General features: G+C 39.5%; 1 protein-coding gene and 1 long non-coding RNA gene across 3 annotated transcripts in view; one reads left to right on the top strand and one right to left on the bottom strand.

The window, feature by feature from the left end:
• Nucleotides 1–28,011: 28,011 nt before the first annotated feature.
• LOC307017494 lies at nt 28,012–33,133 on the bottom strand. The gene is made up of 3 exons (XR_013802200.1): nt 33,001–33,133; nt 32,868–32,908; nt 28,012–28,072 (listed from the first exon to the last, which is right to left on the bottom strand). It is a non-coding gene; the product is annotated as an uncharacterized lncRNA (long non-coding RNA).
• Nucleotides 33,134–67,753: 34,620 nt separating this feature from the next.
• LOC307014473 (uncharacterized protein) overlaps nt 67,754–72,089 on the top strand; it is a 7,205-nt gene continuing 2,869 nt past the window's right edge. The window contains exons 1-10 of one of the 2 annotated variants that reach the window (XM_079642401.1): nt 67,754–68,018; nt 68,942–69,053; nt 69,183–69,315; nt 69,417–69,491; nt 69,660–70,055; nt 70,243–70,347; nt 70,456–70,688; nt 70,768–70,946; nt 71,536–71,629; nt 71,711–71,946. In XM_079642401.1, the coding sequence (XP_079498527.1) occupies nt 68,985–69,053; nt 69,183–69,315; nt 69,417–69,491; nt 69,660–70,055; nt 70,243–70,347; nt 70,456–70,688; nt 70,768–70,946; nt 71,536–71,629; nt 71,711–71,946 (1,520 nt within the window). In that variant the 5' untranslated portion in view covers nt 67,754–68,018; nt 68,942–68,984. Of the gene's footprint in view, nt 68,019–68,941; nt 69,054–69,182; nt 69,316–69,416; nt 69,492–69,659; nt 70,056–70,242; nt 70,689–70,767; nt 70,947–71,535; nt 71,630–71,710; nt 71,947–72,089 lie in introns of both variants that reach the window. The other variant, XM_079642400.1, reaches the window with a different exon arrangement.

Genomic DNA, 72,089 nt, shown 5'->3' with positions numbered 1-72,089 from the left:
GGGTTGGATTAATCCCATGAAGGAGAATATCTCAGGATTATATAGCACCTCTTCTTCAGCATTTATTTCAATCTCACACTCTCACAACAACTATTGATAAAGTTCCAGTGACCAACACGTACACATAGAATACATATATTTATAACATAATACACAAAATAAGAAAAGCACCTTTGTTGTATACTGTTGTATTGATAAGTTTAACAGCAAAATAGTACAAGTGTGTGTGAGTTATACATTTTATATTTTTGTATTAGCTTTCGATCTTTCCCTTTTCAGAACTTGAACTAAGAACATTACCATCTCAACGTCATCTTTTTTATATTTTCAACTCGTAACCAACCAGCTCTGTTGTTTCTAATTGTGCAGGACACACAATAAACTCCTTTTTATTGGTAGAGGAGACAAGCCCATTTTCAAAGTAAGCTATTTTAGCATCAGCAGCTATACAACGCCTGCTTGCTAATTTAAAGAGCAAAATTATCCACTAAGCCAAGTTAGCGTCAAGCTAACTGCCGGTAAAACAACAAACCGAAAGTTTTCCTTCTGCCTGTACCTGGCACAGCAAAATATTGCAACAGTTGACTATGGTGCTGTAACTTTTCTCAGACTGACGGTTAAGTATGATAAACAAAAGCACAGCATTAGCCTATAAATGACTGTAACATTAACTTAACTCAATATACCTTTATTTGCTCGATGTATTGTTATGTATGTGAAGGTATTCTAATTCCATGCAGCTAAGTTGAGGTTAGCTTTGCTTTGCACAGACACGAGACCTTGTTTATACTGTATAGCAAACCCCCCTTTTCTAACCTGGCACTATTACAGCCTGTCCTCCTCCAAAAAACGACCAAATAGGTTGATTGTTCAGCAGCTTATTAGAACATGGAGGAGGTCCTGGCAATATGTGTAGAGTTGGCAAATTCTCCTCTTAACTTTCAAGGTCAAAGGTTAATGGGCAATGCTAAATCCCCCTCAGGTGCGAGTGATTGTTGACCCTAAAATTGACTGATGACCTGACCAAAGCAGCGGGAAATGGTAGACGGATTGATGGAGAGAGGAACATCTGTTGTGTTCTCGGTCAAAACTGATTCATATGATTTCTTTCAACAGAAAATTGTCGATAATAAACATATAGGAAAAAATGTTTGTGACGATTGGTGCAGTTACTGTGAGATGACTGGTGCCAAAGCGTTGCAGGATGACATCCCAATGACCTTACTGTGACGTTTAGATTTCCTTTGGATGGACATTGTTGACCAGTAACACACTTTTTAATAAAACTTTTTTTTTCTTTACAAATCAAAATGTATTTAGTCATTGATCATTCATTTGTTGTGTTCAGATGTTAAAGGATCATGCATCCTTAAAGCTACCAAATGAGCAATTATGGTTAGAGATGTTCAGGCTTGGGGAGTAACGGATTACGGGATTACACTATCAGGATACAAAAAGGTTTTGTATTCCCTTACAAGAATAATCAGATTACTGTTATTTCTCAAAATCGGGGATAACTAGCAGGATTACAATGTTGTTTAACTGAAAGAGCATATAGTGTTTGCTGTAAAAGGATTAGATTAGATGCATTCTGTGTAAGCTGTTCTGTTCTGCAGGTTTGTACGTTAAGACTGAATCCATATGCCTCCTGCCTGCATCTGATTTATGAAAGGCAGGTTTTCCTATTGAAAGATAAAAGTTAAGTTAATGTTCAAAATGACTCCCTTTCCAAATGCAGGGTGCACAGAGTGGTTGTGGTGGATTGCGGTAGGGTTATATGTGTGATTAAACTGGCAAATGACTCAGTTTAGCTCATGTGTGGTAATGCATGCTCAGCTCATTAGTATTAGCATTAGTCATGCTCCAGGTACTAATGTAATTTCCTTGCTAAGTATTGGCAAGAATCCAATCTTATCTTTAGGAGATTTTAAGATTACTAACAGCTGTGTGAAGTGCTCTCCTGAAATCACTTTGGCACAAAACTAAGCCAAACAACTGTGTCTTTTGTATCAGACGCAGTTAGAGGTCCCATCACACCAACTGGCTTGACAATGAGAGTAAAACACTGAAGTTAACATTGTGTCACAAACAGGAAGGCACTGACAGGTATGAGACATGAACATTGTGTTTTTCACTTTTAGTTTTCCTCTGGTGCTCTACAGTAAGTGGAGTGGAACCTAAAACAGGCAGCTGTTCACTGATCTGCTGCTGCTGCCTGGAATCTGTTTTTCTTATCCTCTGTTTTTCTTTTATCTCTGTATTGGTGGATCAATGCGTCCGGTTTTCCTTTACACCTTGCATTCAAATGCATTTTTGGTAATCGGATATACTATTGTAAATGCATCCAAAATGCAATGAGGACGACTGTGATCCTATCGGTGCATTGTCATCATATTGAACATTTCTTTACGCAGTTGCATTTCCAATTTACATACCACAACAACTACGTGGGGGGGGGGAATTCAGAACTGTGCGTAATTCTTCCGATGTCACTGGAATATGGATACAGCTTTGGATCATGGAAGAGGTTATTCCCGCAGGAGTAAACTGTCCAAAGCTCAGCCAACAGGTTGACGGATTGCTCTGGACAATCAAAAATACATTGGCACTAATGGAGGGATCAGTGGCAATGCTCCATTAATTGACTCCACTCTAACTTTTTTATTGTTAAATACTATTATATATGCTATTCACCAGCATTTTTATAACTGCTATACTTAGGAGTGTCTTTTTCACTCAGGCACTAACAAGCCATCAAACTGTCTCCATCTTCCACACTGAAGCTTCTGAACAGATCATTGATCTCTCTTAATCTTTCCTCTGGTTATGGCAAATACCTGGATCATCCGGTGATCTGGCCCAGTGGTTTCCCAAGTGGGGCCAAAGATCGCAGGGGGGGCGCCAGGCCTCAGATGATTTGAGGCCGAATATCATATTTAGACTTTTTTACATGATTGTCACTAAAAGCCATGTCTCTACATTACAATAAAATATAAATGTATGTTTTAAACAGTTTAATCCCTTTGTGAATTGTTTCCACTTGAGCCGTCCTTTACTTTCTTTATACAGCGGGAATCCAAATGAATTAATCCTGAGTCCAATAACCATCAAAGTCACTCCAATAGCTCCTTAATTACGCTTTCATCCTCCTTTAATGAAATACTTCACATTCATCCAGTTTGTGACAGTAGTTGTAGCATTTTTGAGACTTTGAAACTTTAATTACCGCTGTTGCGCCCCATCCCCCTCTCCCCCCCCCCCCGTGTGTGTGTCGGGGGGGGGGGGGGGGGGGCACAACTTCCAACAGGAGTCATTTGGGGGGGCTCTTGGGAAAAAAGGTTGGGAACCCCTGATCTGGCCCATACAACATGCATGTTGTTGTCAGGTGAGAAAACATCAGCTTTGGGAAGAGGGTTCTCATGTATAAAAAGCAGGGGCTTTAATTTGAGCTTTAAAAAAAAGTACCATTATTGAAAATTAACAAAACATTACTCTGCTTTCTCACAACAGGCCTGATGCTGGATCAGATCTCTCTTTGGAATGAGAGTAAACATGTTAAAAAGAGAAATAAACACTGGTTTTGAAACTTCTGTGTCAGTCTGTGATTAGGGACCACAAATATTTTTGCCCATTAACTTACATTGGAGCTGCTGTAAATCCGCGGATCATTTTCGGGGCGTGATTCTGTGGATTGGAGGCGGGGCTTAAGGTAGGGGCCTACGCTCTATGGGCCCAGATATCGGTACTTTTATATAAATAAATAATATAAAATACAATTTCGAATAAATAAATGAATGGAAATATAACTTTGCAATACACACTTCTCCGACCTAAATCAGCACAGTAACATTTAACAAATTATTAGATTTTTTTTGTAATGTTATGAAATTTTGAACTCCAGCATATTTGACACACTGCATCTGGCTAGAGGATTTATCTGATGCAGAGTTCGGAAAAAGGTATGGCAAAAAACCTCACTAATATTAGGAACTCAGGTTTTTTATTTCACTGCAGATGCAGGAAAGTAAGGGGTTTTAATGTTCATTAAGCAACACCTGCCACAACCTCTTCATCATGCTGAGTCAAGACAGAGCCTGGAATCAAAGAAAGACATCCAATAGTGCAGTCTATAAATGAATAAAGGAACAAAGCCTGTTCTGCACTGATGGATTGTTACGAAACACGGACCAGATGACAGGCTAGATTCTGACTTAAACCCACTTCTACTTTTCCCTGGATGAACCTTCTAAATGTGTTGTCATCATTATTTTCTTCACAAACAAGGAATTTGTCTTCGGTGCATAAAAAGGGAAAAACATGCCGGAAAAATAATGCAAAAGTCCAGAAACATAAATATAAGAAAACTTCAAATGGACAGATGTCTTGTAAGAGCAGTGTTGGGGGTAACACGCTACAATGTAACTAGTTACTGTAATCAGATTACATTTGTCTGGAGCGCAGTAATGTAACGCATCACTGTTGATAACAGCTGTAATTATATTTCAATTACCAAGCAAGAAATTGTCTAGTTACTTGTGTTACTTTTAAGGTCTTCAATACCTGCATAATGGGAGGACAGAAAAGTCAATCAAACGTCCCCTTTCTCATGGCTGAGGAGACAGAGCAGGAATGTCAGAGTCTCATAGCAGAGATAAACAGGTGCAGCAAACATCGTGGAGGACATGTTGCCTGTTTCCATGGTGGAATCGTAATTTTTCCCAGACATGCTGAACAGGAACACTTTGAAGCTACCAGAGTTCTAATGAAACTGAGCTAAAGGAAACATGATGTTCAAACACAGAGAAGAAACAGAGGTCTGTGGTCAGTACTGTCCTTATCAGATTAAGGGTTTGTGCTGATCTGGCATTAATGAGGTTTAACTTTATATTGTTATTTGTCATTGGATTTAGGGTGCATCTCAGGTGAGGTTACAGAGTAGACCAAAATTAATGTAACTATTAGTGTGACTAATTACTTTCAGCATTGAGTAATTCAGTAAAGTAAGGCATTACTTTTTTAAAGAGTATACTATTTGCTTAACGAGACTAACGTCCATACACAATCACTCAGCATTGGTTATGCCTATGGAAACAATTGGGGTTCAAGTCAATTCTCAAGGATACATCGACATTGACTGGCATCCAATTGTTAGACGAACCAGTTACGGCTCGCCCACACGGCGGCGTGCGTTGAAGCTTCAACGCTTCTGCCCATTCACTTTGAATGGGGTGACGTCACGCTTTGCCGAACTGCATTGTGGGAGCGTTGCTTCGCTTTGCTCGCGTTGCTCGCTTCAAAAGTAGAGCAATGTTCAACTTTCGAAGCTTCGACGGAAGCGTCAGCCAATCAAATCATATGCCACAAGCTCTAGTCAATCAAACCTCATGCTTGTGTGTCAGGGGCGGGAGATTCATGTGATTGGTTCTTGGTCGAGTTTCAGACACGCCCGCCGGCAAGCTCCAACTCACGCTGCCGTGTGGACGCTGCGGTACTTCACAGCCACAGTCGTCAAACAGCACAACACTGAATTAACGATTACAAAAACGCAAAACAATAGGCACGAACACGCCAGGGCAGCTATCCACACCGCCGTCTAATGAACTCCCTGCATCAGACGGCACTGTAATGCTCTGCAGATGGTCTGGATTCAGGGATCCAGCTGGTTGCCAAACTAACTAGCTTTTAAACAATTGCCTTCTTCCAATTAATGGGCCAAGAAAATCCAAAGTGTGCCAAAAACAGTGGGTTGGGATTCCTGTCAATCAGACAAACAAACCCAAACCTGAGAGTACATGGGTCGACTCATATGTTACAATGCTGATGCTAATTGTTGCATTATGGGAAGTGTAGCTGTATAAGTGATTGCTAGGGACAAAATGTTAGCAGCTAAAATCAATGGAATTGCCCTTTCTCAAACTGTTCTGCAAGTTTTAGATTTGGTTTTCCACTCAGGAAATAATCTTTTTACCAACTAATTTGGAAATGTTGCTTTTTATGAAAACCATATCTAGTTTTAGCTTGTCAAACAGAACACTTATCCTGAGCTTTTAAAAATAAATGACTAGTTCATTGTGTTGCAGCTCCTTGACGTGTAGAAATGTGACAACGTCTTGTTATATAACAGCTTTTCAAATCTTTAAACAATGTCTTAATGTCTCCATTAACTAACTGCAACAATTAAGCCTTGCATATACTCACTATTAGCTGTCTTATTGTTTAAAACATGGCGTGAACCATGGACAGTTTGTATGTGAAACCACTATAACAAGTTTCATTTTAATCACCACCTTGACTGTTATGGCATGTCAAATCCCCCACCCTAGTACTACCCACGCTATTCATATGATATGACATCTACTAAGAGAATATAAGAGGGTGGATCAGCTCCTGGAAGGGAATGTGATCACTCTGACACCAGTGAATTTAAAAGCTCTTTACGACAGGATCTTGTTTTCATAAAAAGCTCCTGCCGAGTGTGACCTCTGAGTGAACAGTGTTACCTAACACAGGGCCTGTCCCTCAATGAGGAGTTGTTTAATCATGTGTCACCAAAGAATATCAGGAATACTTTTTTAACCTGTGCTCTGACAGTTTGAGATGCAGCTCCATTTACTTAGTATTAAAACATTGGTAATATTGTGGGAGCTACCATGTTCCAGCTAAAGTGGTCCAATAGTGATCGGAGAGCATCGTGGCCTTACAGCTAACCTCTATAATGCTCTGCAGCACTTCACAGCAGTGATGGCTTCTTGTTTCAACACACCCACACATTGCCTTGATTTGGCAGTTGTTTAGGTTCCACTAAGTACTCCTAATTGTTCCTAAATCCTCCAAATTAGATGACCAAATACATTGTTTGTCCATTGCCTCAAGAGCAAAACTTATAGGAGTTTTCAATATCATCCTGTGTCTTCCAAAACCATAACAAATTTCAAGAAAGTCTTTCATCATGAAACGCTGTTACAGTTGGGTTAGGTTTATGCATGAAAATAATGTGGGTCAGTGCAAGGGATCCATTATGTTTCGGGTTAAATTAGTTTTTTGAGGTTGGGGCAATCCACCGTCATAACCCTAACCCTAACCCTAACCCTAACCCTAACCCATGGCTACAATTGTAAACCCACGGTTAAGGTCACGAGACGATTGTGATCATGTTTTTGATGTCAGTAAGACATGGTCTCCTGAGTAAAAGTCTGACATTTGATGGACATATCCATTCACTTTAACAACCTGACTTCTTTCTCGGCTCTTGCCATAACAACGCTAATTAGGGCGTTGTCACTTGAATATATTATAAACAAGTTGCTTTGGTGCCTGTGCATAAGAACTGGTGCATTTCTTTTATTTGGGAAGAAAGTCACATAATTTGATGAAAATTATTATCGGGTTAATCCACAGAGCACATTGTCACATGACACATAGTGTAAAGTTATTCAAAGAGGTAACATACAGTAGACTACCATTGCTAAGCTAAAGGCGGTATCAATAGGTTGACATTAAATAAAACAGGGCATGTGTCAGGAATCTGTTCCTCATACACACTTTCACTGCTGCCTATACAACTACCACACAAGACTCTCAATAAAGGGTGAGCTGTGGAGTGACATTTCAGCTTGTCATATATGGTTGCATCACTCTCAGGAATCCCTGCATTGACATTAGGTATTCTTCACAAGAAAGAATAACTATAGAAAGAAAGAAATAATGAAAGAGTGGAACTTTACTGTAGTTTCCACCTCTATGAAGTGCAACACATATAATTGTGGGGCAGGAAATGTCATGTTTACTAGATATTTGTTCAATTCCTGTGATTTTCGAGGCTCTGTAGAAAATATAACCAGGGTTGGGATTTTTATATATAAAAGTATTAACCTACAGAACAGTAAAATTTACAATGAAGAAACAACATCTAATCATTCTACAGCAAACACTAGGATCTTTTTAGGTTTCAGTAACATTGTAACCCCGCCAGTAATCCCAAATTGTTCAAATGTAACGTAAATCTGATTATGTCCTTTTTAGCAGGAGGGGAATTTTGTATCCCGATTACATAATTCTGTTACATAATATGCGTTGTTTCCCAAGAATAATAGCTTCTGTGTTCAGATAAACAATTACAAACAAATGCAGTTTGACACTTAAAGTGTTTAAAGTGTTAGGGGAAAATAACTTCAGTGAAGATAATGGAGTTGAAATGATAGAGGAGATAATTCCATTCTCTGCAGCCCTCCGTGTGAAACAGTCCTCTCCACTAACAAACGCAAGATACATTATTCTTTAAGAGCTGTCACCACTGCCTCTCTGCTTACATCACATATTCACCCTGTATTTAACCTCCTCTGTCCTTACTGTACCTCTACGGAAGAGGATTAGGGCCACATGCATTTATTTATTTTTTGTGAGAAAAAAAGTCAGAATTCTGACTTTAAAGTCAGAAATAGAGAACCAGCTTTAGTGAGAGACTTACAGTACATATTACAGCAGGCAACAATGGAGGACGTGAGTGAATTTATGCGCGCCAGAGCGGAATCTTTTTTGTTCTGAGAAAAAAGTCAGAATTCTGAGATTAAAGTCAGAATTCTGACTTTTTTCTCAGAACAAAAATCATGTGGCCCTGATCCTCTTCCGTACACCTCAGTGTCATGTCTCAGAAGATTACTTACGTTTGTGTTGTCCTGTCTTTGTGTTGTTTTGTGTCTTCATGGTTTATTTGGAAAAGTAACTCTCCCTTTCGTTTCAGGTCTCTGCCCACCCGCTCGTCCGTCCGTCACCCTTGTCTGTGATTGTCTACCCGGTCCTGATTGTGCCACCTGTGCCCCCTCACCTTTTGTATATATTGTCCTAGTCTCCCTTTGTCTTGTGCCAGTTTTTCTTGTTATGCCACATGGACTACCAGCATCTGTAGCCAAGCCAGGATCATTGCTTTGCCCAGTGCCTTTTCCTCTAGTGAGTGTTTTTGTTTTTCCACATCTTAAGTGACGTTTTTTCCTCTATTGAGTGGTCTTTTGTTTGGTAACTTGTTTACTGTGCCAAACCCAGTAAAGGACCTTGTTTTGAAAACACCCTTCTGTGTGGAGTGGTGCGTTTGGATTCATTTTTCAGAGTTCGGTTTTGACACTCAGAGGAACATTAAGCTGTATCAGCTGTCACTTACTCCTGATCACTGTTTGTCTTCCTCTTCAGACTCCAATACAGGGCTCGAATGACTATTGTAAGCACTTGAGTGCATTTAAATGTTCTGCAGAAAGCATCTGTAGAATATAAATATATTTTTTAATTTTAATTGTATTTATTCTACTAAATTCATACAAAAACAAAAACGTATAATTCATACACACAAATGAACAAAATTAGTAGAAGCGGGAGGGCTGAAGCATAGCTTATGGGGAGTAGCCCTCCGTGCATTATCATTGGCATCAATATAACAATGGCATTTATTTTGTCATTAATATCTCAACTGATATAAAAGGAAATGGCACTGAATGTTTGGCTGACAGGTGCCGACGCGCTACAACGGCCCAACATACTTCCATTAGGAGAAATGCTTAGCAGCATCTCAAACAATGCAAATATATAAACACAAATATGCCAAAACACATGAATATGAATTAATATATTCAGTAACATTCACCAGAGCAGTGTTTACTAAAAGTGCTTCATAGACTAAATGCAACGGAACAGAAACCAAGGGAAACTAATAAGTGACGCACACAGCTGGGACCGGGGCATTTAGTAACATTCAGGGGTTATAAAGTGGGCCAGCTGTCACTGGAAACGTATCTAAAATGTACGTTTCATCGGCTTATTATAACAATGTGATCACATGATTCCTTCCGATATTTTTGCAGATTTGCTGTAAGCTAGCTGGCTAACCTAGTTATTTCAAATATACTGACACAACAACAAAAATAATACAGAATAACTCTGCCAACGGTAATATTTGGCAAACTTTATAATTCTGTTGTGTTTTGAGCTTCTTGCAGTGTTCTCTTTATGCTGTGGTTTTAGTAAACGAGGCGCAAGTTGGTGAAGATGTTCCTTCATTTACATGATTTTGTCTATTTTGTGTTTATTTATCTTCCTGGTTTCTGAACACGCCCCTTCTCCTAATTGTAGTGTATTTAGCTGTTGTAGCGTGTTTGCACCTGTTTGAACTGGAAAACAAGTGTTTGATTTCAAAGATTCACACAATATCATAAAATATCCGGAATATAGACGATTGATACCAACCATGAAGTTGGCCGCCATCTTTTAAAAAAAGGAGAAGCATTTTCATTGTCTGCTGTCAGTCTTGTTTCGAGAGAATGTATTATTCCTTTCAATTCAAAATGCAACTCTCCATATGCGAGGACAACAGCAGAGAATGCTTCCTGTTCCATTTTGGTCCTGCAGCACTTCACATTCCCAGCCACAGTCCTCCATTGTCACAGTGTCTAGCACCATGAATACTCATGTGATTGGTCTTGTCTTTTCAAGTTGATCGGAGAATGTTTTTCTACCACCCCTATTGTTTCGGTGTACACATGTATACAATTATTTAACAAGAGACACACATATTCTTGACCAAGTTTAGACAAATATCCCACCTTCTTATTATTGGGTGAAACAATCTCCTCTCCCTTAAAGTATAAGTTAACACCACATCAGTTCTGATGCAGCAAATACTTTTCTTAAGACAGCTGAAAGAGTTCTGAAGAAGCTATGATGCAGTTTGATTGTGCATAGATCGGGAGCATAATTTACTTTTGGAATAACTGAGTGCTTTGGAAACAGCTCAGCACAAGACAGGAAACGACAAAGACAATATGGTACGCGCGGATTTAAAAATAGCGTCTTTACTGGAATCCACACCAGTACATTAAGAGAGAACTTACCAACTTTTAAACTTCCTGCCTGCTTTTAAAAGACGGAAAGTATCAGAAGTAGGAGAGTCATGTTCTGCAACAGCACCTTCCCTGAGGTCCTCTGCACCCTTAACTCTTAAATCATTCATGTGCTAAAAGAAAGCAAAAATGTTAATGTTCTAGCATTTAATGGTAAGATATTTTCAAAAGTTTGTGTCAAGAGTTCAATAAAGACCTTTTCCCTGTTTTAACATGACTAGAGTTGGGTGTATTACTATATATCACTTTTGTCGGTAACGGAATAATGTAACGTATTACTTTTATATTTCAGTAATCACACTACAGTTACTAACATTGCCCGATACGCGTTACTTTGTTACTTTTATAAAATCAGTAATCACACTACAGTTACCTACTAACATACAGAATTCCTAGATTCTCCCTTTGACAGACAAGAGGGATTTCTGCCGCAGGTTTATATTTACGTAACATTTGCGCAACTTGCTTGTCCACATGCAGTGCATAAACATGGCTGAGTCAACAGCGATAACTTTCGAGGGGGGGAGGTATGCCCATTATTTTGAGTTTGTCCGAAGAAAGGACAGGAATGCGACGGTGAGGTGCAAACTGTGTCCAGGCCAGAAGCTTTTATCCACTGCTGTAAACACCACATCAAACATCATCAAGCACCTGCAAAGACAACATGCTAACGTGAAGCTAATAGCTAAGGAGGATATCCGAATCCAGAGAGAGGATGTAGAGTAAAGTAACGACACTGTAGGTGCACCGCATTTGCGCTTCAGATGAGGCTCCCTCTGCAAAATGAAGCACTCTCCTCAGTCTGCGTGATCTGCCTGTAGGGAGGGGCGGCCCTGCGAGTAAAGTAACGATTAAAGTAATTAGTTACTTTATGTATAGAGTAACGAAGTAAAGTAATATATTACTTTTTTTTTTTTAAGTAATATGTAATATATTACTTTTTTTGAGTAACAACCCCATCTCTGAACATGACAATGCCCCTAGAATGCCCCTAGAAATGGTTTCCCATTGTGGTGCACTGCTGTCCCTCAGACCCTGAGTCTTCAAAGTTTTCAGTCTGGATGGAAAACTTTTAGCTGTCCTGATATCAATGGGGAGGTTTTCCATTTGGGGCCTCCAACAACACACCTGGGACATAATGTTTTAGCATGTCTGATCCATCCCTGGCAAACTTCCTTTCAAATGTCCAGACATCCATCATTCATCATTTACAAAGTAACGCGTTACTGTAATAATATTACTTTTGTTGGTAACGGAGTAGTGTAATGCGTTTTATAATTCAGCAATCACACTACAGTTACTAACATAGCACCGACACGCGTTACTTCGTTACTTTTATAAAATAATCACACTCACTGACAGACAAGAGGGGTTTCCGCCGCAGGTTTGTATACATGTAGCCCTACGTACGCCATTTGTGCGTCCACATCTCCACGTGCAGTGCTGCATAAACATGGCTGAGTCTTTTCATCTGTAAACTTCCTCAACGGGGCCGCTCGCTCTCTTTTCTTGATTGCCCTCTCACGGGTGAACCGTTCAATGTCCCGCTTCATTGTAGGAATTCTGCCATGTCTCTACCACTTTAGTTTGACCATCTCTGTTACTAAGTTATGGACAGAGATGGGGTCGTTACAATTTTTTTTTAATATATTACATATTACTTAAAAAAAAAAGTAATATATTACACTACTTCGTTACTCTCTACATAAAGTAACTCGTTACTTTACTCGTTACTTTACTCGCCGAGCACGTACAAACTGCGCATGCGTGAGGTGCAATAACTCTCCTTACCAGCAGGCGGCGGTAGTGTGTATTCGTCATTCAAAACAGGCGACAACTGGAAGACAGAGAAGAAGAACAGACTACGTTAGCTTCACCTTAGCATGTGTCCTTTGCAGGTGTTTGTTGAGGCTTGACGTGGTGTTTACAGCAGTGGATAACAGCTTCTGGCCTGGACACAGTTTGCACCTCACCTTCACATTCCTGTCTATTATTCGGATAAACTAAAAATAATGGGCATACTTCCACCCCTCGAAAGTTATCGCTGACTCAGCCATGTTTATGCAGCACTGCACGTGGAGATGTTGACGCGCAAGTCGCGCAGATTACGTACATATAAACCTGCGGCGGAAACCCCTCTTGTCTGTCAGTGTAATTATGACTGATTTTAGTAAGTAACGAAGTAACGCGTGTCGGGGCAATGTTAGTAACTGTAGTGTGATCACTGAATTATAAAAGTAGCGCGTTACACTACTCCGTTACCAACAAAAGTAATATTATTACAGTACACTCAACTCTGGTTATGTACACTCAACTCTGGTTATGGAAAACTAAATAAATAAGTAATTAGATACCTTACCGTTACTGCGCTCATAAAGAATGATAAGAATAAGAATAATGCATCTTGAACTGGTTTCATTAATTAGTGTCTTTACGTTTCACAGACTGTTAGCTTTTTGTGGTAGGCTGGTAGCCTATTTTATTAAAGAGATATCAAAAGAAAGACTTGTGTTATGTCTTGCTTAATGCAATAGTAATTGGGGGTGCAAGTGGAGTCTCACAGAGGCAAAACTGTGGCGCGCTTACACTGTAGGTGCGCCGCAGTCTGCGTGATCTGCCTGTAGGGAGGGGCGGGCCGGCCCTGCAAGTAAAGTAACTAGTAAAGTAACTAGTAAAGTAACGAGTAAAGTAACGAGTTACTTTATGTAGACAGTAACGAAGTAGTGTAATATATTACTTTTTAAAAAAGTAATATGTAATATATATATATTTTTTTAGTAACGACCACATCTCTGACCATATGTTATGGCAAACTGTTCTGGACCTCATTTGTTTGGATGTTTGGTATACAGTCATTTATAAAACGGAAAAGTCAAATCAAGCAATCTGATTGGTTCTTAGCCGTGATATAATGAGTGTATACCACGGGTAGAATTGTAGTTACTTTTCACAACAAGTCAGTATCCCTCGGCGTCTGAGAAAAGCTACAACCGTTACAACTGTTACATGCTTAAGATGGAAACATGTATGGGATCATGTGCAGCAAGGACTTATTGACCGTTGTTAAAGGACGCTCACATCTTCAGAAAGAAGGCCGGTCGATTTAACTGTTTACAGTTGGGCTGAAAAGCAAACTGCCTGCAGTTTGCTTTTCAAACTTGAACAAGAAAACAGCAAAGAAGTAACCGGCAGAAACCCTTCTTTTTACGCAGCGGTCCAGACATAGACATCAAAACATATTCAGTTGCTAGTTCCTTTGGCATTAGGGCAGGGATATCTAGATATTTTCCAAGGTTTGACATAATGAATTGTGCTACTTTTAAAGCATGCAACGATGTTTTCAAATCTGTAATCTAAAAGGTCCGCAAGAACACTATTGACCAATCAGATTGCTTGATTTAAATGTTCCGTTTTATAAATGTATTTATATTGTGTCCGTTACGAAACAAACTTACAAAGCTTTAACAAACATTTAAGGTTAACTTCGATTCCGGAACATTAGGACTCAAATGCAGTTTAAAAAGGGAAGCGGGTTTCAAAACAAAAGCAAGTTTTATTTTAACAAAGCTGATGACATGAAAAAACAAGGCAAAAACCATGAATCATGAACAGGTAGCACGAGGTAAGTGACAAACATGGAGGGTGAGAAAAGACAACGAACCAACATGGAGCACAGAGGAAGACAAGACTAAATACACAGAAGGGTAATCACAGGACAAGACACAGCTGGGCAGGGGAGGCAGAAACACAAGGGCAACAGGTGAAACACAATGAGACAATCAGACACAGGAGGGCAAACACAAGAAGGAAGACAAGAATTGGGGAGAACAGAATTTCAAAATAAAACCATGACTAGACAGACAAAACTAAAATTGTTACATGCACAAAAAAACCTATAACACACTACAGGAGAGGGAAAACCCCAAAAATCACAATAGGGCCCCTTTAAAGTGATCACCACTGTGTATTAGGCCAACATGATTTTAATAATATTCTGATAATTGGGCAGCCTTACTGCCTATACTTTCTTCTCACTTTTATTTTTAAGGTCGACAACGTATGTACATTTGCTCATCAATATAAGAACTGAATAAATTAAACAAAATGGGGCTTTTGATGTGTAACAGTCAGAAATTCAGATTGTAAAATGTATAATTGAAAAACCCCTACCCGTCAATACAAACAAAACAGTAAATAAATGGAAGGATTGTGAAGGGACGCTCACTGATGCCTCAATATGGTTTGTATGAATATCTAATGGGGCATCACCCAAGATGTTGTGTTAAAATATGACTGAATATGCCCTGATTGGCTGTGAATTTAGCAGTTACACAGTTGTCTCTGTTTTCAGCTTGTTTTGATTATCCATAAGTCTCCACTCAGTCCCTTTACACAATGTGAGCAAATGAGATAATGCTACAATCCCAGCACAGGGGAGGAAAATGTGCAACTTATTAAAGCAATTCACTGTGATCTTTCCAAGTGAAAACAAGACGCACTGAAGCCGAATTAGCTGTTTGGAAAGGAGTTATTCTTTATTTAACCATGAAGTTCTCAGTATTTGTTCATATGTTTACACCTCCACTGTGTTTTTAAAATAAATACAGAATTGTGGTCCTTGAGGCATTAAATACAAGTTGCCGAACAAAATATCTATAGTCCCACTGGTGGCTCCTGGCTGCAACCATCCATAAATAAAAACCTTCTGTCATTTATATTCTTAGAGTCTGTTAAAGCTTGTTGTTGAGCATGAATGTGCTCAGAATGGGAAGATTAGTTTAGTCAGATCTTTTTGACACACACGCGGAACTTTAGTCATGGTAGCCGCGCTAGAGAAAATGGCAGTGGGTCAACAACATCACTACGCTCAGTTTACAGATGCTTCACCTTCAATTAAGGCTCAATTGATGTAACAAGTCAACCTCAACATATACAATGCTCACTGGAACCAAGAGCAGCCTGTGAATATTATCCCCATTACAGAGGTTTTCATTGGCCTACTTTTTCCTTTATGGATAGAGGTTGTTTCTCTGCTATATAGATTGTGAAGTGTCTTCAGGCATTTTGTTTCGTATTGGGCTATATTGACTGCTTTTGGTTTTATCTAGTGACTAACTGAACAATTGCCCCAACGAAAAGCTCTGCTATTAACTATTTTCCCAAACAATAAGCAAAAGATATAATTTGAGCTATTTTCAGCATCTTGTCGGATGGAGTAGGGTGACTTTATCCATTCTAAAAGTCTCCCACTTATTGCAGGTCTCCACCAGGTTCCTCAAACAATGCAATATGTGTCCATGAAGAAACGATTAATCTTTGTTTTTTCAGTTGTATAACTGTATAGGAAAACATAAATATACTGTCTCGTTTTCTTTTTACTGGAAGACTAAAGAAAACTCCTAGACAGTGAGGTATTTATTTCATTACATAAAAAAAGAAAGGAAGCAGACCACAGCTTGGGTTGGCCCACATTGCTATTGAGCAGGCGGAGGATACTGTGGTTAGTATGTGTTACCCAGAAGCAGGAATTTTAAAATACATGAGGCTGTACAGAAGAAAGAATGAGTCCAAACCCTCTGGAGGAAGTATGATTTCTCATTTCTCAGCTGGAGTTATGGCATGCATAAGTCTCCAGTTTTCCCATGAATTACTCCTGCTATAGTTTCATAAAGCACTAACAGTGTGTGTACACTTTGCATCTGATTTCCACAACAATGCTTTGAATGCAATGTCCACACTTGCTCCATCACTGTTTATGTCATATTAAGTGAGGTGGCCCTCAGTATCACAATAATATTCTCACAAAGCGAAAAAACTGAATTATTATAACCTTATTTATATCCACAAACTAAAAGAAGACCATGCACATGAGCACAAACTGCAAACACTATAGACTTTTTAAGATAAAACAAACAAATGGTAACACACACAACCGGACATAAATCTATCTGAAACAGTGAAGGAGATTATCAAATTAATATCATTATCATTGTATTATGATTGTGTCATTATTATTATTAATGGTTCACTAAAATCTCATTCATTTGTATATGTTTATTTACTCATTACAACTCATACTGTGCATACTCATTTATTTTATTTTTTTCTCCACCAACTGTCCTATTGATTTTTTCTTTTATTAGACTCAAACTATTTTAGGTTCATACTGACTTCACAAAGTTGCTTTGCTACGATTGTTTACTCCATGTGTTATTCTCCATGTTCATCCTTAATAAAAATTGCTAATATAATGCTCTATATGTTCAATAAATCATTGGCATTCTATTGTTCTACTGCTAGTGGGAAAAATACTTAAATTTTCACATAGTGTTGACAAAACACTAAGTCCAGTTTGTGATTAGCATCACTAGCATGGAATATGTTGATAACTGAATCCACCTTAATCACAAAGCCTGATTGTCTCTGTATCAGCGCTCATTCATTTGCATTGTTGGCCAACATTACTCTGGGATTTAACTGTGTGGGTTTGGTTTTAAAACAAAGCTTCACAAATCCAGTTTCTCCTTCACTGTCCAACTTGCAATATCAATATTGCAATCATATCATTCACTGGGGCTTTTGAACCAGCATATCATCAGTCCCAGCCCTGAGATTATCAAGAGCTCTCGAGCTAACAAGTAGAAAATAATCAGCAAATGGCTGAAATATTGATGTTCACTATCTCCTGTCCAGACCTAAACCGCTGTGTACCAGACCCTTGAGGATGAGAGATGTTTGAGTGTGTGTGTGTGTGTGTGTGTGTGTGTGTGTGTGTGTGTGTGTGTGTGTGTGTGTGTGTGTGTGTGTGTGTGTGTGTGTGTGTGTGTGTGTGTGTGTGTGTATGTGTATGTGTATGTGTGTGTGTGTGTGTGTGTGTGTGTGTGTGTGTGTGTGTGTGTGTGTGTGTGTGTGTGTGTGTGTGTGTGTGTGTGTGTGTGTGTGTGTGTTGGGGAAGGGGCCAGTTGCTGAGCACATAATACTATCACCACACCATCTGTCGCTGCAGAGGAACCGGGGCCAGCTCTGCTCTGCTGTACTGTACTCTGATCTACAAATGAGTCCATGTGGGGCCTCGCAGATGTGAACGTCGCCGACAGATGTGTATCCTTTCTATACCCATGTCAGTGCACAGCAGATAATAGGCCCAAAAATGCAGATTAACTCCGCGATTCTCTTCCTGGAATTAATTGGATGCAACTTTGCTGTGGAGATCATGACATTATTGTCACTGTACATCATATTCTTTAGCTTCCTGTCCCCCGGGTCATGGAAAATTATTGATAAAGTCAGATTACAGCATGTTAAAGGCATTGCAATCTCTCATTCTCTAAGAGGATTCCACTCAGAATAGGTATAGCTCATGCATGACGTAATGCTATTGTGACGTAATATTTAATATTTAAGTAATATTTTCTTTATGTTTATCCGTCTAAATAAAAAAAGAAAAGCCATGACATGCATACAAGACATGCAATGAAAGGCATGTTTCACTGGTACAACTGGGGAACTATGAAATAATTCATTAATATGTTTTTCATAATGTTGTGGAGAAATACATTAAACCTTAAAAGTTGTCGTATATGCTTTTATCTACATTATAGTGTATCATATTGTACTATGAATAATGTTTTGGTTGATTATTTGGACATGTAACCCAAATGTCCCGCAGCCTCTCTGAACACACTGGGACTCTGCAATGTGTTTCTTGTGATGGGATGTTATGCAGAAGGGAGGAAAACAGGACACAGCAGTTCGGGATTGAGGTGGAGACGCTGTGGGATTTATATATTCACAATGGCAGCTTTTCTTCTTCACCTTGTATATAGGAGTAATCTGTTTTTGTAACCGATGTTAAATGTTTGGGGGCAGAGCGCTGCAGCCTGTCCTCCTCCAAAAAACGAACAAATAGGTTGATTGTTCAGCAGCTTATTACGACCGATAGTCATGTTTTAAAGTTTAGCACCTCGAGTGATCGTGTAAGAAACAACAATTTGCGGCATATGGGCTGATGCTCCCGTTGATTGCAAACGCTCCAGAGCGTCGTATATTCACAAAAAACCCTCTCTGGAAAATCCTAAATTGTAGGATAGTTTGGCCATTAAAATGCTTTTTGATTAGATTTCTAGCGACAAGTGTATATTGTACTTTTAGCCTCCACGTCCAGTGGATGTGTAGGATCTATAGTTTGATAGATATTACGAAGATGATTTGAGGTCTCGCCAGGAGAACGTCTTTCCGCAGCGTCCATGTAAAGTTGGCGCCCATTGTAAAGTTGGCGTCAACCCTCATGGGGTGAAACGAGTATATAATAAAACCGGAGGTATTCCCTCACTGTCAAATGATTTTACAGTGATATCTGCAGTACCAACACACTCACTTCACGTCCAGGAGCGACGCTTGGTCAGGGTCCCGTGGCGTGCAGTTGTGACGTGCCGAGGCTCCTTCAGCTTCATGAACGGACGCAAAGAGCTTTCAACTGATGCAATGTATTCCCATCGGCGGCGGTATTTGACACTCAGGGAAGCACTGCATCCATTTATGTCGGCAGCTCTTAAGCCCCAAAGCCCCCCTCGGCGGGGGCTTTTTTTTTTTTTCATGACACTGTGTCTCAGGGCATCTTAATATTTAAGAACCTATTAATATGTTATACCAGATTAACGGGAATAATCTCAGCTAACTGACGATATAAACCATTTTTACCAAAACAAAACACAAGTCTCATAAGAAGCATCTAAAGGACCCCTGAGCGAAAAATGCTAACGCACTTTAGCACATAACTCAAGATAAAAGATACCCTTATTACTTATTGTAGCTGCACATACAAGATATCCGATTAAAGCTGAGGTTCCACAGATTATTTCGGTATATAGCATCATCACTAAGTGATCCGAGCTCGCGACAGGGGAAGCAAACACAGACGTCACAACAGTAGTGTTAATTTCGTTGACTAAAACTATGATGAAATATGTTCGTCAACGACCTTTTTTTCCATGACGAAAACGAGACGATGACGAGACGGCACCAACGGCAGTAAACAATAACTGTAACGAAATCAACATGCAATATCGTTGACGAAAAGTGACGAGACGAAAATGTAGTTTACTAAATAAAAACTATGCCAAAATCTCTCTTTACTTTCGTTGACGAAAAATGAGGAGACGAAATATTATCAAAGATAACGTTACATCTCTGATAGTCAGTTTTTCTCCCAGCGGTTCCATTTCCGGTGCTGCGGCTGGGCAGCAGCTGTGTGTCTGTGCTGCGCGCGGCGGTACATTTGAATTACACCGGGCAGCGGCACACTGTGAATTGTCAGGAAGACTTGGGTCTAACGAACCTTATTTAACAGAAAATAAAATGGCAACAACAGGGCTTGGGAGCAGTGGTCACGTTAACCGAATACCCCCCCCCCTCTTCAGCGCGAGTGAGTGATAAATTGTGCACTCGACGGGTAATAATGGATTATGACGGAAATGTTACAATCCTGTCCGTCAAAATGACTGACAACGAAAAAGTCTAAAGCCACCACTGCTTGGGAGAAAGAAACTATGTGATATTTGAGCCCATGTTCACTACCATGAGGCGGAGGAAAAAAGCGAATGCATTGTTTTATCAGAAGGGAAGCAATGTGGCCGTAACACATCTGGTAAAAACACCACAACCTGACCTGATACTCTCTGCAAAGCTGCATTCTTAATCAACCTGTGTTTTTCATCAAATAAGGAAAATATATAATCTTATTGTGAAATAAATTTGACTAAAATGACAAATTATTGGTTTTGGCTAGACTAGTTTGACTGAAATGTTCTATATAATCTGATGACTAAAAAAGACTCAACAGTTTTCATTGACAAAAAGTAGACTAAAATAATTCGTTTTCTTTGACTAAAATAGGACTAAAATGCTCAGACTTTTAGTCGACTAAAACTTGACTAAATAAAAACAGGAGGAAGGTGACTAAATATGAATAAAACTAAAAAGGAAATTTAACACAGGACTAATACTAAAACTAAATTAAAAAATAGCTGACGAAATTAACACTACACAACACGTACCTTTACGTAGCTTTTACAGGAGATCGTCTTCACCGTAGCTGTCAATCTGATCAAAAGACTTGTTCAATTGCATTAAAATGAGAAAAAACGCGGCTGAATCGGTTAATCCATAGGTTGATAATGTTTCTGGGTAATAATCTTTTTTATTTATAATCCATAATTCCATTTGTATGTAAAAATCGGAGAGTAAAAGTTAGCTGCTAATGGTAGCCACCAGAGTTATCGCAGCTTCCGGTATTGGCTATGCGGCAGTCTCACATTCACATTACCAAATAAGGAGTATGTGGGAGTTCCCCTCGATTCCATTGGCTCTGACGGTTAGAAAGAGATGTCAATCAGAACAAATTGAACAAGAGGGACCAGAGATATGGAAAATCCATTCAAATGACCCCAGAAGTGGGTGTCTTTTGCTAAATCTCTCTAAAAAGGTCAAATTTAACTTGTTTTGCATCAATCTTGATACAGGGTACTTATTATATGTTGTAGTTTGGATTCCTAAAGCTTTTAGTCTACCATCCCATCATTCAAGGGTGGTTTTCACCAGTGGTGTATCATGCAATATCGTCATGCAATATCGTCATGCAATATCGTCATGCAATATCGTCATGCAATATCGTTGACGAAAAGTGACAAGACGAAAATGTAGTTTACTAAAAATAATATAATTCACAAGAAGAAAGAGGCTAGCAGCACCGAAGCTACAAGTGAAGCTGCTACTAGACTAGTACTACATCATCAGGAGAGCCGCCTAAAGACGTGGATAATGCTAGCACTAACGCTAACGTTAGTTGCGCTAGCAACATTCCCCTTGCTAGCTCAAGCTCACCTTTCCCAGAGGTATGGAGGAAACAAGAGGCATACCCGTGGATAGACTGCAAAGCCGGGAAACTGGGCTGTGTGTGTGAAAAGCAGCGCTGTCTGCTTATTTGCAATGTAGGCTAGGCCTAATCAGAATAATTTCAAGTTTATTTAATTTACTTAGTACATATCTGACATTAACGATTATACACATTTGTGCATTCTTTATAAATGCAAACCGAGTCAAGCCGACTCCGGCGGTGGCGGTATGCACCTTAAAGTTGTTTGCAATCCGCCAAAAAATCGAGAGAAGAAGAAGAAGAAGAAGAAGAAGAAGAACAAGAACAAGAACAAGAACAAGAACAAGAACAAGAAAAAGACTCCGAGCTGTCCGACTTCAGACTAGCTTTTTGAGACATCCCCCGGCTGTGATCGGCTATTCTCGTCTACTTTCGAGGCGAGCCGCAGCTCGTCTCAAACAAGCCTATATACAACTGCAACGAAAGTAAAAAACACAATGCGATATCCATTTCAATTTCAAAGAACACAAATTGGGTTACATCAACAAATGACTATAAAACAACAATACTGTAGAATAACAAAATGAATGCCGTGAATACACCAAAATACACGTGTTTCTGTGGACCTGTGTGCCCGTTTTGTGAGTGCACTGCGGGTGTGCGCACTTGTGTAGCATTGTTTGGGATGACCTAATTAAAATAGCGTCCCAGCGTAACAGGTTAAAGGCAATGTGACCTCCGTTATCCATTCCCATTGGATAACGGAGGATTTTTCACCCGGAAGTAAGTATTCTCTTTGCTGTCGATTGTTTTAACAGTGATATCTGCACTGCTCATCAACTCAAAAACACCAGATTATCCTTAAAATTGATTGGTTTAAATTGTGTACAATGGTTTTGTATTTTTCACCTTCGATTCGGAGAAACCAATATTTGTTCGGAGTTTAGGATGGCAGAAGGCACTACACTACCCAGAATCTCAAGCTCTTTGATTGTTTGACCTCGAACTGCATTCAATATTAAAGAAAACGTTTCGTAAAAGATAAAATCATACTTTATTCAGCAGTGCTTGCTTTACTCTTTGAAAGTCATCACATGAATGCATTGTAATAAATGGTTTGCATTAAATATTACACATCTGTCGTAGTTCTTTTCTTATCTACAAAGATCGGGCCTCATAATAGACCGGAAACTATTCTTTTACCGTTCTGTTTTAATTTCACAATAAAGTTAGTAGTAATAATTTGTTTTTATATTATTGTTTTTATTAACTACGAGACCGCTGGGTCATGTTAAGACCATCTTTTCGTGTTGCTGTGGGTTTTTTCCATCGCTTTTGTGTTACAAATATCAAAACAATAACAAAATATATCTGTCGTAAACTAAACCGGATACAGCAGTATATTTCATTTTGTTAACACTGTAAACTTGACTACTTTTTAACCCAAACCACCTACTGGTTAAAGTACGTCATTACACGTTTAGAGTAATTGCAATGCAGGTAGATTGTATTGCTTTTTAATGACTGTTTAAAATGCCTTTTTCTTAATGTCTTTCATTTTTGTAAAGCACTTTTGAATGTGTTATATTTTATGAAAACATTTAAATATTAATAATACATACAAAATAAGAGGAAAGTAGAAGGTCAATGATAGAAATATAGAATAGAAAATATCAAGAAGAAACTGTAAATTATATCTAGAATAAAACAGTTTAGTGCCGGATGTACAAAGGATGTCGAAACAGACAAACTAATTAGGCTTTATTTAAACATTAAATAATACTTTAGGTTAAGGTCTTCTTTTAAATACATCTAAGCAAAACGCTTTGGGAGTATCTGATAAATATTAAGTCTGAAAAAGTACTTTTACGTTTAATATATTGCATGGTTTGTTTTGGGACTTGACAATCAACTTTCCTGCTAATTTAACTATGTTGAAGCACTCATTTTAACCGATATTAAAATAATATCATATTTATTATACTCTTATAAGATGTATCTAGATAGAATAAGAAATATATAATAATATGACGGTTTAATGGTGGCGGTACACACATATTGATAGATGTCTTCTTGAGGAACCTATGACCCAAGTTTGTCATCATTGCATAACTACACGTAGTTGTCTATAATGATATGTCAATAAACCTTTGGAAATCTTGAAAGGGATGTGCAAAATAGCCATTATATACAGTTGTTGATGAAAGATTAGAGAATAACGAGTAATGAATATTAGGGATGTAACAATACCAAAAATTCACGGTGCTATAATATCGCGAAAAAAAGTCCACGGTACGATATTTATCGCTACAGTATATTGAAAAATAAAGGGAAAAATTGTGCATTTTTTTTAATTTTTATTAAATAATAAATCTGATTTGAACAGCATTTTTTCTACAGTAGTATTTTAAAGTGTCAACAATATAATAATCAGACCCTGCAATAGAATAAATCAAGTTTCACTTTAGTTTTTCAAGTAACTCAACTCTAACTCACTAACTCACTCAGCATCAGGTTATCTTTTAGGAATATGAGCATGTCCACATTTCCAGCTAGAAGCTGGGATGTTTGGACGTTTACAATATCCCCTGCTGTGGAAACAACTCTATTGCTTGGTAGTGATGTTGCTGGGACAGAGATATATGCTTCGGCCATGGGTGACAGCAGTGGGTAAAACTGTGCATTGTCTCTCCACCACTTCAAAAACAATACAGTTTTTGCCAAGAAGGTGAGGCTTCTTGACAGGGTGAGATATACATATACTGTTGGTACTTGTCAATGTCTCTAGGTATGTACATGTAGCCCTGTAAATACGATGTCCTTTTTTGTAATCTGTTGTTTTATGTTCATGTTGTAACCTACTTGCTGCCATGTTGGACAGGTCTCCCTTGAAAAAGAGATTGATTATCTCAATGAGACCATCTGGTTATATAAAGGTTTAAAAAATAAATAATAATAATTACAAAAAAAAATGTGTCAGTCTCACGACAGTATTGAGACATTTATTTACCGCGATATCGCGATATTCGATATATCGTTACATCCCTAATGGATATACTTTATAGGGATCTGCAGATACATTTTTTGTCTTCTCAAGCACCAACTATCAAATATGATTGTTGGCACTTGACAATCACCTTCGCTGAATTTTACTCAGGTGTAACTAAAGTCTGATTTAAGGGTTGTTTATATTTCACATCATTAATCAGAATCTGCAAAGTAACTCAAATAAATGTAGTGAAGTAGAAATACCAGGTTAACCTTAAAGAAAGCCCTCAGGATTATAAAAGACCCCCATCACCCCAGTCACAAACTGTTCCGTCTGCTGCTGTCTGGCAGGCGGTACTGCAGCATCCGGACTAAAACCACCAGACAGGGACAGTTTCATCCCACAGGCCATAAGACTATTAAACACCTGAACTTTGAAACAACATCCATAACATTCATCTGGCTGCTAATTAGAAATTATTTGTCAAATATATGATATTCCAATCACTTGTATATAGACTCTTATTACACTAATAATAATAATAATAATAATAATAATAATAATTGTTGGGGCTGAACCTCTGCTCCGCGCGTTCCTTTATGAATGGGTCAGATTAACAGAGGAATAATTCAAAGCAACCAGGATAAGGGTTAAACAATAATCTGCTTTAATGGTAAAATATACAACACAAATACAACCTCAATCACGAAGTAATCCGGATTACTCTGGCTCTAGTTCCTCTCGCTGGGAGAGGTCTTACCCCTTGGACAGCATGAGGAAGAAGAGAGCGAACTTAGAGAAAACACAGGCTATCATACTAAAAATATAGGAGGAGGTGTGTGCATGCTTCCCCCAGAGGGGTCTCCCATTGGAAGAGACCAACACATGGCCTGTCGTACCCAATCAGCGCGAGCCAGCTAGGAGACCCGGAAAACAAAAGTGTCTCTTCAGTTTGATGAAGAACAGATACCTTCAGTGTCCAGCACGAACCTGCTCCAAATAACAAGTTTGTTTATCTTATCTCACATCTTGCAGCCAGCACACACACATTCTTCTATATGGTTCCCTGTTTGTGGCCACCTTCACCCCTCAGGTTACCACACACAAGTTACAAATATGTTTTAAGATATAGTTGTTATAGTTGGCTAAATATACGTAATACATGTAAATTACCTTCATCTCAAATAATAACGAGGAAAACATTACCTTTGCTCTCAAGCAGTATTAGAGATGCTTTTCAAATAATCAAACTTCACACAGGCCCAGTATAGAGAACACACACTCATTTGTCCTGCAGCCTTTCCAGCCACTTGAGCTATTGTTCACATCTTTACTTCAAATAAAAGGTTTCACTTTGCATATTTCCAGCTTCTTTTGATACAGACTGCTTATTATTGATACAAAGTAATTGAACACATACATATATTTTTAAGATATGTAGATTTCCCTGATATTTTCACCTGTTGTACCTAATGGAGAATGTCTCCTTCCCCCGCCTTCTCTTCTCTGTCCTGAAAAGCTGCTTCCATTTCATATAGAGTAATTAAACATGTTTAAGCTAATTTCTCCACATTTCTGTAGCATTTTAGTACTCACACATGAAAGAACAAAACAGAGAAATAAATAAAACACACACACACACCTAGTTTGAGAAGTAATCAAATGTAGCTGCTCCAAAAGACACACACTTTCTTATCCTGCATATCTTTAACAACAGTTAATTATTCTTGCCGCTTAAAGGTTTCTTGGAACTTTCTGTCACCTCGACATCCGCTTTGAAATACATTTTATAAATGGGAACAAAAGATCCCTGTTCTCCAGATGTCTGGGAACTGCAAGGCAAAGGTCACAGGTAACTTGTATTCTCCCTAGCCCCAAATTGCCAAAAAACCCACCGTTTTGATTACACAAAAAGTGGAAGAAAAGACTATTGCGCTAATCTACTTCTACTAAAAGTGGGACATTGTTTCAGGAATATATGAAAAGGCCTCTCTATATTTGAGAGGAAAAATGTACTTTGTCCCTTCAAATTCAACACACATAAGGTGACATTAAAATAAATATATCACATAAGGCATTACATTTTTTTATTCGAGCAGGTGCTCAAAGCGCTTTACAATTACACATTACACATATTAGACATGTAAGAGTCATTACTGTGGACATTACCCACAGGAGCAAATGCGGGTAAAGTGTCTTGCCCAAGGACACAACGGCCTGATGCAGTGGCGGCCGAGGCAGGATTCGAACTGGAGTTCACCAACGCCCCTTGATCTGATGACCAACGCTCTAACCACTGCACCAAAACCGACCCACTATTTCACTTTTTTACTATTTTTCTTTTTGTATTTACTTGCAGTGTTTCTTCTGTGTATCTGTTTTATTGTGTTGAACTGTTGGAGGAGCCTGTGACCTAAGGGGGGGGGGGGGGGGTAGGACACGTTTGATTCCTGTTTTGTTTAGATTGCCGTCGATGGGATTCATTCCATTTCAAAGTGCTGTTTGACGCAACAAAAACTCCACCTCTGAGGTGATTTGGGTTGAAATGGCCGTGTTCACAGTTTATCTGGAACCCATTGGTCGATGTTGGTGATTGACACGTCTTTTTTACCGTTAGAGCCAATAGAACCAAAGGGGGATTTCCACATACACACACACCTTACCATTGAGAAATGAGAGCTATGCGCACCATGGGCGTAGGAAGCATCTTGAATGTGGGGGGGACATTTTTAACGGGGGGTTTGAGGATCCCCCCACGAAAAAAGAAATAGATTTCCTTTATTCTGGTGCATTTTAACAGGTGGTTTGATACTTTTATGTGGCTATACTAGCATGAGAAAAATGGTGGGTACATTTTGTAATTTCATCCAGTAGTAAAGAAAATAAACATATTTGATTATTAATTCAGAGCCGTCTTTGAATTAATAAAAAGCAGTTTAAATGCCAATTTAATATTTGTGAGTGCATTGAGATATTGTTGTGGAGAGTCATGTATATATAAATCGCAAAATACATTTGTGAATCCTTCTGTGAGCATTTATTAATATTGAGACTGATCTGACTCCATACAGATGTTAAGTTCACCTAGGAATAGTATCATTGACTTACATTTTCAAATAAATATTGCTCTTCTGTCTATATTGGTCATATGATGCCCCTTGACTGAAATGTTTCCTGTTCAATATCCCCACTGATTTCCTTAATATTCTGGGATGAGAGTCCACATCACAATTTACTCTAAACTGTAATTTCCCTTTCATCACTCACCTCAGCAATGGACCTCTCTCCACTGTCCCTGTGTTCTGCCTCTGACTCACTCTCAAGCGCCTAGATGTCAAGAGAGGTGGTGAAGTGATCATTATTTATTGAGCAGTATACTCTTTCACATTGACTCATAACAAGTCATACTGAATGTAAATACAACTGACTCTAAAGTAAGTCCCAGTCTGTGACATTGGACATTTTGAAGACACAAAGTCCCAAGCAGTAGGTAGAATATTAGCTAGCCTATGTAATGTGCACGGAAAATAAATAGTTAACTGAATACTGGGATGGAAATTGCCTATAAGCACTCAGTAAAACATAAACACACACACAAATCTTCTGAATGATAAGAAGTATAATTAAAACATAATGCACATTACCATTTTGAGAGACAGTACCGAAGTTAAAGAATTCAGAAAATAATCTCTTATCGAACTGAGGCTCCAGTCAAACACACTGACTGCGTCTCTACAGTACATCGTGGTGTTTATGTACCGGACTGTAAAATATGAGGCATGTAATGCTTAAGTTACATAAAAGCAGACACCCTGCTATTTAATCTTGTTATTTACATTTATTTACAATTTCATGTTCACCAAGCTTCGTGACAAGTATCTACTGATATTTAGTTTGTGTGCTGTTATACAGTTTAACCTGTAGTTGGTGCTCTACACTAACATTGGCTAGAGGTCTGACGTTCTGGTTTGAGATAAGAGCGAAGAAGTCAAGGGAAGTGTTGCCAACTTGGCGACTTTGTCATTAAATTCGGCGGCTTTCCAAACCCTCCGGCTACTTATTTTTGTCAAAAGCGACTAACGACTAATTTAACGACTTGTACTGATGTTATTAGGGACTTTTCTGGTGTTTTGAGACTCACATATTGTTCTGCAGTTAACGAGCTGCCGTGAGCCCCTCAGCCCTCCCATAGTATTCGCAGGCGCGCAGACTCAAAGTTGCCTCCCGCAGCAGCTCAGCTGCAGTCAGAGCAGAGAGGAGGAGACAGCCACACTCTCTCGCGTCGAGACAGCTTCAGTCACTTAATCACCTCGTCCACTGTGTGTGTGCCTCTCTGTGACAACCTAAACATCCACGTAGGTCATCATGTCACAGTCTAAACCAGGGGTCTGCAACCATTTTGACCAAAAGAGCCATTTTGCTGCTTTTTCCCAAACATTTTTTTTGTCTGGAGCCGCAAAACATATTTCATAGCTTGATAGCTAATAAAGTTGTATTTATTGTTATATCAGACAAAAACTACAGTTTTCTTTGCATTTATTAGGCTATTTATTACATTATATAAAACTGTTAACCTCTAATAAGAAACAAAGAACTCCTATAAGGAGAATTAAAAACAATACACAGGCCTACTTTAAAATAAATTAAACACAGCACTTGGGGAGTCCTCTGCACATTCGAAGGAAAAATAAATATTATTAAAATGGACCCACTTTGAAATAAATAAAACATATAGCTGCACCCTAAAAATAGTTAAAGGTAGGGTAGGTAAGAATGGAGAAACCAGATCGAGTGGGCTACAATTTGAAAATACACTACCGGAAAAAATATGCCTCTTCCTTCAGACTTCCTCACAGAAACCCTCCTCCAACACACACTAACGCACACATGACCAATGAGCGCACGAGATACATTTGTGCACAGATGGGAGGCTGACAGGCTGACAGGCAGGTAGGCCATCCAGTTATTTTAGCCGGGCCGGCTCAGATGATTGGTCTTGCTTTTTACAGCGCTACGGCTTCCAAAGATCAATTTTTGTATGTATTTATTGTCAAAGCATTTAATATATTCATTGCTATCGGGATGTTAAGAGCATTCCATGGAATATAACAAAAAGTGTTTTCTGAAATAAATTACATACCCCATTGAATTATGACTGAAGATCGTCAGCTGTCTTCCTCTCCGTGTTGTTCCCGTTGTTCCTCGATACGTAAAGGCTGCGGTGCAGCACCTTTGACAACTTCTCTCTACATATCAAACATACCGGTAAACCAGCATCGTTTGCTGTGAAAGCATATAACTCTGTCCACACAGAATCCTGTGTTCCTCCGGTACTGTTCTTTGATTTATCCATAGTTCGCCCATCGAGTAGTGATGTGTCGGTCGCGAACGAGCCGATTCTTTTGAACGGCTCTTTGGTATGAACGAGGGGAACCGAGTCGTACTTGGTGAGAGCCGTTCTTGTTATCGTTCAATTGTAAGTCCGCACTCACTGCCTGCCAAAATCCACTCGCCTGTTAAAAAGCTTGATTTTGTTCCCCAAACGTATTCTGTGAAGACCCGCCCCTACTCTGATTAGTAGGTTTCAGCAGGAGGAGTGAGATGGGGTGGGTCTTCACGGAATACGCGAGAGAGAGAAGTCATAACAAGTGGTAGGCTACACTACAGGACAGGTAGACGACGTGTTTTTCGGATGGAAAATGAGCCAAACGCGAAAACGCAGCAGCATTTTGATGAACTTCAACCAAAAAAGCGCACTATTTGTAAAGGCAAAATATCCTTTAAAGCAGGGTCAACAAATGATCTCCATCGCCACTTAAAAACACAGTATCTAATATTAAGAGTTGCGTGAATTTCATTCAAGGCAAGGCAACTTTATTTACTTAACACATACGGAGGGTAAATTCAAAGTAGTACATTCACGGACATGAATGACATGGATATGGCGCCACCTTGTGTCGTGTTTACAAAGCAGATTATTGACATTAGGTCTGGCAATACAGTCAATCATTATCCTGGTGATTATTTCACAGACAAACCAAGTAACCCCGCCAAAAAAACGGCTCTTTTGAACGGCTCTTTGAAAGGAACGGAGCCATAAGATCCGGCTCCCTTCAAAGAGCCATAAATCCCATCACTACCATCGAGCCGGGGGTCAGGTTATTCACCCGCAGGAAAAGGCGCTCGCGCGGGACCGTAGCAGGATGTGACGCATATTTTAGTTGACCTAATTAAAACCGTTTTGTTTTTTATTTATGTGTCACAGTATCACCTCAAAATACAAGATACGAAACATTTTCAACCATGCAACAAAATATAAATTGTCCTACAAATACTTTAATTTTATTTCCTTCTTATTTTTGTCTAAGCTCAAGGGAGCCAGAGCAGAGGGCTTAAAGGGCCGCGTGCGGCCCGTGGGCCGCGGGTTGCCGACCCCTGGTCTAAACTGTATTCACAAAAGTACAGAAAGGAGTGGGAATCAAACCCTGAGTTTAAAGGATGGTTGAAGCCATTTATTGGAGATGACACACAGGCATACTATAGCCTATTGCCTTTATTGTAAGGGATATTTCTACTAAAAATGACAAAAACTATTTCTACTTTTTCTAATAGAGACATTTCTGATCTACTGTCGTCTGGATTTACTCTGGTGGTTTCAAGTTTTGATCCTTGAAGGGGGTGGAACGTTATTTTACCGCCATCACATGATATGCAAATTAGGCGATGACGTCATTTAGGGACTTCTGGCGACTTTTCGGACAGCCAATAGCTACTTTCCTTACTATGGAGTTGGCAACACTGGTCAAGGGATGGCCGGAACATTCCATACGCTAACGTGTGTGACTTCTTGTCATTTTTCTCAGGTGGGTAAACTGTCTAGAAATGCATAAATAATCAGTAAATGTTATAAAATGTTAACGGATCAACTCAGTAACGGTTTGGGAAAACTCAACATGGTTAATGAGCAATTAAATGGAATTTGAGGTATTTATGATAAGAAGTGCCAACTCTGGTTAGCATGTTAGCATGTAGCTTAGCTTGCGATGCATGCGCGAGTTAGCCGTTAGCTTGGTATTCTTTCATATTGTAGCTGGTTAGCGATACACGGTCGTGACGCAATGATATAATGCCTTTCGTTGTAATTTAATGTGGGCTTCAGAGAAATGTTGGTAGATGAATAGAAGAATTATCTAATGTTAATAGAGAAGTGTCTTACCACATGAATTCATTACAGAAGTGGCCTAGCCATGCTAGTAGTGTGTTGTATTCATGTAAAATGCTATTGTGGTTAACTAAGCACCTTGCTAAGGCTCATTGTAAATGTGTCATAAGTTATGAAGAACACTTATTGTGTTCTTGTTAATATGTGTAGCTTTATAAGGAATGAGTTTGTAATAGTTAACATGTGAATGAAACACTCAGAGTATGTGTAGTAACATGTAAGGTATATATGCACAATATAGAGATAAATCACTTATTGTGTAAAGAAAAGGGAATATTACACATGTATTTAAGTTGATTTATTTCAATTCAGAGTTTACTGTTTTAATTAATTCTATATGTGCTTGAGAAACCTAAAGAACTATGTTATTTTGAGAGATATAAATATATTTTATGATTTTGAATAAAGCAGAACATTCCATAAGCTAACGTGTGTGACTTCTTGTCATTGTTCTCAGCCGTCTCAGATCCCAATCCTGAGACCGGTAACATTTACATGAGCACAGTGAGATCGGGTTATTCATGTTCCCTGTTTATTACTATTATTACATGTTAGACGCTTTTATCCAAAGCGACTTACTCAATACTGTGGACAATCCCCACAGGAGCAATTTGGGGTGAAGTGTCTTGCCCAGTGACACAACGACATGCTGACTGCAGTGGGGTTTGAACATGTGACCCCCTGATTCCAACACCAAGGCTCTATCCACTGCGCAACACGCCTCCATGTTTACATGATAAATACTAGTAACCTGGCATTCCGATGCCTTTTCTCATCTAAACTATTCAGTATTTGTATCTCTCTATCATGAGATAAAGACGAAACTCCTCTCAAGAAGTGAGACGCTTTTGCCGCCGCCATCACTGTTAACTGATTAACTGCTACCAGCTGATGACTTACTTTCCTCTTCTTTGAATTTTTTTTTCTTATGTCCATGTTGTCTGGGGGAGAAAATATATCAAACAAAGAGATCGTCAGCTTTGATTTTCGCAGTTTTTAACAATGTCCTGAACACTTGGTGTGTGTGCCTTACCTCCGCTACCGGCATCGCTTCATACAACAGATCTGAGCTGTCCAACTATGACAACACTCCTTGAACATGCGCGCGCTATGGGAGAATCTGCCTTGGTACAAAGTAGCAGTGAAAACATGGTACGGAGTCTCATTGATTTGGGCATTCTCTCAATAAGCAAGTGGAATGGATTTGATAGTGAAGCACTGACCCAGCGCTCTACAAAGTGCGGCGAGTGGATAGACCGATTCACGGACATTCCACATGGTAAAAGTGGGGGGGTCTAAACTAATCATTTGAAAAAGTGGGGGGGACTTGTCCCACCCTCATATAATGGCTGCGACGCCCATGATGTGCGCACAGTTTTGCTTGAGAGCAAACCTATCTCTCGCTCTGACATCTTGAAACGGAAAAGCAGGTTTATTGCTTATGGATTATCAGAAATCGTTTCAAAGGGACACAGACACATTGGATTAACCAATGGATTAACTTCTGCAGCGTTTTTATCGTTTTAATGCCATTGAAGACCTCTTTTGTTAGGCTCCCCGAGAAGTGACTGGAGATGAGAACCCGCTATGCAAGTACTAAAACTGAGACAGTGGTGAAGTGTCAAAAAAAATTTTATTTTATCCACGACACTGGCAAGGAGTTGACGATAGAGGGGAGACGTGGAGCTGGGCTGACCAGGAGGGAGGGCTGGACATGGCAGGCAGAGCGGCTGGAGTATGTGGATCTGGAACAGGAAAAACAAGCAGGATTAGGAAAGAATTTCCTTTCACAAAAAGCATCAAAAAGTCACTAGGGAAAACACTAGTAGGCCTGGACGTTAGTTTACCACTGAAGAATAAACGAAGAACTGGCAAAATCTGAGGATGGGAACCAGGGTTTTAAGTGCAGGTGAGTAGTGGCAATCAGTGAGATGAGCAGCAGTTGAGGAGGTGAGTTGGCGGGAATCGAAAGTAGGACAGCCACGCCCAGCCAGGAAGACAGACACACAGACAAAACAAACACAGAAGGGGGAAAAGAAGGAGGAAGTACTGCAGATCCTCACAACTTGCTGTGGGGTAGCTTGACGTTTCATAGAGGGTGCTCAAACATTAAGGGTTTCCCATTAATGCACCAGCGCTACAGTTGAATTTTCTACTGCAACACTCCCCACGCACACACAGTGTACCCGCGACTGTTACAATGAAGCCTCGGTAATCAGCTCACGGCATATAGGTGTCAGAGACCCCACCTCCTCTAGGAGGGTCCTCACGTCCTCTAGTGGGGAAGATTTTTTTAAATATTGAAGTTAAAGGCATCGATCTGGTGCACTTTGAGAGCAAAATGAAGAGATCTATGGATACATCTCTCAACATACAGTAGGCCTACATATGAAACAGAACTGTAAACAGATTTTCTATTTCTTTATAGATATTTTACAAATCACTCCCCTTTTAAAACAAACCGTTTGAGATCCACTGAGATAACTAGACTAAAGTGAACTATCTAAACACTGAGAGTCCTTTACTTCACCTGAGCTGAGGTTATCTGAGACTCTCAGTCTGACAGGAGGAGAGAGTTCTCCCTCCACCTTGTTGTTGAAAAAGCTCCTTATATCCGTTAGCTTGGCTAGCTAGCACCAGATGCTAACCACAATGATCTCGGGTAGATACCCACCGGTGCGCTCTCTCTCTCGCTCGCTTTCGCACGCACACAAAATGGCTCGTGCCACACACACACAGAGCAGAGCTTGAATGAAACACAGACACCCAAAAGTAAGCTACTTGTACTCACGAGGCCTATTATGTGCAGAATCCCTCTCGCTTTCAGTTGGTTTTGATTGAGTGTCCACACATGGACATTTAAGGACTAAAAAACAATCCATTTGTCACTTTGCTGTTAGCAAATAATTTGGGGCTCCAGCTAACAGGAAGTCACTCAAGTGTCACAAAGTAATTTAGCCTATGGGTTGGTCAAAAATCGAATGGGTGCTGGCCATTGGCCTAATCATATAACCTGTGTTGGCTTTATGTTTTTGGTCAAACATTTGTTTGTTTCACATTTGCATTGATGTAATCAATAATTTTTCTGATTTAATTTAATAAAAATATTCATAACAATCCTCGAAAAAAAAAAAAATATATATGTCTTGGGGGGGCTTAGGGGTTGCTTTGGCAATCCTGGGGGGTGCTTCAGCACCCCCTAGCTCCCCCCTGGCGCCGCCCCTGGTTATGAGTGAGTTTCTGTGCAGTAATGCGTTAGAACTTTTCCACTTGTGGCTAATTCATAGGCAGAGCGTTAGCTTTGTGGGTTTAAAAAAAAAAAAAAAAAGATCAGTTAGCTGAGTTCCTTCCCGTTACATGGATATAAAACATTCGTAGTTTATTTAAGCAATCATACACGAGAGGCCGTTCTTTAACGTCATTATTGGTACGACAGTACTGCGGCAGGACCGAGGCGCTTATTTTACGATATTTCACAATATCGTAAAATCCTTTCATAATGTGGGCTAATTTGCTCCCAAACCTACGCTTTCTGCTTGAGTTAATCTCCGTCAGAAAGTAGTTCCTAGAAAGTAGTTCCCATGGTAACGATAGCCGATCAAACACTCCTGCTACCCCGCTTACAGTTATTGATATAATTATAGTAAATAATATATGTGACCTGCTCTATCGAAATCAGTCGCATTGACCCGAAGACAAATTTTGAGTTGTATACACTACTGGAAAGAGGATATTCCTAGCTTTCTAATGATATCAGGATTGTTTTTGTACTCCAAATATTAAGCGAAATATGTCACATTATATAATGACTGTCACCGAGTCATCATTTTGAGAAAAAGGCCTTTAAAGTTTTCTCTTCTCTGGAATCCATCGATCTGATTGGTTATTAGCAAATGAGCAAAATACTACGGAGGGAAGATATTTTCGTTTGGATTACTGGTCTGGGAGAAGCTCGCGAGTGTGTGTTTGTGTATACGTGTGTGTGTGTGTTTGTGTAATTTTGCATTTGTGTGTATTGCGTTCCCGGGGAAAACCCTCACGAGAAACACCGGCTGTTGTTATGTCTGCTGTGACGTTACATTACTCCGTTCTCCGCTTGTATTTATGCCGTTACAAGCTTAAAAGCTGTATTTATCATCTGAATTTGCCGAAACAAGTTTAATATTCTGAAAGCCAAGACTTTGTTTAATTGAAATCAGATGAAAACAAACTGTAACGGACCCTGCCGTGTTATTTATGATTACTCTACGCTTACATTCATAATGTCAGCCGGAGGGAGGGGGGGGCGGCGCTGCGGAACAGCAGATTGCTTGTCATCTTCCCTTTACAAGCTTAAAGAATGTATTTATCGTGTGAGTTTGGAAATAAAAGTTTCATATTCTGAAAGCCAAGACTTTGTTTGTTTAAAATCAAACAAAACACCCGAACCCCGAAAAAATAGTTTTTTACGCAAATCCACGTTTATTTTGAAATGAGCCGTTGCGACTTCCGACTGATTTCGATAGAGCGGGTCACATATTATTAACCAATTTATTGAAAACTATTTATTGAAAACAATTCTTGAATTAGGCTATTTAAATATCTGAGTAATCACTGTGTGGGATTGGCGGAACTAATCAAATCAGGCTGTCCATGGTGCTGAAACATTTTGGGTTCAGAATGAAGGTGGATGTTCATGCTGCCATTAAAAGTGCAATTCTTGAAACAGCTCTCCATGAACTCCATGCCAGACTTTTTTGCAGGTGGTGCTGTGGTGTTCACGGGTAGGAGTACGTTATAGGAAGAGCTTTCCTCCAGTGGCCATTTCATGGCGTGTCCCGGACCTGCAAAAAGCGCGTTGCTCCACATCTTTCATTTGTCTAGAGATACACGATGTAGGCTCATGGAAGTAGTTTTGGTAGGCTAGTGGGGCGTGTGTAGGCCACTGGATACATTGTGATTAGGCACGTTCTATTTGATCGTTGTTTGATCGTGGAATCAAACACGCCTATTGACCAATCAGAGAGCTTGCTCAAACCTATGTGTTATAGAATGAATATTAACCTCTTCTACACCGCACCCCCGATACGGGGGGGGGGGGGGGGGGGGGGGGGAACGTGTCATCTGCAGGAAACAGTGTCTGAGGGCATCTTAATATTCAATAAACTATGAATGTTCTATATCCATGTAACGGGAAGAAGCTCAGCTAATTGATCTTTTTTTTTTTAAGCCCATAAAGCTAGCGCTGAGCCTATGAATTGGATCTCTATGAATTGGCCTCATGGCTGATCCTGCGGTCCTGTGTCATGGATTGCGAGTCCTGGATCTTGAGTCGTGGCTGCGGTCCTGGATCATAAGTCCTGGATGGATATCCTCGTGGATTCATCTTCTTATTATACACATATGCATTTCAAAACATTTGGACTACCTATGTTGCAAATGTATTATCTTTTCAATTTACACACGGCATCTATTGCACGTCTGTCCGTCCTGGGAGAGGGATCCCTCCTCTGTTGCTCTCCCTGAGGTTTCTCCCATTTTTCCCTTTAAACTGTGGGGTTTTCTCTGGAAGTTTTTCCTTGTACGATGTGAGGGTCTAAGGACAGAGGGTGTCGTATTGTCATACTGATATTCTGTACAAACTGTGAAGTCCACTGAGACAAATGTAACATTTGTGATATTGGGCTATATAAATAAACATTGATTGATTGATTGATTGATGAATTAGCCACGAGACTAACACAAGTTAGTTAAGCCTGGTTAGTGTTGCCTGACTTTATAAAGTGTGTTTTTTTTTTACAAGTGTGTGGTTGCCTTTGTTGAGGCAGAATCTCTGCTTTGCGCGTTCCTCTATGAGTTTGTTTTAAAAGAAGGAAAAGTCAAAGCACCAGGATAAGGGTTAAACAATAATCTGCTTTAATGGTAAAAACATACAATACATCACCCAATCTCCTATTCACCTAATCACGAAGCACTCTGCAGAGTACTCCGGGCTCAGGTTCTACCACTGTGTGAGACACGTCTCAGGAACGTCACAACATTTATACACAGGTGGGGAGGAGTTTTATCGCTTGCTCTTCCCTAGCTATTTGTTATTGGCGAGTTCACTTCTGAGCGAGCTAGCCAGTGAGTTGGCAGTGTTCCATTGGTCGGTTTCCCTTCTGGGCGGGACCCCAGGTAGTAAGTCCGCAGTTGTTGATTCCATCTGTTGCTTCACAGTGTAAGTGTGTGTGTGTGTGTGTGTGTGTTTGTCCCTCTGCCCTTAGGCAGATCCCCCAATCAATGATTTGGAGTCATGACAGAGAACTCTTTGACAGGAAACATACTCATTCCCCCTAAACATCTTCAACACACACACACATCCTATCATGTATCTTATCACACAACAGTCACCTGTTTTTCTTTATGAAAGCCATATTTGTAAATATCCAAACGTCATCGTCTCATGACATATAGGATTAGGATTAGGTAAATAACAAAGCTTAACTGTTCCCATGGCCTAAGGCCTTCCCTGACCTTCTTCTCACCTAAAAGTCAGCTATCTGGAATGAATACAGACATTAATGAGAACAAAAGACTATGGCCTCGGTAACTGTTTGACTCAATTCTCAAGGCCTCTTTTGGGGTCTGTAGGAGATAAATCATTATTACTACAAGACTTTAACTGCCTTATATCTGAAAATATGTCTGGGAATTCCCCTGTTAATTGCAAAAACCGTTGATGATTAACAGAGAGACCCTAACACTCTCCTGATATTCTGGGAACTGCAAAGCAGATGTCAAAGGTCATTTGTATTATGCCTAACCACAGATAGCCAAAAAACCACCCTTTTGATTACACATAAAAGTGGAAGAAAAGACTATTGCGCTATATTTAAAAGAGGAAAAATGTACTTTGTCCCTTCAAATTTAACACACACGAATATATATAAGGTGACATTAAAATAAATATATCACACCTTCTAGTCACTTTGCTCAGGACTACTGCTTGTAGGCAGGCATGACGAGACTCTTCAGTCGACCCATGTTCAGGGGAGGTGGGTTTAGTTTTCTGCACGCCTCGACGTAAGAGAGACGTAAGCGGCGCCGCCTCTTAGCTCCGGAATCTTGCTGCGAGACCGACAATTTTTTGGAGCTAGAAACGAACCGGATTCCGGAGCTAAGAGGCAGCGCCGCTGCGGTGTGAAGAGGAAAAAACGGTACTTTTCAGGCTCTAGCTCCGAGCCGGGGGGGTATTCGGTTAACGCGACCACTGCTCCCAAGCCCTGTTGTTGCCATTTTATTTTCTGATAAATAAGGTTAGTTAGACCATGAGTTAGACCCAGTGCCATATCCAGGATTTCCTAAATGCCGAGGTCTAAACATGCTAGGGGGGTTCGGGGGTATGCCCCCCGAGATTTCTGGGATTTTCATATAGTTTGGTACTTTTTAAGTCCTGTGGGGGGTCACACGTTGGATACTATATCGATTTCAAACCATGTCAGTGGGCTGCAGCATAAATTATTTTGAATCAGTTAATTGTTTCTATTAATGATCTGGACACGCATAAGAGGCTAAAATGATCGCAAAACATTGTTGAAGAGGTTTAAACACATACAAACCTAATACTTTGCATAAAACTCAGAAAAAGCTTACTTAATTGAAGATAATATGTGTTCTTAAGGTTACATGCCAGGTTACACGCCAATTTTCAGATTTTGGAACAGATTTATATCAAAAGTATGGGATAGAGCTACTGGCCATTCAGTCATGAGGGACAGGGATGCAGTGTCACTGCCTTGTCAAAATTGCAGGGGTGTAGCTAAAAACCAGGCTCAGCCATTGGACTAAAACCCCTTGTGTTTCGGTAGTGACATGAAAACTGGGGATATGATTTTTTGAGTGTAGTTTTTTTATAAAAAAATTAAACCCACAATAAATATAAATATTCCAACTTCTGTTTGAATGCAATCACAAAGATCTTCTAAATACACGATTCAAAAAAAATAAATAAAAAATGTTTTAAGTGTTATTTACAGAACATGAAATGTAGATGTCAGGGTTGGGGACAGCTACTTCCCAATAGAAAGTACCATATACATGATGTTTTTGTATATGTTAAGCTTATCACTATATAATTGAATGCCTTATGTTTGAATAGGCCATAACATATTCTTAGTAAATATCTATGTCTGAATACTTAATTGTTTTGTTAAATAGTTTTTTGTTGTTGTGGGACCGCACTTTGCATCAATTCGGTAGAATGCCCCATATAGAGGTCGGAACATGTCATAAGTATAAATGGATACAAGCATAAAAAAATGTAAGAATAAAAAGATGAATAAATGTATTAATAAATCCAGGAATAAATATGGTTCAGTGTTTTCAGGGAAATTCAGTGTGTGTGCTGTGGCTCAGCTGGAAAGCAGTTGACTCACGACTCTGGTTCAACGACTGCACAATACGTCTTTTTTGATGTTTATAAAAGCTACAGCTAAATGAGATAATGTAGTTAATAAATGTATTCTTTGATATGGTTTTGCCTTTCTCAGGCTACAACCTGGTTACGTTTGTGAATATTATTAAGGAATTCAAATCCCTCTTTGCAATGTTTACCAGCCTCCTTTGGCTTTTCAATCACAACCATTCAACTGGAATAAAAACAATATTGTTAACATGAAAATAGGATTTTATGTTTGTTGTTTAGAGTTATTCTAAGGCTTTACTCATTGGGAACTCAGTATGAGATAGAGCACACTGTTGAGATGCCAAATCTGCCTTTTGTACACACTTTGACCACTTTTTGTTCAAATGAAGCCCATGATGAAGCCTCATGAAATGAACCCTTTTGCGAACCAATTGGCTGGAAAGCTTCAAAGCTTCATGAGGCTTCATCTCGCCATCACTACTCAATGGTGGATATGGCCCGGGCCCTGGTTAGACCATGAGTTAGAACCGAGTCTTCCTGACAGTTCACAGTTACCTCATTCACACCAACGCAACTCCGGTTCAAGCTCCGTGCCAGAGCTTTTCAGGTTCAGAACCAGTTCTTCGGTTTAGCTCCGGCTACGGCACACTGCCCAGAGTCCGACTGGTGCTGCGTCATTGCGTCATTGTTTGCGTCATGACGTAACCGTTTGCGTGCCTGCTTCAGAAAACCGTGCGGAAACCCCTCACAGCTGACACCGACAACAACAACAATGGCCGATTGTGCTCCAGCTTCCTCTGTACCTCTTCGGAAGACCAGATACCCAGTAGGTAGCTGGTCTCTTCAGTGGAACACTGCTGCTTGTTAAGTTTCTCCATTGTTGTGTACAAACTGGATAAAACGCCGTCTTTTTGTTGTTATTCAGGAGTTGATCCCCCCCTGCCCCTACCCCCGCCTCGACGTAAGCGTGACGTATGCGGTGCTTTTGCTCTGGCCGGACAATTTTTTGGTGCTCGAAATGAACCGGAGTCCGGAGCTAAGAGGCTGCTCCGCTGCGGTGTGAACAGGAAAACCCGGTGTTTTTCAAGCTCCAGCTTCGAACCGGCCCTGAAACACCGTTGGTGTGAATGAGGTAACCGTGCCGCTGCCCGGTGTAATTCAAATGTACCGCCGCGCACAGCACAGACACACAGCTGCTGCCCAGCCGCAGCACCGGAAATGGAACTGCTGGGAGAAAAACTGACCATCAGAGATGTAACGTTATCTTTGATAATATTTCGTCACTTCATTTTTCGTTAACGAAAGTAAAGAGAGATGTTGGCAAATGTTTTATTTAGTAAACTACGTTTTCGTCTCGTCACTTTTCGTCAACGATATTGCATGTTGATTTCGTTACAGTTATTGTTTACTGCCGTCGGTGCCGTCTCGTCATCGTCTCGTTTTAGTCATGGAAAAAAAGGTCGTTGACGAACATATTTCGTCATAGTTTTAGTCAACAAAATTAACACTAAACCCATCAGAGTATCTCATTGTAAGAAAGACTATCATTGTCCCCCTTGGATTTTATTATTTGTTTGTTCTTCTATTTATTTGTTTGACATTGTTTTTTCTCCATTGCAACCAGCCGGGGAATTCTCACAACAATAACAATTTATTTTAGCACGTTGCTTTTATTTTTATGAAGAACATAATAGTCACCCATATGCCCTGAATGACTTTATATCATAGGCTTTATATATGTGTGTTAACGCGTTACAATCTCAGCGCTACTGCTTCTTTAACAACTTTATACTCGTTATTGTACTGTACATGTACTGTTATTCATTCAATCTCAGGTTAATCTCTTCACCATTTGCTAGGTTAACATAAAGAGTTCCGCTATATGATTGGTTTTCGTTAAGGAGCGCCGTCGACGTCAGCATCACTTTCTGAAAATATTACATATTATTAACTGCTTGGAGAGGCCGGTAGAAAACATTGTTTGGTTTGAGCCACTCAGAAAAAGGTACTTTTGAATTAGAAAGCTAGCTTTTTCAATAGGCCTCCAGTGTTGACAGAGCTGAGATGTGTCATACAGATGTAGCACTGAATTTCAGACTCCAGCTTACAGCTTCCTGCCTACGACCTGCCTAAGACCAGTATAGAGGAATGTTAAGCCCTCCCACTATTTTCCAGGAGGGCATTGCCAGATTTTTTTAATTTCAGGTTTTAACCAGGAGATGGCGCTTCATTCACAAATACAGAAAGACAAGTTTCATGGACTTTCAGTTGTGTTTTGAAGAGCATTTGAACACATCAATATTTTAGATCAACTAAAGTATATCTAATCTTGTAATTCAATAATATATAGTCTTTATATATTAAATAATCATAATTATAATGTAAATGTTTACATTACACTTCTTTATTTGTTATGCTCATACTTTTACCTTTACAATCGTTTGCTTTAATATGCAGTATAATTTTTGTATATTTTTGTGTTTGCTTCCTCCTGCTCCCTTTCGGAAACATACTGTATGATTTAATTATTATTATTAATATGAAGATATTATTAAGATAAGATAAGATAAGATGTTACTTTATTGATTGAACATTTTAGTTTAGAATGTGCTGTCCCACGGTAATTCAGAAGGCTCACAGGTCACATTCCGACCATTATTTAAAACAATAGGTGCTTTCACACCGTCTACAGTTTGATTTGTATAGAGGGACCTCTGTGGCTGAATGGCCAGATTAGGTGTGGCGGATTTATCATAGCTGATAAGAGCTAACTGCCTGCCGTCAGATTTCATTTAAAAAACAGATCTGATTTTAAGACTACTTCAGCGCTCATAAAGAATGATAAGAATAAGAATAATGCGTATTGAACTGGTTTAATTAATTAGTGAGTTTATTTAACACTAGAACCGCCAATCGGGTAAATTTGTGTGATGTGTGTTGTGTGTGTGCGATGTAACCTTTTTTTCAATAAAATATTAAAGTCTCCCAGTCCGTGACTTTTCCTGAAAGTGTGTTATGTAGCACCCTATGTTGTTAAAAATTGCATTCTAATAGCGGGATTTGACAGGTTTAGGTAGGCCTATACAAAAACCTCTGGCGGTTCTAGTGTTAAGGTAATTAGGTACAGTAGAAGCCCTTTTTTATCAGTAACAAATTTAGCAGTTGAACATAAAAGTCAACTAACTGAGGGTCACTTGCAATGACAGTGTTGTGTATATTGTAAGCTTGTCACTCAGAGTAACCTACAGTTAATGTAGCTGCTGGAGAAGAAAGATCAGGGGGGGAGGGGGGGGGAGAGAGCTGTGGTTGATGGGCCATTAGTTGTGTAAATACACAGCTGAGAGCTGCCGTTTCATTCAGACTGTTTAAAAAACGGTAACAACGGACTATTTTTCTTAGCGGATGCATGTCAATTTAAATCAATACATACAACTATTTTTTAAATAAATAAAAACATTTTCTAAATCCATAAAAGTATTTCAATTAATATTGGGAGTCATGTTGTTACTTTGTTGAGAATGTGGCCGTGTAATAAGCGGGATAATTTGCAGTGACTTGTTCCTTATGGGGAAAATAGCACCCGTCATGCAGATCAGGATCCCTCCGCTCCACGCTTTGGGATCCTGATCTGCCGACGAGGCTCCATTAAAATATAAATATCTTTAGTGAATTACTGAGTTTTGGCACGTTAATAACGTTTTAATGAAGTTGAATACAGTATATTCATATGTGTCAGTGATTTCATGTCAATTCGGCGAACATAAACATAAATGATCGTGGTGAAGATGATGATTAAATTAGGATTAAAAATCAAGAGCCGGGCTGCATTTCCTCCTGTTCGTTTTTTTCGACTAAACAACATTATTTTGTTAAATAACAACATGGTGATGTTTTGTAAATGATTACATGTCTCTTATTTAGCACAGAGTATGATATCCGTGACATATGGATCTTAACAAAGTTCCGCTGTACATCCAGCGTACTGTATCTGACTTTATTTCACATGAGCTCCAGTGTGGAACCCCACTGCACCCCCTGGTGGATCAATGATCCATTGCAGCTGGCTTCATTATAATTACATTTATCTATCACGGGGGCGGTCTCAAGTCAAGCTGGAGGTTTTCCCTTGAGCGAGGGCAGATCACGTACCAATCACAGCCCTCACGTTTCAAACTGTCTGAAATGAATCGCTACATCTGTAAAAGACTTCCCAGGTATCAGGCCTGATCAGGCGTTATAGAATTCGTTCACACAGGGAGTCCCTGCCAGAGCAGCCATATCTCCTGCTTTTCATGCCAAGTCTGACACACTGCTTTCAAGCTTATCATTTTGAAATAATTTTGGTTTTGGATATAAAATGAATTCAGTCTGACATTTCAGGGTGAAAGATTTTTGATGGATTTTTGTCAAACAAGTCACGTAGGACAGATAGTGAGAGATGAAGCTACAGTATATTCTACTCAAGCCCTGATAGCTTTTTCATGTTTCCTGGGCTTGTACACTATATCAGTCTAAACACCACAACACACAAATATGGATTTCCCTGGATGGAATAATTGTTTTGATTCTTAAATCAAAGCCTTAGTACAGAACAGGTTGTCAGTTCTCACACAGTAACTATTGAGTCACAAAAAAGCTCCATCCCTTACATCAGAAGAAGATTTTGAATAACATTTATTTGTCTCACAGTGAGCCGTCATACTATCAATAGTAGATGTCCAACTGGGCCCGCCAGTGTGTGAGGAGCAGAAGCGTTTGTCTGTTTGATTCATCCACACAATGATTTACAGGTGCTTTAATCGTCTCACATCTGGAGTCAGGGCAACAATCCGTAGAAAACACACTGCTGTCTGTCAGCCTCTTTCTCCTGGTTGAACACAGAGCGCAGGTATGAACAGTGATAACAGACAGCTAACAGGAGCTCAAGGAATATCACATAATTCACATGACAACACAATGTTGTCAACTGCCGTGTAGTTCAGTAAAAATGGGCTGGCCAAGCTAAAAAAGGAAAGAATAGAAAAATAATGAGAGTATTTCCGCCTGAAATAGCAAGTGAGAACAATAGGAGACTCAACAGCAGCACCTAGAGGCTGTGGTGGTAATTACACCCATGGTGGACAAGAGGGAAAGTCAGGTCATTGACAGATAACTCAGGGAAAGTCAAAACTATCTTCTATCTGTAGCCCACTATACCATGGCCTCTGGTAGACCACCACACCAACAATGAGTGTAATCACTCGTATGCAATAACAATATAAAACTATTGTGCATACCACTGCTCATGAGCAATATACCGGCTCCTTAAATACTTTGATATATTCACTAACGTTTAAAAATGCTGCTACTTACTTTTTACCATTGTGTAATTGTTTTTTGCTTAATTGTGTGTATATTTTTTTAGATTGTGTGTCTGCCTTTTTTTTTAATATATATTTAAGTCTTCTCCTTTTCTTTTTGCACTTTATCTGACTGGACCTTTGTAACGCCATACATTTCCCGCTGGAGGTGGAATAAAAGATTTCTGATTCTGCTGGGATCATGGCAAGAATAAAATACTAAAAGGCTGTCGAGCTAAAATAACCAACCCAGTCTCACGGCATTTCGTGTTATAGTCACAAAATGTAATCTATTGATTCGTGTCCACCAACACGATTTTCCCGTTTTTTTTGTGTCACACGGAACAATTGTTTTTTTTAAAAAGCAATGTATTTCTATTGGTAGACCAGAAGGGGTTCATAAAAAAATGTTCTTACTCAATATCAAGCCACAATTATTGCTTTTATTTTAAATTGTATAATGTCAGATTTCTTTTGCTGTCCGTGAGGAAAATAAATGGGGCTCAGAGCCTCAAAATACTGAAATCTGTATTTTTTAAATATTTGTTTCCATCTAATTTGTTATTTTTTTATAAATAACAAACTGTTATTTACTCAACAATAACACACAATTATTGTTGTTTTAATTAATTTTTTTAATCCTATAATCTCTGGCTTTTTTGCCGTCCGTCAGGAACTGAATTTCAAAATAAAATCACCGGAAACAGACGTAGGCGATACACATCCACTGAACTGATTACCCAAGATCCTCATATGGTTTAAGCTTGGTGATTTGGATGTTTTAGCCGCAATGCACGTTGGGGTATAATAATACTTTATTCCGAGTGTGCTTGCTTTTCTCTTTGAAAGTCATCACATAACGGCATTGTAATACACGGTTCGGCTGCATTCAATATTATAGATCTGCCGTAGTTCTCAATGTATAGACCCCTGATGAGAAGACTTCTGGAAAAACTGGAAGAACTGCCACCGAAACTGATTACGTGACGTGGATCATAAATATATCAACAATTAAACAACATCATCAATTTCTCTACACACAATATGTCTCCTCGCAATATCAACACTAATTCGGCTGACTTTTATATTTTATCCAATTGGTAGATAGGTAGCAGTGCACAGCTGATAGAAAGGGACTTGTAGTTTTTAAAGATATTATTGATTTTCTTTGAATTAAAGAATGTAAATACTGAGTTGAGAGAATAGTCAGGGGTTTTGGGTGATGGGAGACACATCTATGGATTCAGAATTCCAATAGCTTACCATGAAAGTACGGATACACCTTTGTGTCTGTGATGTTTTACAAATCAGATATTAATGTGGAGAAGTAAAACATGAGAAATAGTATAGCAATATCCTGTAAAATTAGGTAAAAACATGAATAAAACTACACATCTTCAGATTGTATACATACATAAGTGTCCTACACTAATAACAAAAAGTATAATTTGTTGCGTTAACACTTTCAACTTGACAGTTTTTTAACCCGCACCATCTAGTGGTTAAAGCACGTTCTTGAATTCTTTTGTTGAATATGTTATATTTGATTAATGATTTGAAGAGTACATACTTTCATAGGAGGAAAGTAGAAGGTCAATGATAGAAATATAGAATATAAAATATCAAGAAGATACTGTAAGTGATCTCTACAATAAAACAGTTTAGTGCTGGATGTGCAAAGATATTAATAGGAGGATGTGCAAAACAGACAAACCAATTAACTTTATTTAAACATTAAAGAATACTTTAGTTTAAGGTTTTCTTTTAAATAATAAAAAAGCTTTGGGGTATCTATCTACAGATAAATATCAAGCCTGACAAAGTACTTAACGTCTAATATATTGCTTTCCTGAAATGTTAACTATGTTGAAGCACTTATTTTAACTGATACTATACATATCGATTATAATCTTATAAGATGTATATAGATAGTATAAGACATTTGCAGAATTTTACAGTTTAATATTAATAGATGTCTTGTAATGCACTGTTGAGGAACCTGCGACCCAAGTTTTTAATTCATTGCATAACTACACCGTAGTTGTGTATATGATATGTCAATACACCTTAGAAAATCTTGAAATCTAGAAAGGGATGTGCAAAATAGCAATTATATACAGTCTTTAATGAACTATTAGTAGAGAATAACGATTAATGAATATGCTTTACAGAGATCTGCAGATAAATGTTTAGTCTTTTCAAGCACCAACTATCAAATATCTCACCTGATTGTTGGCACTTGACAATCGTTCGAGTCCAGTTTTGGATAGCCTGCCGTGGTCCCATTCCATTTCAAACAGCTGTTTGACGCTCGGCGTAACCTTGGCACACTGCCACTCCAACACCCAATCACAGAGCTTGAAGATGAATCACGGGGTTTGTCAAGCAAAGGGACTGTAGTCCCAAATGATAGCTGAGGATTATGGGTAGTGTAGTGTCTTCGGTCATCCTAAACTCAGAAAAAAATATTTGTTTCTTCGAATCGAAGGGGGAAAACACAAAAGCATTGTACACAATTTAAACCAATCAATGTTGTGTAATTAACAAGGATAAACTGATGTTTTTAGTTGATGAGTACTGCAGATTTCTATGCAAACTTTGAGACCGGAAATACTGTTTTCACCCCAAGCTGTTGCCTGGCAACTCAATTCTGTTGATAGTTATTTCATATCGCATTAACATCATATCCCAACGTGCATTGCGACTAAAACATCCAATCACCGAGCTTCAACCATAGCTGAGGGTCTTGGGTAATCAGTTCAGTGGGTGTGTATCACCTACGTCTGTTTCCGGTGATTTTATTTTGAAATTCAGTTCCTGATAGACGGCAAAAAAGCCCGATATTATAGAATCAAACAAATAAATAAAAACAAGAATAATTGTGTGTTATTGTCGAGTAAATAACAGTGTGTAATTTAAAAAAGAAATAACAAATTAGAAGGAAAAAATATTTTAAAAATACAGATTTCAGTATTCTGAGGTTCTGAGCCCCATTTCCTTTCCTCACGGACGGCAAAAAAAGTCAGACAGTATAGGATTTAAAATAAAAAAGATAATCGTGGCTTGATATTGAGTAAGGAGATATTTTTATGAACCCCACAGCTTCCGGTGTCGGTATCAGATGTGTTCGGGGTGCCATATGTGTTCGGGGTCCGCTTCTTACCAGTGACGTCACGACATACGACGTCACGACGAAATGACGTCAATGACGTCACGCATTGTGATTGGCTGTACGGTAATTTAGCCACGCTGTCTAGAGTATAGAGGGGTTTTTTGATTATTACATGACATTGCATTTAGCTGACGCTTAAGTGCATTCGACCAACAAGATAAAAACTTGAAGAAATACAATACAAACTTGAAGAAAAACAAAGACGAATGAGGAGAAGAATAAGAGAAATCTCGCTGTCTAGAGTATAGAGGTTTTTTTTTATCATTACATTACATTGCATTTAGCTGACGCTTTTATCCAAAGCAACTTATAATAAGTGCATTCGACCAACAAGATAAAAACTTGAAGAAATACAATACAAAGTTGAAGAAAAACAAAGACGAATGAGGAGAAGAATAAGAGAAATCGAAGGTAAGAATATAATATAATAATATATAATATATAATATATATAACGTAATATGGTAGGTAGGCCTAATATGTTCATTGCCGTTGGTAAGTTAGTTCAAACGGTAACAACGGACAATTTTTCTTAGCGTATGCATGTCAATTTAAATCAATACATACAACTATTTCACATGTAAAATATTTTCTTAGCCCTAATACTTAATACTACTTATTTCGTTTTGATTGTTATATTTGATTATATTATATATTATCAAGAAATGATATATTATATATCAATATGATATACTTTTCTATATAATAGATTATCAAAAAAAGTATTTATTAAGTAAGGGATAATGTGCAGCAATCACAATCAAGTCCACAATCGAATCCATAAAGACAAAGTAAATCTGTTTACAGTTGTTTCATATGGATGTTGAGAGGTATCTATATATCTCTTCATTTTACACTCAAAGTGCACCAGATTGATGCATTTAACTTCAATATTTCAAAAAAATCACTCCAAAGGGAGTGCTTGTTCTTCCTTCTGTCTGTCTGTATCTGTTTATTCTCATATTCCGATTAACCCAACCACATTTTTCTTCTTTTGTGTCTATATCAACGCCGGGATCTTGAGTCAAGGCTGATCCTCTTGCTGTGGTCCCGCATCCTGGATCCTCTATCCTGAGTTCTGTATTAAGTCGTGGACTTCGGGTCGTGGCTGATCCTGTCTCTGCGGTCGTGCGGTCGTGCTGCCTCCCTGAAGGAGGCAGAACGACCAGGATTGTTGACATCTTCATGGATTCATCCTCTTATTATAGACGCATGCATTTCCTAACATTCGGTCTACCTATGTTGTAAAATGTATTATCTCTTCGATTTACACACGGCATCTATTGCACGTCTGTCCGTCCTGGGAGAGGGATCCCTCCTCTGTTGCTCTCCCCGAGGTTTCTCCCATTTTTCCCTTTAAACTGTGGAGTTTCTCTGGAAGTTTTTCCTTGTACGATGTGAGGGTCTAAGGACAAAGGGTGTCGTTTTCTTCTCATACTGATATTCTGAACAAACTGCTGTTGTATTAGCTGTAAAATGTCTTTACTGTAGGGTATTTTTATTATTTGTACAGCACTTTGGCTCGACCAAAAATCGTTTATAAATGTGCTATATAAATAAAACTTGATTTGATTTGAAAGGGTGTGCGCCAAGGTTCCATATTAGGACCAATAATTTCACCATATATGTAAATAATCTCTAATAATTCTTCAAATGCTGCTTTCCATTTTTATGCAGATGATTCTGTTATTTATTGTTCATTCTCTTCTATAGAGCAAAGTCTTTATTTCCTCCAGTCTGCCTTTGATGTTATTCCATCCCATTTATCTCAACTCAAGTTAGTATTAAATGCAGACAACTCCAAACTCATGATATTCTCAAATGGCAAAAAGTTAACTTCTTTTCTCCCCAACATTTGTACTGTTCAAGGGACTGACATTGACATTGAAAGGGTCACTACATACACATATCTAGGTTTTATTATTGATCATAACTTATCTTTCAAGTCACACACTGAAAATGTTGTTTTAAAATTAGGTTTCTCCTTTCAGACAAGGAAACATTTGATCTCTTCAACGTTTTTACCAGTATTGGATTCTGGTGATCTGCTTTACATGAATGCCTCTGACCAGTGCCTAAAGAGTTTGGATACTGTGTACCATTGTGCATTATGTTTTATTACATATATATATATATTGTGAGTTTGGAATAAATATGCACTTTATGAAAATTATTAGTTGGTTACTGTTAGTAAAAAACAGTAAGGTTAATACTGGATGTTTGTTACACTTGGATATGTTTTCTGTAATACTTGTAACATAATTATTCTCCAGTTTATGTATTTGAGTGACTTGCAGTTAATGCTCGACATTCAATTCAAAACTTTTATTTATCCAGGTAAAATCCCATTGAGATCAATGATCTATTTTTCAAGGGAGACCTGCAGCAGTAGGTTCCACATGAACACATAAAAACATAAACAACAGAACAACAAAAGGACATCATACAGCAAAAATTACAGGGATTACAATTTACATATCTATCCACATGTACAGGTACCAACAGCATCTGACTGTGGAGCATCCAACCGAGCTTTAAAAACATTTAGTGGTACCAGCTTGGTCATTTTACATTCTTTTTGCAGACTGTTCCAAGTTAGTGGAGCTGCACATCTAAAAGCTTTCTTCCCTAAGACAGTCCTAGCACTTGGCACATTTAATAAAACCACAGCATGAGATCTCAGGCAATAAGTACTTTCAATTTGCTGAGAGATCAGGGAGCAGATATAAGATGGTACATTATCCAACATGGCTTTGTAAATGAAAATGTACCAGTGACTGAGCCTCCGTACAGGAAGTGATGGCAAAACCGCCTTGGTTTACAGTGTACAGTGATGCGTAAGTGCTTTACAGTTTGTCACAAATTTCAGTGCACTGTGATAGTAAAACCTTATTGTGGTGTAATTATATATCCAAAGCAGTCAGAAAATCATTAGTGATGTTTAACCACTCAGAAGACAGCCCATCAAAATGAACACATTGAGACCTTTCAGAGAGGTAGTTCATCTTCTACATAATAACGGACAAAGTGAAGAATGAAGTGTAAGCTATGTTTAAATGTTCGGAATTTGACCGTGTATGATGGTCCTCTTGATTTGCCGTACAGCCAATGGCGTAAAGCCATTGCTCCGTTTTCATGTTTTTTGAACATGTTTTTCACAAACATGTTCACACGCTAGGAGTATAGGAATACTTCAATTCGGTTCGTCATGATCTGTAGATGTGATTTGCCCCTGAGCACCCCTGGGTAAATTACCGTACAGCCAATCACAATGCGTACAATGCGTGACGTCATTGGTAAGAGACGGCACCCGAACACATATGGTACCTGTTGGAGATTTGGAGGATGTTTAAAACCAACCTCGTCTCCGCGTGTCGTTTGGTAAGCTGGGTAAATTCGTAAAAAGGAAGGGATTAAGAAACACCAGAATGCAAGTTAAACAATAATCTTGTTTTAATGATAAAAAGCAACAATACAAATACAAAGGAAGTACTTCCTGCTCTTCCTCCAATCTCACGGATCTGGTCAGTTTGAAGAAAAAAAGAGACTGGTCTAAAGAAAACATAGGCTTATATCCAAAACCCCAGGAGGAGCTATGCGGCTGAAAGAATAAAAGCAGAGGAATCAAATAAAACACCAATACAGGAATAGTTGATAAATGATTATACAGGACATCTGATCACAGTAAGAAATACACACACATATTCTCTATGAAGTGACCCTTGTTATAGGTCCGAATGTCCTGTTCCCTGAAAGTCATGAGTTTTGGTTGATTAACAGAAGTTTAATTGTTCTTGTGGCTTAATGGCTTCCCTGAACTTCCCTTCACCCCAAAGTCAGCTTACTAGGAATGAATACATTTTATTGATAAGCTCAAAAGGACGTTTATCTTGTTTACTGCTGGGTGACCCAAGTCTCAAGGCCTGCAGGATTCTTAGGAGATAAACATTAATTCTACAAGACTTTAACTGCTTTATATCTGAAAATGTATCTGGGAATTCCCCTGTTGATTGCAAGGACTATTGATAATTAACAGAGAGACCCTAGGGGCCTCTTCTTGGCATCTGCTAGGCAGAAGTCACTCAATGCAGAAATCACAAGTTTAACACACATTCTATATAAGGTGACATTAAAATGAATATACCAGATTGAACTTTCCTGCCATAACACGTTACTTTAATACTTCAAATAATTCAAATAATACTTCAATTCCCCCTTTTGGTCTCACCCCACGAGACCAACTCACATAAGACCTTTGAAACACAACTACTGTCATTCCTTGCCACTGTGTCTGCTCCCGAACAGCATATACATCCATTAGAAGCTGGGATTTAGAGCACTCCAAACATTTGGGAACAGCTCCTCATAACAGTTTCTCGTGTCAGGGGAGGAAGATCAAAATATGTTAACAAACTGCGTCCTTGTCTGCCGCTTCATCATACTCATCCTCACCCTCTGCCCAAGCCAACAAGGGCATTTGGTACAGTGGGGGAGGGGCAGCTTTTCCTTCAATGGTGGAACTGATTAGTTTGACACACAAGGAGCGGATGCAAGGCACACAACAACAACCACATGTTATTAAAATGGCCATAAAAGTAGCTACAGAAATACAAAGAGACATTATTAAACCTTTCCATTGACCAAACATGTTAGCAAACCACTCATCTAAGAAATTGTGTACCCCTGATTGTTCATGCATAGTTTTAGATAGGGTGCGAAGGCCTTCTAAAGCCCTTGTGACGGAACCGTCCGGAGCCGTGTTATTGGGAATAAATGTGCAGCACATCTCCCCAAACATTGCACAAACTCCACCCTTCTCTGCAAGAAGCATATCCAACGCCATCCTATTCTGCACAGCCATAAGGGACGTTGGACCCAATTGTTCAGCCAGGCCTTCTACCGCGTCCCTAGTGAGATTGGCCAATCGGAGTATGTTGTAATGTGCATAGTTGATCCTTTCTACATTTTTGATAGGGGTCACAGGGAAGAAGGCAGCTATTTGGTCAGCTAGTTTGTAGTCGTTAGGGACCCCTCGTGGGATTCCGATGGAATCGATGTAGGTGGGAGAGTCGACAGACAAATCGAAGGAGCCCGGGGCGTGGCGTTTGGACAGCGCGTGTCTCCTACGTCGAGTGATTAGGTTGGTGTTAAGGGTGGCTTTAGGGTCCGTGGGCCCCAGTCTTTTGCCTAATAACATTAGGGGTGCCTGGAGGCGCACCATAGCACACAATCCCACAGATAGTTCGGGAATACGGGTGAACAGGCGGTTTAAAGCTTAACACACATTCTATATAAGGTGACTGTAGTGGCCGTTTGTCCTAAACTTAAACTCAAAATAAGTTAAAACCTTCAAACGGATCACTTCTGGCACCCTGGGCAGGTAATGTACGCAGTGTAGAAAGTCAACCAATTTCCAGGCATGGGTTCTGTCGTTGAGGCTGGTTTTATTGTTTTCTCGGTCACAAACAATTCTTTCTCCTTGTACAAACAATCCTCTCTCGTGCTGGTAAAAAACCATGTGCCCATTACCCAGGTGCAAAAACAGGTGGTCTGCCACTTCCTGCCTATATACACCCTTACCTGTGCTCACCACTACCCCCAGGTGTCTAAACCAAAAATCACACTAAATAAATTAACCCAAATAAAGACTAACATATAAAGCAAAGAAATTAACTAAACAAATTATTATTAACTTAACAGAATATTACCACAAATATATACTTCTAATGTGAGCAAAATCATAATAAACAAATTAAATGACAAACTACAATTACTATATGCAAAAGACTGTGTAGCTCTAACACTCCGGCCCCTAATTGGGCATTTATCACAATTACTAGACTTAAAAAACATGGAGCTACACACTAAACATGCATTCTCAGGCACTGATGTCTTCTCTGGCAAACCTATGAAGGAAAGGTGTTATTGATGGAAAGAGACAGAGAGAGAGGCAAAGAGAAAGATAGAGAGTCCATGCGGTCACAGTGTTGCCTCCAGCAGCAGGCACAGCTTCGTCACAGGCCTCTCCAGGATACTGGTCTTTGTTTGGAGACGCACAGAGCGCACATGGCCATTCACATCTGCTCTGACTTCTAAAACTCTCCCCATCATCCAAGATCCTCTTGGGGCTGTAGCGTCTGCCACAAGAACAACATCTCCAGGTATGAGGTTTCTTCTTAGTGCTGTCCATTTTTGTCTCTGTTGCATCAATGGCAGGTACTCAGAAACCCACCTCTTCCAGAAGAGTTGCGCCATGTACTGTATCTGCTTCCATCTTCTCCTAACATACAAATCATTTCTGTCAAACAGTCCTGGTGGCATAACTGGTTTGTTTTTCAACAACAGAACATGATTCGGAGTAAGGGCTTCCAAGTCATTCGCATCATCTGAGGCCTTTGTGATAGGTCTATCATTCAATATTGCCTCAACTTCACAAAACATTGTTTGGAGTCCTTCATCGTCCAAGGTTTGCTGTTTAAGGACTGAGTTAAGCACATTCTTCACTGAGCGAATCAGGCGCTCCCAAACACCACCTTGATGTGAAGCTGATGGGGTGTTGAATCTCCATTCTATGCCGTCCTGAAGAAGGGCTCCTTGGATTTTGTCATGATTCAGAGCAATCATATTCTCCTTGAGCTCACGGCTAGCTCCAATAAAGTTGGTTCCATTGTCAGACCTGAGAGTGGAGACTGGGCCTCGTCTGCAGATGAATCTTCTCACTGAATTTATACAGGAGTCCGTATCCAGCGTGTGTGCTACTTCCAAGTGTACAGCGCGGCTGGTCATACATGTGAAGAGCACTCCATATCTTTTGAGAAGACCCCTGCCTCTTTTAACTTCAATGGGCCCAAAATAATCAACGCCAACATGAGTGAAGGGAGCTTCATCAGGCAACACTCTCTCGACAGGTAAGTCAGACATTTTTTGTTCAAGGAGTCTTCCTCTTTGGCGTCGGCAAACTACACAATCTGATATGACTTTTCTGGCAGCAGAGTTTGCATTTATAATCCAATACTTCCGCATTAATCTGGACAATATGTAGTTTCTTCCAGCATGACCTAGCTGCTGATGAATGTGGCGCAGAATCAATGTGTATACATGCAGGTCTTTGGACAGAATAGCAGGACGTTTAGATTCAACTGGCAGCGAGGACTTGCTAAGCCGACCGCCAACTCTGAGGATCTCACCTTCCATCACTGGGTCCAATCTGTACAGGGGACTGTCTTTGGATATGGTTTTCACACCACTCTGCAGCGAGGTGATTTCCTCCTTGAACCGTTGATGTTGCACATACTGGATGATTGTCAGCTCTGCTCTGGTCACATCTTGAGGTATCAGACTCTGTCCTTTAAGTGTAGACTTAAAGCTCTTCATTTGGCTTTTAACCTGTTGTTGACTGAGTTCAGCAGAAGCACAAAGCTCCTTTCTCTTATGTCCCAATAACACAAGAGTCTCCTTGAACTTAAGAAGCCAAGCAACAGCTACTTGCAGTCTCTTCCAAGATGAAAAGTGATGAATCAGGTGGCTCATAGCATTGTCTGTGTCTTTAACAACAGCATTCACAGTCAAGTCCCTTTTTATCTCAGGGTCAGCACCAGGGATCATCTGAACATCTACGTCCAATTTAGGCCATTCATCCTCGGACTTGTAGAGGAAATCAGGTCCCATCATCCATCTCCTTCCATTCAGGAGGTCCTCTGACCTCATTCCTCTTGACGCCTCATCTGCAGGGTTCTCCTTAGTCCCTACATACCTCCACTGGTCAACATCAGTTGCCTCTCTGATGACTGCAATTCGATTGGCCACAAAAGTATGGAATCGCCGGCTTTCATTGCATATGTATTTCAGGACTGTTCTGCTGTCGGTCCAAAAAACAGATTTCTCCAGCTTAATCTGCAATTCCTTTCGTAGCATGCGGTCTACTCTAACAGCGAGCACTGCAGCTGTGAGCTCCAAACGAGGAATTGTCATTTGCTTCAGTGGAGCAACTCTGGCCTTCCCCAGAGTAAAAGCAACATGCACTTTATTGTCCTTTTCCAGTCTTAAATACGATACAGTTCCATACCCGACCTCACTGGCATCAGAGAAGTGATGAAGCCGAACAGTGACAGGGTTGCTAAAGTCTTTAGGCTTGACACAGCGATCAATCTTGAACTCCGCCACCTTGTGGAGATCTTCCAACCAGCCAGCCCATTGCTTGGAGAGAACATGGGGAATAGCTTCATCCCATCCAAGATTTTTTCTGCACAATTCTTGCAGTAACATCTTAGCCATCATGCTGAATGGAGCAAGGAAGCCTAATGGGTCGTAGAGGGAGCTGACCACTGAAAGAATTCCTCTTCTCGTCTGCGGTCGCTCTTGTAGAGAGGCCTTAAATCCAAATTGGTCCGTTTCAACGTGCCACTGTAGTCCTAATGTACGCTCAACAGGAAGTTGATCTGTATCCAAATCCAGGTCCATCATGTCCTTTGCTCTTTGGTCTTCGCTGACAGAGCGTAGCACTGCACGACTGTTACTGGCCCACTTTGACAGAGTGAATCCTCCTTTGTGCAAGAGTGCAGTTAAATCATGAATCATTTTCCTAGCTTCCTCTTCTGAGGCCACTGAACGGAGGCAGTCATCGACATAAAAGTTGGTTTTCACTGTACTCACAACCTCTGGAGGGAAGTGTTCTGCGTTGTCCTCTGCAGTCCTCCTCAAGGCATAGTTGGCACAGCCTGGCGATGATGCAGCTCCAAATAAATGCACCTTCATGCGGTATTCCTGTGGTGCCTGTGCGGTGTCACCATTTGGCCACCAAAGGAAGTGGAGAAAGTTGGTGTGCTTATCTGAGACATGAACCTGATGAAACATGGATTGGATGTCGGCCACAATTGCAATAGGCTCCTGCCTAAATCGGACAAGAACTCCAATGAGGCTGTTAGTAAGATCAGGGCCTTGCAAAAGCTGGCTGTTGAGTGATGTTCCTTTGTATGAGGCTGCACAGTCAAACACAACTCTGAGCTTGCCCTTCTGAGGATGATACACCCCATGGTGAGGGATGTACCAAACGTTCCCATTGTTCTGTGTCAGCTGGTCAAGAGGCACTGGTTCAGCATGTTGCTGTGTTATCATTTCACTTAGGAACGTAGTATATTCTTCCTTAAACAGACTGTTCCTATCAAACTTTCTTTTCAGGCTACCCAAGCGCTGTTCTGTAACATAACGATTATCTGGCAGAGTTACATTTTCTTTTCTGAATGGCAGGTCAATGCAATAATGGCCTCCAATTAGTTTTGCTGTGCTACTAACAATATCCATGAACTTAATGTCTTCTCTGGACATTTCCAACTGCTCTTCTGACGACCTCTCATTGAAGTCATGGTTATATTGTTGTACAAGCATTTCTTGCAGGTGTTCAACAGAGATATGGTTTGCTGATACGGAAGAATAGCCACTCTTACTTCTGCAGCCTCCACCATGAAGAGGACCATTAAGGACCCAGCCAACTCTGGTTCTGACAGCATAAGGCCCTTCATTCTGGCTGTTTATCACCTCCCACGGCTCCAAGACCTTCGGGGCGTCAGTTCCAATAAGCAGGTCAACACTTGCATGAATGTCATAGAGTTTTACATCCTTCAAATACAGCCATGGATCAAGATCTGCTTGTCGTGGAATGTTAAGAGTAGACACAGGCATAGTTCTTTGAGTTAAAACATCAGGAAGCTCTATAAAATCTTCAGCACCCATACCAGACACTTCAAGACCCGACAAAACGTGAGTATCCACAACTTTTCGTTGTCCCATTGTTTTTAACAGGATGCTTGTCTTCTTACCCCGCAAATCCAGTCTTTTTGCCATGGCTTCAGTACAAAATGTGCCGGAACTGCCCGGATCCAAGAAAGCATATGTATGCATGGTCTTGTTTGTCAGTTTACTTCTGACCTTTACTGCAACAATTGAAAAGGTGGAATCATCTTCCACACCGGCCCCAATGTGGCCACACGTCTGAGAGGTTACATTTGGCTCATTTGGAGGACTCAGAGAAGGTTTGGCTTGTTTTTCGGATGTGCCTTTATCCGGTCTTTCAATGTGGAGGACTCCAGGGTGTTTCTGGTGACATACATAACAATCCAATCGACTCCTGCAGTCTTTGCTTGTATGGCCTACCTTCAGGCAACCGAAACAAATGCCCTTGTCCTTGATGAAGCTGATCTTTTCCCGCTGTACTTTGGCCTTAAACTGCCAGCACTGATCCAGTGTGTGGCTCCTCTGCAGGCAGAACAGACAGCAATGAGTGGAGGTGATTTTATTAGTATATCCTGCAGGCCGTGCCATAGCGTCTTCCCTCATAGGAGTGACATTTGTAGCGTAGCTGCTTCCCTTCCTTCTGTCTCCTGGCTGGCTGCTTTTGATGACTTTGGGGATATTATGTTGTGAGTCTTGGATGTTTCCAAAAACTGGATCTGAGGCAACTTTCACTTGTTTCTCAATACAATTTACGAGATCGATGAATGTAGCCCTCTCCCCCCTTCTTTCCTTCAGATCACATACAACATTCCTCCATTTTTCTCTCAGTTTGTAAGGAAGTTTTAAAATGATGCTTCTCATGTTAGATGGTAAGTCCAGTTCCCTCATATACCTCACTTGTTCTGTTAGATTTGTACATCCTCGGAGAAACAGAGCGAATGATTGTAATCCTTTGACATCTTCACTTTTAATAGGGGTCCAGTTAAATATTTTCTCCATATAAGCATATGCAACTTTATGTTCATCTCCAAAGTGCTGTGCGAGAAGACTTTTGGCTCTTTGATAGCCTTGATCTGGAGGTAGATGCTGACAACTATGCACAAGGTCTTTAGGCTGCCCCCTAGTGTACTGCTCCAGGAAGTGCAAACAGTCGCTCTGATTGTTGGTTTTCTTCTCTACTGCATTTTCGAAAGCTCTAATGAAGGAGTCATATTGAATAGGGTCTCCATCAAAAACAGGGAGATTTCTTGTAGGGAGAGCAGAGTACATATTTTGCTGAACCAACAATGCAGTGATTTCGTTTTGTTTGTGCATAATGCTCATCATGTCATTCTGATTGTTACCAGCAGTCTGTCTTTCTAGATATGGAGCTTCTGGCTTAGCAGGCCTTTCATCCATTTGTGCAGCATATGCAGATCTTTCTTTTTGCCTTACAACTAGTGCAGGATCAAGGGGGGCTCGGACATGATTTTCATGTGGGACAAAAGTGTTGGCTTGGGGATTTAAACTGATGGACCTTTGAGCTTTGCTTCTCTCCAAATAGGAGTTCATTCCATCAGATCGAGCCGACCCACACCGTGAAGAGTTCCTTTCTAAAACTTGAATCTTTGCATTAGTTGCCGCTAAATCAGTTTCAAGCGCCAATTGCTCCTTTTCCCTACGGAGCCTTTTCTCTTCCCTGCGGAGACTTTCCTCTTGTGCTTCAATGTGATGCATCTTTTTTAAACCTTCAGAGCGTTTGAGAAGAACTGCTTTTTCGGCCTCCGCCTTAATGCGCGCTGTGGATGTTGCAGACGTCTTTGATACACCAGTTGCACGTGATTTTACAGAACTTCCTTTTACACTTGAGATGTTAGAAATACTATCCTCAGGTCTTATTTCATCAACACATTCTACGTCGGAAGGTTGAGGTTCAATTGGCTTCGAATATGGACGACCGATTTTAGACAGCCACTGCTTTACCTCTTCAATAAATTCACGACATGATTTCATCTTTTTCTCAAAGTTCGTAGTTTTTGCCTGAAGTGTTTGATCATCTTCTGGTAGAGGCATTTCCATAAACACTTCGTGCAAACTGCATGCATCTTCGTAACACTTAATGAACAAAGCGAGCTGAGCGTTTACTGCATCAGCATTGTCGTTTAATTCTAGTAGAGGACGTATTTTATCCATTAGCTTTTTAGCCTGCTTAGTTTTTGCAGTGCGTTTCTCTTGACAATTTTGTATGTAAAAGCATATTCCTTTTGCGGTCAGTTTAATTGACCGTCTTGATGCTGGCCTTTCCTCATCGGATGCCGCTGACTCGTCACTCATCTTATACACTTGCGGATAACACTGCGGTCCCGCAATCAGGCAATAAGTCGAGCAAAAGGTGGCAACACTATCGAAAACAACTTGGTTTAAAATGAACAGTTCTTTTTCATCCACATAAGTCACAAGCTGGGCCTACACAAGGCTTTATCTTCTCATGAATGAAGGCCGTCTCTTGCGTCAATAATCCAACAAAGCGCACAGCGAATTAAAGCAGTCCAAGTTTATAACTGAGTCTTTTCATAAAATACTGATTTTCACCATCTTCCTATATGGCGTTTTAAAACAGTGTACATACCATGTGGAGATTTCTTAGATCTGGACCAGGTCTTTGTCTCTCAACAGCAGATGCTCCATGAAAAATGATTAAAACAATCCAAGTTCCTTTCCCATCGGAAAGCCCACTCCAATAGCAGGTCCGCAGGATCGTATTCCAAGGAAAGTTCTTCTTTCTTTAATCCATGAGCAGGTTTTTTACTTGATGTAGTGGCCGTTTGTCCTAAATTTAAACTCAAAATAAGTTAAAACCTTCAAACGGATCACTTCTGGCACCCTGGGCAGGTAATGTACGCAGTGTAGAAAGTCAACCAATTTCCAGGCATGGGTTCTGTCGTTGAGGCTGGTTTTATTGTTTTCTCGGTCACAAACAATTCTTTCTCCTTGTACAAACAATCCTCTCTCGTGCTGGTAAAAAACCATGTGCCCATTACCCAGGTGCAAAAACAGGTGGTCTGCCACTTCCTGCCTATATACACCCTTACCTGTGCTCACCACTACCCCCAGGTGTCTAAACCAAAAATCACACTAAATAAATTAACCCAAATAAAGACTAACATATAAAGCAAAGAAATTAACTAAACAAATTATTATTAACTTAACAGAATATTACCACAAATATATACTTCTAATGTGAGCAAAATCATAATAAACAAATTAAATGACAAACTACAATTACTATATGCAAAAGACTGTGTAGCTCTAACAGTGACATTAAAATGAATATACCAGATTGAACTTTCCTGCCATAACACGTTACTTTAATCCTTCAAATAATTCAAATAATACTTCATACCCCGAACACATCTGGTACCGACACCGGTCTTCCAAGACCCGACAGGACAAAAAGACGTGCTGCAGTCACGAAAAATACTACCAATAGAAATACATTACTTTTAAAATCGTTCTGTGTGACACGAAAAAAGGGGGAAATCGTGTTGGTGAACACTAATCAATAGATTAAATGTCGTGACTATAACACAAAATGCAGTGAGACTGGGTTGAAATAACCCAATAATGCGTCTTATTCTTGCATTTTGCTTGCACCATTTTTTCGCTTGCACTATTTTAAAGCATTGTTTGACTTGACTTTTGATGCCAACAACTGCACTGTTGCTATTGTGCATGTGACAATAAAGCCGTTGAATCTTTTCCACAATATCTGTGCCTTTTGTACATGTTCTCTTTAAAGAGCAACTTGCAGGTTAGAGACACCAGTGAATAAATGTGTAGGAAAATTATGAATACACTAGATTTTCAAAAAGATATACAGAAATATACACTACAGTGACATCTGGCGTCGTTTTAGTAAGACATTTTCACATAAAAAAGCCTCCGCACGTGACCTCCCGCGTGTGACGTAACATGGGGGAGAGCGGCCGGTCTAACGTATGAATAAACATGGATCACAATGCTAGTCTTAACACAGAAGAGGTTTAAAATATATATTCGAATGCATATGATTACAATTATGAGCCTGCTATGCGTCCAAGAGACCAGGAGCAGCCAAGGATTAGAAAAAGTAACGGCCATCGGAGAGAAATGGAGCTTTGGTGTGTGGAGAACCAGTGGAGAACAGGGCAGCTGTCTTGGTGAGTGACCGGCGTTAGCTGCAGTTAATGTTAGCTAACGTCGGTCACATCACAACATTGTAAAGTTAGCAATCATATATCAGGCTATAACTAAAGTAGTATTGATAATATAGTAACGTTACTGGCAGGACTGTTGATACTGATCCATAACAGAAACTAATGCGCAAATATCAGCCATATCTCTCGTGCTACCTAATGCAACTCCACACAACGGTGCTGTGTACCGGAGGGGAGACGCGAGATACGGCTGATACTTGACGATCTGGCGGAGAAAGGTTGTGGAGCCTCCGTTGATATGGCGTTGTAAATGGCTTGATGGAAAGCAGGTGTGTAGTCGGGGAGGGTGCACAGCTGATTGCAGCAGGTGAGTGGAGGTTGAGCCGGGAGCCAGGAGTGACAGCCACCACGCCCACACAAACAACACAGACAGGGGGAAACAAACAAACACAAAGGAGACGGCTGGAGCAGTACAGCCACCACAGCGTTACCTAATGCATCTCCACACTACGTCTTACGGTGCCGTGTACCGGAGGGGAGAGAGAGAGAGCAGCGAAGGGGGGGAGAGAGATGTAATACGGTTTTCTTATAAAGCTGTGGAGAGTATGTGCTGCAGGGAGGTGGATGCACAACGCACCCAGGAACGAACGCTAGCTCCGGTGTTACAATATAAGTTGAGTCATGACAACTGGCGACATTCTATTATTTTCGTCATAGGAATCCGGGGCGTGTACATTGAGGACCCATTGTTGACTTACCAGGAAAGAAACATCGTTTGTCGTTTACGTTAATCTTTTGCTATATCTGCCTTCCTAAGATCACTTTGCTGCACATTCAGTACTCGTATGTGAGGTTGTGGGTGAGAGTCCGATATCGTGACGCTTACAGGGAGGTATCGAACATTACAAAGTAGGTGACTGTGTGGATGCCTGTTCAAAACATTGCAAACTTCAATAAATCATTTAAATTATATATTTGTGTCCGACTTTCATTTGTTCATCGTTCTTAATGTGATGTATAGTAGCTTTGATAGCTGTCCATACCTTCAGACAGCCTAAAAGTAAAACACAAGTTGTTTATTCACAGCCCTAACGCTCATCGAGATGACTGGATCAGTCATGACAACTTGTGATCAGCTCCGATTAAATTGTGATATCAATTCTGTAGCTAACCTCCAGGGAGCACGTTTATTTTATGAAATACCTGTATCCCTCTCATCACAACAAGACTGTGCAGGAAAAAACAATTACATACATGAAAATAGCCTTGATGCATGGGAATTAAACACACAAACTATCTTCCGTGGCTATACTGATATGTCACAGTAACGGTAAACCACAGAAAAGTAAGTCCAGCGGGGCACAAGTTGAATACTACGGTAGTTCTATTATGCCTTTAAGCCTATACGTTTAACCCATAAGAACCCGGACCCATTTCTACTTTTGGGGAAATTAAGGGGAACGTCATTTAGACTAAATAGACACATTTCTGACAAGTAACCTCCCTAGTGTCAAATATCTGGGCTTTAATGGTAAAGTAACTCTTATTTATAACTTAATTAACAAGGATGATGTTTTGGTTTGCATTTGTTTGAACATACTATGAATTGAAGAATAAAGCATATGTTAACTAAATATAATTTAATCAGCTAAATTAACTGAGCAGACCATAATCATATTTCTAATTGTGCATATATGTCACTCCGGGTTTACTGTGAATGTTTAGGGTTAAAGTCCCGATGTGACACATGACAATATTTATGGAATTTGTTTCATATCAATTTCATCAAGAAATGTTTCCACAAAAGGTTAAATGTAATCAGAATCAGAATACCTTTATTCGTCCCACAGAGGGGACATTTACATTTGTTACAGCAGAAAAGAGCTGAAGACAGCTTAATGTTTAACAAATGACATGTCATGTAAGCATTTTTATTCTTAAATGGCTTGAATATTAACTTTAGCAACAAAAAACCTTTCCAAATCTAGCTAGTTCTGTCACATCTTTTAGCCTGACACATGGACATCTTGGACATGTTGTTATGGGAAGACAAAAGCAAATGACAAGGACCATGACCCCAGACTGTTCAGTGTGTGTCACTTTGGGACTTCATGAGATAAAAAAGGCTAAAGCTGTATAAGGAGCTTTCCAGAACATTTAAATTTCATGTGACACCCGTGTCTAAGCAATTCTGTCTGCCTTCCGTGTTCCTGTTGTTATTTACTTCCTCTCTGCCTTCTTCTGATGATCTATCTGTTAGTTTGTGTGTTTAATTCCCATGCATCAAGGTTATTTTCATGTATGTAATTGTTTTTCCTGCACAGTGTAGAGTCTTGTTGTGATGAGAGGGATACAGGTATTTCATAAAATAAACGTGCTCCCTGGAGGTTAGCTACAGAATTGATATCACAATTTAATCGGAGCTGATCACAAGTTGTCATGAGTCTGATCCAGTCATCTCGATGAGCGTTCGGGCTGTGAATAAACAACTTGTGTTTTACTTTTAGGCTGTCTGAAGGTATGGACAGCTATCAAAGCTACTATACATCACATTAAGAACGATGAACAAATGAAAGTCGGACAAAAATATATAATTTAAATGATTTATTGAAGTTTGCAATGTTTTGAACAGGCATCCACACAGTCACCTACTTTGTAATGTTCGATACCTCCCTGTAAGCGTCACGATATCGGACTCTCACCCACAACCTCACATACGAGTACTGAATGTGCAGCAAAGTGATCTTAGGAAGGCAGATATAGCAAAAGATTAACGTAAACGACAAACGATGTTTCTTTCCTGGTAAGTCAACAATGGGTCCTCAATGTACACGCCCCGGATTCCTATGACGAAAATAATAGAATGTCGCCAGTTGTCATGACTCAACTTATACTGTAACACCGGTCCTTTTCCCGTGAGGGAAACTGTGGACTCGATGTCCTGACAGGCTGGAGTTTGTGCAACCTGCACAAACACAAGCTCACCATGATTACAAATGGTGAAATGCAATATAAAATTACCGAAAAAATACCATCTCACTAAATCACAACCGCTAAAACCAACTACAAACTACTACCCCGGATTGGGCAGAGAAGGAGTCCAAGAAAGTTGCTCCCCCATGTGTTGTAATATGACGCGTTTGACGTATTACGTTAAAAAAAAAGCAGTTTTTAGTAGCAGAGCTCAAAACGGCTCCTTTTCATCTGAATTCCTGCCCTTATGTCTTGTAAAACATATAAAATCCTGCATTAACATTTTTAATTGTAATTTTCAGGCAAGGTTAAGCATAAATTTAGTAAAAAGAAAACCTGCAAGTTGCTCTTTAAGTGCATTACATCTCATATCTTATTTACCCAAAGTGGCTTTATAGTGTTTCATACATATTCAAACTGTAAATAAAACTGGGAAACACAAATGTTTTCATATTTTAATTTTTGATTTTACTTGCTGACCAAAACAGGAAAGATGCCAGCTCAAGATTGTTTAACAATTCAGGATTAATGGGTAAGTTACTATCATGTAGATTCATGTATTTTCTTCTAATTTGATTGCCGCTGTTCCTTTTTTTATTGGTGTCAATTTGGTTCCAAGTTAGCTGAGTCAAGAAGGTGTAGTTGAAACACGAAATACACACATTCCTAAATGCAGATGGAAGAATTCAGTGAGTATTGCGTCGAAGATGATGTCACGGTAGTTTAATGTGCTTGCATTATTGGCTTTCAGCTTACAATCCCGCCTTTATTCAAAGATTCTACAGTAGAAAACAAAACAGAGAAAAGAACCTTGTTCCTGAAGTAAGTTGCCTAAAGCTGACTATCAGTTCCATGCAGCATGGAGCATTGTGGCCCCCATGGTGGAATCCTCACATCACAGCCCAACAAATCAGGTCAGATGATCATGAGCAGTCAGATGATCACTAACATTTAAAGATATTTGCACAAAACACCTTCAAACACAACAAACCAACCTTGCAGTTTCCCCGGCTTTTAGACTTTATGCTTAGCTAAGCTAATTCTTCAACTCCTCCAGCTCCATTATTTATACTCGAACAAAAGCAAATAAGAGTATTCCCCAAATTGTTGTTCATTTAAGGAATTATAATGAATGATTATGTGATTACGCTGATGCAATGTTTTATATCCTGAGATAAGACACATAGCCATACTCTTTTTAGTTTCTATGTTTTGGGCATCATTTTTCCTCAATTTCCCTGATCCCTGGTTTCTGATTTTGTGTGAACTTAATGGATAATAGGATAAGAAATAACATAATCTGATGCAGACTCAGAGGGTTAGGGTTGTGAGGAATAAAACAGAGGCTGGGCCTCTACGTTTATCCTCAGAAAACCTTCTCTGAATAAAAAAGATGACATCTTTAACAGTAATGGCAAAATAACAAAGCTTTATTAATAATGAACGTAGAGTGCTTCCGAAAATCTAACCTCACTAGTTCAGGAGCCATGCACACATCTAGCCGAGTGACACAGAAAAAAACTTTATCATAGCTTTTCATTAATCTTAGAACTAATTCAGAAATAAAACTGGTGCTATTTAGGGTTGGGAAGTGCAACCCGGTTCATTTTATTAACCAAATCCAAAGTTCCAAGAAACTGTATTCTATAACACAAATAGTTCCTGTTTATTGGTTCCTAAAAAACAGCAGGTGGGTTAGAGTTAGCTGTATTTAATCAGGTATCTGACTTTAAAATCCACATAAAAACTTTATGTAATCTCCACCTTTGACCCAAGCTCACATATTTCATCATTAAACATCTTCCTCTCCAGTATTTGTCTCAGTACTTTCTTTTTAAATTATGTTTTCAAAAACAAGTGTTGTTGGTGTTTAGGCTGCTGCCTGAATATGCTTCATGAAAGGCAGGTTTTCCTCTAAATAAAATAATTTTCATACTAAATATCTTGTTTTCTTCTTTTCCAAGTTCACATTGTTCTGTTGTCTTACATAATACACTTAAGTATAAAATACAGCCTGTCCTCCTACAAAAAACGACCAAATAGGTCGATTGTTTAAGCAGTGTTGATCACGATATTACGACCCATAGCCACGTAGCTTTCCCATTATTCATTTCTAGCAGCAGTTTATTACAACCTTTTGTCACGTTTTGTCACGATCGTAATCCCGTGAACTTTAACCTTGCGCATCAATAAAAGTGCGACGAGCCAAGAAGATGAAGATGAAGAAGAAGATGAAGAAGAAGAAGGATTGTTAAAGAGCGTCAGAGCTTTACAAGTGGTAAATCTGATTTCTGTATTTCATTTGATTTGTTTACGCTTTTAATTAATCCTGTCGTTTTTCTACTAAGCATGTTTAACCACGATATTTCAGTTTTACGTTTTAGGGCTGGCCCGTGGCATAGGCAGTATAGGCGAATGCATGTTGTTAGCAATAGCATGGCTGTAAAGGTTAGCGCTTAGCGCTTAGCTTATATGCGCTAACGGATATGTATTGCAATATAAGAAGGTTCGTCTACAACAAGTTGTAGGGAGAGTTTTCTCCTTCGCACAAAAGGAGCTAAAATCTTGCCTAAAAACAAAACCCTTGGTAGCACGTGACATAACACATAACAATGGCAAAAGTATGTATATTCAGCTAACCAGACCAGGACATGATATGAACGTAAACAATGCGAAAGGAAATGGCACTTTAATAATAATAATAATAATAGTTGACATTTACATGGCGCTTTTTATAATGCACACACTTTTTCTTTCTTCGAAATGTCACCTAACATGTTGCATTAATGATAGTTAGGGTAAGTTAAACACTTGAATATCATCAGGTCATAGTTGTTTTACTACTTTAAACATTCGCTAATTCAACTTAAGTTTTGTGAAAGCATCACATCTAGTTAAAAAGAGAAATATATTTCCCTGTAATTACTGATTTACCTGGGACTTGATTGATTTTGGTGCCTGTAGTTTTATTTTGGCAAATGCTGATTTATGAAGCAACAATTAAATTACATGGTAGCACAGCTAATCTGAGTTCATCTGTTTGGTTTTTTTCAGGTCATCTATCAATTCAATTATTTGAAGTAGCCTATTATCATAAAAAAATCAACGGTTCTTTTCAGAGCCATATTCCTCTTCCTACTCTCTTTCACCCCTCTCGTTTTCTTGTCTTTTGTTTTGTTTTTCTCCCTCCCTGTATGGCAGTTCATCCTTTGTTTGTTGTTGCCCTTTTTATCCTCACTTAAAAATGGCATCCAAGCAACTGAATGAATGGCTAGAGATAGGGAATGCCCTCGCAGATGAGTTGGCAAATAAGGCAAGTACAACATTATCCAAAAATGTATTATAACATTTACTCAAATGATAACAGACACACACATTACAAAGATGTGTGTGCAACAATTAAGGGAAATATATAATCTCTTTTATATATTTATATATTAAGATACCAAAGAAACCAAAGAAACCGAAGATACAGAAGATACCAAAGAAAATAACGCAAGGATCAAATGTTTCCTGGAGGAAGAGGGACCTGGATGGGAACATTATAGCCCAACATTGGAATAAGAATCGATCTGGTCTGTAAAATATAATCTAGTTCTAGTGTTTCATTAAGTTTTAATGTCGTTGGTCGGTCCTCAATAATGTTTCCCATAAATTCGTACTTTGTTTTATGCAGTTAAACCTTCCAGCTCTCAGAAGTCCCCAGAGGTCGAGGAGACACATGAGATTCCTCTACAGGTCCCAAGTCTTGGTATGCACAATGAATTCTTAAATTATCCTTCAACTTGAAATGTAGGTAATTGTTTGTAGTATGTAATAGCTTTGTTCATGATACATTGTAAAGTGAAAAGCCATGTATGGAATATCTTTTTTAAATTAAACTAAATTCCATGATTTGTTTTATATTTTGTTATTTTAGATCAACATCTTCAGACACTGAGAAACCTGTTGGGTTCTCTCACTGTCCCTGCATCATCAGAAGAAACACCCACTGCATCAACATGGACCCAAAGACAGTTGAAACGTGAACAAACATTCAGAGCTGCAATGCCAGAGCTCCTTAATTTGAAATTGGCTGCAGAGATTGTCACTACACGTTCCTGTCTCCAATGCAAAACTGCTGATGCTGTGGTCCGGTGCTTGGACTGTGTTCCACCAGGAACTCCCTTTCTTTGTCCGGCATGTGACCCTATTATCCATGGTAAACATGTCTTCCATGACAGGGAAGCCATGTTTGATGGGTTTTACAGACCTATTCCTCCCACATCCTTAGTGGTTGTGGATGAAAGTGGCCAATATGGACTCTGTGAACAAGGTGGGTTCAAATAAGGTATTACATATTCCCTTACCATGGTTTCCTAATGTGCACTACATATACAGCGGCATCATTTTCACCATGTCGGAAGTTTGCTTTAACAGTTAAAATGTGTCAATTTGTATTGACTACATTTCCTAACATGTCCTAACATGCATATGAATCTCTGAAATTGTCTTTGCTGCAGTGTGTCTGCTTCCAATTCCTCCGCCATCCCAAATCTGCTTCTGTGGTCCAAGCCAAGATTTCACCATCATCCCAGGAAAGCAGACCGTGTTGGTGACTATCAATGGTTTGTTGCCACCAGAAGACGATCAAGCAGAAATACAGGATTACTATTATACTTTTGTCCTACATTGCATAGATAGCTGTCAAATTGCACATTTATATTTTTTCTCAGGTCCATACAACGTTCGTCTGCCTTCTGTGTGCTGTCCAATTTGTTCCGCCAAATGGTCCCCGAGCATAGGTGACTTGCTGGGATACAAATACTGGCCAGCAACCGACAGCTGCAAAATTATTTTTAACTTTGATGTGTTCACATCATTCGAGCAAATGAAATTGGCCAGCCCAGCATTATCCCAGCAAGTATTTATAAAAATGCTTGAACATCGATCGTTTTCCACAGGAAGGGTAAGAATAAAATGTGGTTTTCAAGATTTTTGAATACCAAACTTTTAATTAACCAAATGAATACCATTCTTGTTTCCAGACAGGCAGAATCTGTAGCGATATCTTCCACAGAGTCTTTCGGGAGTTTGCCTTCTGTAATTACAGACAAGAAGATCTATGCCTGGTGGAGCCCTTTAAATGCCCAGCATGCACACCTGACATGCTGGCTATTGCTGTAGATGGCAATAGAAAGCATTATCGCTTCAAGAAGTCCAGAGGGTCAGTGAAATCATATTCTCATTTTAGTTGTTGTTTTATTGACTAAGCTGAATGTCTTTGCTGAAATGTCTAACTTTCCCCAACTCTGCAATTTCTTTTTCCAAAGTTTGTAGACCATCAGAAAACAATAGTTGGTTTGAAATTACACATAATTATATAAATCCAATTCATAAAAATTATTATATATGACGCCTGTAAAGTTAACTCAACTTTAAAATGTTAAATGGTTGACGTTAGTTGGATATGTTGGAGCTAAGAACCAGTTTTGGATATAATCGCTTCATGAAAAATGTATTAAATTGCCCAGGAACCTTTTTCTATGCCTTCCTCTGCCCTATTCCATGCCCATCAATATAAAGGATGTACTTTTATTTTTACCTTTTTACAAGAAGTCAGTAAACTTTTCACTAATGTTAAATAATGGTGGCAAAAGACTTTACACAGAATTACAGATCAAATTCACAAAGACCTTTTCCACATTTATGAAAATGTTATGGCAAAAGCAAATTGGCCACATTAAATAGAGGACACAATCAAACTTATGTATGTATGATAATGTTGCTTACAATGTCTTTCTCGAATTTCGCAGGACAGATGAACCGTCTCTATTTGATGGACTGTTCATTGCCCAGGACAGTAAAGTGTCTGCCTTTGTCGACAAAATCAGGAGCCAGATGACGATTGTAAGAATCTATTCAATCCCTTAACCCTTTATTTATTTTTCTTAGCACAGGGTTAAATGTAACAGATTGTGTCTATTTCAGAAAAGTGGTCGTGATGTTTGTGGACCGGCAACATTCACAGCTTGCAGAGAAACCTCACACAAGTCCAGGGCCAAGGTGGATGAGGAAGGACTGCAAATAGCTGTGTGCAGACATGGCATCTTACTACAAGGCCTAAATCACTACCGTGGTGAAATATATGCCTACCCAATGTTCCTGCAGAAGGAGCTGGCTGAAGTTGCGAATGCAACATTCTTTTGTATGGATGTTGCCTGCAGGTAGTTATAACTATTGCAAAATTGGAAGTGTTTGTGGGAAACGTGTTATCTATTTAATTCTTGCACATCCAGTAGATGTAAAGCAAAAAAAACATTCATTTGGATAAATGCTGATGTTGGTTACAAGGATTGTACTGGTAATT

This window comes from Notothenia rossii (assembly GCF_949606895.1).
Source record: "Notothenia rossii genome assembly, chromosome: 8".
In the NCBI taxonomy this organism is placed as follows: domain Eukaryota; kingdom Metazoa; phylum Chordata; class Actinopteri; order Perciformes; family Nototheniidae; genus Notothenia; species Notothenia rossii.
The sequence above is the reverse complement of the archived record's forward strand: the minus strand, read 5'-3'. Positions and strand labels throughout refer to the sequence as shown.